This window comes from Lolium rigidum, chromosome 2 (assembly GCF_022539505.1).
Source record: "Lolium rigidum isolate FL_2022 chromosome 2, APGP_CSIRO_Lrig_0.1, whole genome shotgun sequence".
Lineage (NCBI taxonomy): Eukaryota > Viridiplantae > Streptophyta > Magnoliopsida > Poales > Poaceae > Lolium > Lolium rigidum.
In genome coordinates, this window is record NC_061509.1 from 6989862 (window position 1) to 7061950 (window position 72089).

Consider the following 72089-nt stretch of genomic DNA (forward strand, 5'->3'; position numbering starts at 1 on the left):
TATTGGGAGCGAGATTGACATTGAAGATACAACACTACATCCACCTTCATCCCAACAACCAAATGCAAGGTCATCTGATGCTCACTTTCTTCCACATGATCCGGGGGAAAGGATTTCTATATCAAGTTATGATGTTAATATTCAAGATGATGTTGGGAGAGGATATATCCTAAAAGGTCCATGCCAACCATATGAGCATGCTGTCGCAACAACAAAAAAGAAGGGCAAAAATCGACACTTTAGCTATGTTTGGTTTCATCACTACAATTGGCTAGAATATAGTATCGAAAAGGATGCGGCATTTTGCTTTGTGTGTTTCTTGTTCAAAGAGAGAGCTAATGGAGGTCCGGAGGAGATGCCTTTGTTAAAAATGGTTTTAGGCAAAGGTTTTTCACATTTTGGGGGTGCGCAAAAAAAATTTAGGGGTTTTTCACATCACTACAATTGTTCATTATTCATTATGCGTTTTTCACATTTTGGGGGTGCGCAAAAAAAAAATTGAGGTGTGCCCCCTCTCCAATTCTTTTCCTGCGTCCGCCACTGCCGTCGGTGTGTCCCGTCAACATCGTGGGAGATTGCCATCGACTGCTTGGTGTAGTCGCACTATCTTCTTTCACGGCGTGGCTTTCTGGGCAGGGCATCCTTGCCTGCTCTGATGCGATTGCGCTCAGCAGCCACCAAATCGACAGCCAAGTTTCTGTTATGAGACCAAGGACGATCACAACTTAGGCCAGCTACCTTTGTGCGCTAGCTCTCGGCACGATCGATGCGTTGCTCCTTCTTGTCCGCGAATATGCAAACTAGCCAGGCTTGCAGGTTGCAACGCAGAAAAGAAGCAGTCAAATATGTACTGCTCCTACTAAGCCTTGGATGCTAAGTTACTTGGGCTTGATCAATTGCTCCGGTCAACTCTGCCACCAATACTTAATATGCTCCACAGCCAAACATGACCGCCGTTTCCTTGCTCTAATCAATCTTTTTTCTTCAGGTACGACCAAGAAAACACCAAATCTGATTGTACGTTCTCGTCTTGTTCTCAGCCAACCCAATTAGTGGCCGTGGTGGTGGTACGCGGCAATGCATACGACAAGTCCACCCCGATCGCCCGAGGCGTCCATCTGGAATCTGGATACGCTCCCACCAGCAACAGCAACGGCAAGCGCAGTGCACCTTCCCGCCCGCCGCTGTCTCTTTATAAAATCATCACTCGGCTCCACGCACTACAGCTACAGGGCAAGAGACCAGCGAATAGTAGTAGCCCCCGGCCGGAGCGGAGAGGAGAGATGAGCTACTACGGCCAGCAGCAGGCGCCCGTCGGCGCGCCGCCGCAGCAAGGTACAGCTCGCTCTCCTGTCCATGGCCTCGATCCTTTCCGGCCGTGTACTGTTGCTTCTTCTTTTTGGCCGAGAGTTCAACAGAATTGACCTTTCACACATGTGGATCTTGATCCATTTCTTCAGGTTACCCGCCGCAGGGCTACCCTCCGCAGGGGTACCCGCCGCCGCAGCAGGGGTACCCGCCGCAAGGATATGGCCAGCAGGGGTACCCGCCCCAGCAGCAGCAGCAGCAGCAGCAGGGCGGGCCTTCCTTCATGCAGGGATGGTGCGTTAATTTCCGATCGAACTAATACTGCCCTCCCGTATATATGTACTAGTATACGTAGTACTCTGCTAGCTTGATAAGTTCAGGACGGGTTGTTTAGAGAACGGGAAACATACTTATTTAAGAGGATAAATCGATCGGTGATCAACCAAGGAATTCCGCCGGCGAGTGTTCCCCGCCGGTGGCGCACGGTTGCTTGGTTGGGGCCGCGACATGACGCGTGAGCTGCCTTTCAAAATTTGATCGGATTCTAGAGTCAAACGGGACACACAAATCCTACAGATCTGATTCTGATACTCCTATGCGATCAATTTCATTTACAATAATATTAAAAGAGCAGTTTCTACTCGGCATTCATACCCGAGAAAGATATCCGTAGGCTAGCCCATAAATTAGTACAGCAGAAAATCAGCAAAATAGATATCCCATCAAAACATTTTAAATGAACATTATTATCAATATCCTAATTCTGATGCTATGTGTAATTCTGTAATTGGGATTATGAGGCAGGAGTATGACCGTACATTTTGTTTTAAACATTATTCACCCATCCATTTTATAGAGCACCCATCCATTTTATAGAGCCATTTACTTGGTAATTGATCCATCGCCCTGCATGGATCGCTCCTTACTAGTCAGCATAGGTGATCATGCACAATTTTCTTTGTGATGTGATAAAACAAATCAAACTTTCGTAGGATTACAATAAGTATGACGTTGCAATCATGAGGTTTTCTATTTATGCATTTTTAGAATCCTGCTAATCAAATAGACTCATCGATTGGGTAGCATAAAATTCAGAGTGACAGTCTTATGTTCTGAGGTAGTACAAAATTCAGACTTCCCATGCCAGTTACGACCATGTTTGTACCTGTTATCTTGCCCGGTAATGCCAAAGTCAGACTTTTTTTTCTGAGACATCACATTCCATGGAAGATGCCTCCTTAGGACTTAATATTACCTTTGACGCCATAACCATTGTTTGGTGAATGAGCCTGACAGCAAGCAGTAATGCCATACCGATGCTGAAACTATAGCTGTAATTTGCAATGAAAAAATAGCAGTGGATGACCCTAATTCTGTTTTCAGAAAAACAAGATCAAGGTGGAAGAGATCCCCTACTTAGCTAGATGCTTAGATCAACCCTGATTCTGTACATATATTGTCAATATGTTGGTTATGTAGCGCCAGCTTTGTCGACTTTGAGGATACTATGTGCCATGATTCTGAATTTCTGATCTGATCATGTTTGTTGCAACAGCTTGGCCGCCCTTTGCTGCTGCTGTCTCCTGGACGCCTGCTTCTGAGAAGAAGAGAGAGACGACATGTTCAGCCTCTGTGTTGTAGAAATGCTCCACTGGGCACATTTTTCTACTCCCTGCTTGTGAACCTCTGCGATTGGATTATTCGGTTGGTGTGCATGGGATGACTATCTGGTTGAATGTAATATTCTGATATATTAGATTTTTGCAAATAATTCTGTATAATTTTATTTTCTTCTTCGTCCAGGATTTACCCAATTACTTGTGAAAAAAAACAAGAACCCTCAATCCCTCTATTTCTTAGTCCTTACCACATCGACCATTCAGCCCAACTAAAAAAACTTCATGTTTGGCATATTCATCCACATATCAAGATGCCAGCTAGCTGGCTGTCTGGCCGCAAAGAAAGCCCTGATGAAAAACTTTTGCTCACGTCTATAACTAAGGGTGTCAATGCGGGCAGGATGCGGGACTAGTGTGGAACGCCGCTTGACACCCCATCTATAACCGTTGGATATCCTCGGATCAGGAAAAACAACAACAACCCATACAAGGCCGCAGTGAAAGGACACATCGAAACCTTCTTCTCCTAGCTTACCGGGAGGGTTAGGGTTAGCCTTATGTTCTAAAGATTTTGGTCTCTCTGGGCCATGGGGATTGAGGGTGTTATGGTTAGGATTGTGTGAGCCATCAATAAGTTGGTCCCACCTATCATATAAGTGTCCATCAGATATCCAAGAAGCAAAATTTTATACCCATTTCTAGCCCATGACTTAACAGGTTCCCGCACGCAAATATTTCATGGATAGAAAGTACCCTCCAAACTCGTGTCCGAGTGGGTTGATGCCCAAAGATACTCAAATCCATGATATTATTGCCAACCTACTCAAAAAACATGGGCGGTCGAGTGCATGTTGTTTAAACGAGAAGCAAGCAGACCGTTATGGAGTCCATGGTTTGCATACAACAACACAACTATCTTAGGCCAATCGATCCATGCTTAAAACTTCTAACTTAACTTGTTGGTACTTACAGTGGAAGCGTCGACAATCCGTTAATGGAGAGAAGGTATAGCCGACGGGAAATCAGTAATGTCAATTGCTGCACTGATTTCTATTTACCGAGCATCAAACTCACCTAGGGAGAAATCGAGGCGAGGTGGAAGTCCTCGGGTTCCTCTTGATGCTTCTCTCCTTTGTTCTTGCCGGAGTGTCGAGTTTTTGAAGGCTCCGCATGTGAACTCCATCGGATGCATCATACCTGAAGATTGCTGGGTCAGATGAGATTCGGTTGTGTGCACCCATATTTTTTTCTAACCATTTAGTTTTACGAGGGAGCAGTGCGAGCTCTACTACCTGCTGTCATCTTGGGACATGTTTCGTTCCATTGTAAAGTCAGAGGTGAAGAATGTCATTGAAGCCGAGAGAGCCGAAGACTATAATGGTGGTCTTAATTGATTGTGCTTGGCAATGGCCTTGTTGAATGCATCGTTGTAAGAGCGCCAGAGCGGGGACTGTCTCTAGAGTGAAAACCTAAGATCTATGATCGGATGATGATGACGATTATGGGATCGTTTTCTTCTTGGATGCGTCGTTTTTGGAGAATTTGGACTTCAGGTGGGTGGTGGTTATATTGCTGCTACGAGGCTGTAGCAGGACTTTTCTTTTTTCAGCTTCTTCATTTTTGAGGTTGTGTTCATCCATAGTGCCATTAGGATAATTGGTATCTTTATGATCTTACAATATTCTATTTATTGAAAAAAAAACTCTGATAGCGGAGTACATTTTGCCGCTGCATCAAATTCAAAAATTGATGGAGATATTTTACCTGTCATATAACATTGTTGTTACAGATAGCCAAAACTGAGATTTCTCTTGGTAGATCGTTTAAAGGTTAGAGGAGTAGTCCATGATATGCCAGCTAGGTAAGACACGCGTAAAGCAATATCTCATTTATTTAATCGTTCTTGGCATGAATCTCAATTACCGCAAAAAATAGGATTCTACTACGTATCAAACAATTCACTTTGCCATCGAGTTCACCACGTGTATGGATTGATGATCCCTTGAGTCAATTATACGTCCGATGCTAAGTGATGTAACTTAGTTTTCCAATGAATAGAGAGGTATAATTCTGTGAAAAATCTCGCCCTAGTGATTCCTTTATTTTAATTTATCGAAAATCTTATCTACAAGTTAGAGAGGAAGAACCCTACTAGGAGAGGAAAAATACTAGCTAGTGGTTGTTAGACCAACTAGTGGGGCTTGAATACTTGATACGTGATTAGTGTCCGAATTAAGGGATCAGAAGCTCGTGAATGGACTCGAACCACAAATTTATGTACAGCTAAAGTACAGCAAATAGCCAGCTAAAAAGAATAACAGCAAGTAGTTCATCTTGGAGAGATGCCATTCAAACACGGGAACAATCGTATAATCCCACGTGTGATATATTCTTCTCCTAATGTTTGTGTAGTGGCAAGAACTAAACAGCTGTGCAAGAGCAATGGAGATGACATGGAGCCAGGGGCGTAGCTGTGCAGGCTGATGTGCATCAGGGTGAGAATTCCTTTTTTACTAGTGAGCATAAGCAATGTAAGGCAAATGCATCAAGTTTAGATGAAAACTGTGTATTGGGGTGGCCATAATTTTAACTCGCAAGGCTGCAAACCCTGATTTTTACTAGTATGACTTGTTCGAGAGATGCATCAAGTAAACTTTTTCTCTGGCCCCGCGAGCTTCCGGATCTTCAAGCGTAAATTACACGTAAGCCTCCTCGAGGTCAGACCTCAAGGCTGATTCTCGCTCAATCTTGCGCCCGCAGAATCCGCTCCAAAATAATCGCGTACAACTGGCATCGAGATCTAGAGCTCCTATGAGAAGAGAACCTGGACGATTTAAAACTAAAATTGGACTTGATCTGCAGAACTGCTCGGAATACCGATGACCAAATATTAATGCGCAACTTGGGTCAACTGCAGAGGATTTGAATACCAATCCAAGTACTACACGGATGCCAAGATATGGCGCCGAATGCCCATCGATCGATGTTTTCCGAGGAATGCAGCACAAACAAAAATTATGATCTGCTACCAGGTGTCAAACTCTTCAACTGACACGCTAAAAAATACAGCAAGTAACACGGCAATAAGACATCTCCAGCTGCCCTTTCTCACAGAGGATGCAGGGTCGCGATCCCCTTCAGAGCACCACGAACAGCTACCTCGCCGGATGCTCTCCTATAGCTAGCCCAGCCATGGAAGCTCACAGCGGCCTCAACAAGTACCTCCTGTATGGCCTCCTCGTCGCCGGCTCATGGCTCTTGCCATGCCTCCTCCACCTCCAGTTCTTCCACATTTCGCTCTTCCGTTACTCGTACATTTCCTCTCACCGTCGTGCCGGCCCAGCCACGCTCCCCGTCAATCTGTTCTCTGCCCCGCCAACGGTCGGCGGCGATGACACTGCTAAGTCGTCGTGCGAAGGTCGGCGCGTGTACATGCTGGATCTACCCTCACGGTTTAATCTTCTCCGGGACTGCGTCGATGGATCGCCGGCGTTTGAGGACGAGACCAGCGCGTGCGTCTTCATGTCCAATGCGGGCCTCGGCCCGGTGCTCGCTCCCGCCGCCGGCAACGACAACGACCGTGTCATCCCTGACAACGGATGGTAAGCAAAGATATCGACCGTCACGTACGATGGTGGTTTTGAGTTTCATTCTTCGCGTGCTCTGGTTAGTTAGTTACATACTTACATCTCGATTGAAATGCAGGTTCAACACGGACCATCACGCCCTGGAGGTGATCTTCCACCACCGCATGAGGCGGTACGAGTGCCTCACCGACGACCCGGCGGCGGCGACAGCGGTGTACGTGCCGTACTACGCGGGTCTGGAGCTGAACCACTACAGCTGCGACACCAACGCGTCGGTGCGCGACGCGCCGTCGGCGGAGTTCCTCCGGTGGCTATCGTCGCGGCCGCAGTGGGCGGCGCTCGGCGGGCGCGACCACTTCATGCTGGCGTCCAAGACTACGTGGATGTTCCGGCGCGTGCCCAGTAACGACGACCCCAAAGGGTGCGGCAACGGCTTCCTTGAACGGGCCGAGTGCCTCAACATGACGGTGCTCACCGTCGAGTCCAACATCTGGAACCGCCGGGATATGGCCGTGCCTTACCCGACCTACTTCCACCCTTCGTCCGCCGCCGAGGTGGCCGCGTGGCAGGCTCGCTCCCATGGGACGCGCCGGCCGTGGCTGTTCGCGTTCGCCGGGGCGCGGCGTCCGAACGGCACGCTGGTCCTCCGCGACCACCTCATTGACAAGTGCGTCTCCTCGCCGACCCGCTGCGGCATGCTCGACTGCAGCCACGGCCACGTCTGCCGGTCCGCGGAGAAGCTCATGTCCCTCTTCGCCTCCTCCCGTTTCTGCCTGCAGCCGCGTGGCGACTCCTTCATGCGCCGGTCGTCCATCGACGCCGTCGTGGCCGGCTGCATCCCCGTTTTCTTCCACGAGGGGTCCACCTTCGAGAAGCAGTACCGATGGCACGAGCCGGACCCGGACAACAACGGTGGCGACGTCGATGGCCGCCGCCGTTACTCGGTGTTCATCGACGCGGACGACCTCGTGGGAGGGAAGGTGGACATCGAGGAGGTGCTGAGCAGGTACAGTGGCGAGGAGGTGGCAGCCATGAGGGAGGAGGTGATCAAGATGATCCCAAGGTTTGTGTACAAGGACCCCAGGGTGAGGTTTGACGGGGACATGAAGGACGGGTTCGACGTCGCCATGGACGAGGTGATGGCGAGGACGAGGAGGATAAGAAATGGTGAGGATTTGGGATGGGATGTGTAAGTATAGAGCTAAGTAGAATGTCGATGATACTATATGGCTGCGGAAGATATTCAAGACCAAGAATCAAGCTCAACCGGGAGAGGAGACTCACGGCATTTGATCAAGAAGAATGTGAGAGAAAGTGGAACCTCCCACCTTCTTGATCAAATCTCCGTGATTCTATCTGTGAAATAAATAAAACGGAGCGACTAAATTCTGCTTGGAGGGATCAAACTCAAGTCGGTATGAAGACTCCAATGATTCCCCACCTTTGAGCAAGAGCTAGCCCATCCATTCACAAAAATCGTGAAACCAGGTCAAGATATTGTGTTTGTCCGGGGCAATGTACTTTGGGTATTCCGTGTTCTTTGCCGAGCGCATATATGATCTGTTGTTTTTTTGTAATTGTTTTGAGGTACGTCAATTTTGTTGGAGCAATTGCCAAAATGGTCTTTTTAGGCCAAATTCGTGTAGCACAAAAATAAAACTGTTTGAAAACGATTAGAACTCAAATATCCCCGTAATGGTGCGTGTTTTTGGCCCATGTTGTCAGGTTACTCGTTATTCTAGTTCCAATGTGATGGCCAACTAGACTGCTTAAAATGAGCGCTTTTTTTTTTTATAATCTCTCCATTGTTCAGCCCGACCCCCATTTTTCTTCTCACCGAATCCCTAGTCCGTGCTCCCAAATCGAAGCTGTCGTTCTCCTTGTTGTTGGGACTTGAAGACCTCCCCGGAGATCTGTCACGAGCAAATGCCCTCGTCGCCACCACTGCCGAAGTCCGCTCACCCTCGCCACCACCCAGTTTCGCATCTCCTCATTTTTTCCCTCGGTGTCGCGCGCTGCAAGCACACTCCGGCCCTCAGGGCCACCGCCGAGGCTCTTGCCGTCATCGCCGATCGTTTATTGACTCTGATTCCCATCCGGATTGTTGGAATGTCTGATATGAAGTAAGCTTAATTTTATTTGTGGTAGTCATTCTTTTTTATATGAAATTTTGGTGACAGTGAAATTTATACTTTCATATGTATTTTGGGCGTTTGAGTGGATTTAATGTTTGTCATTAAAATCATTTACTTTGATAACACCAACTTAGGTTGTACGAGCTTTGCAATATCTGAATTGTATCTGAATTACATCTGAATTTGATAGCGCTTACTCGCTTGTGAGGTGAAAATTTAATACTCCCTCCGTCCCACCAAAAGCGTTTCAACTTTATCAAAATTTAGATGTATCTATCTACTAGTCTCACTAAAAGTGTCTCAACTTTGTCAAATTTTAGATGTATCTAGACACTATGTAGTAGGTAGATATATCCAACTTTTGACAAAGTTAAGACACTTTTGGTGGGACGGAGGGAGTACTACAGATAGGATATTTTTTTCAAACATGGTAATGCCATAGCTGAATAAAACTTGACATGACAACATCTTAGATTCAATCACACTCTACAGAAATAAAGAAAACATAATTTGGTGTTGCACGTAACCATAACAGTGGAACACCACATACTCGATCACACCGTACAAAAATGAAGAAATATAATTTGGTCTTACGCATAACCATACATAGTGTTAGTGAACATATAACCATACATAGTGTTAGTGAACTTATAAGCTCCAGGTTGCCTCTTAATTTTTGACGAAAAACAGGTGGTAATGTTGAGATGAACCACATGGGTGCTTCGGCATGATGGTCATAAATCTACTCGTATTGCAGTGTTGGGCCTATTGCAGTACCACCATTGATGTTCATGGTGCTCCAATTTGGAATTGGCTGTGGGTATGAGTGTTGGACGCGACTCTGTGTAGCAAACACATATTTTGGTTTTGTGGTGACCCAACATATCATTGCATGTTGTAGAACTCAAGTTATTGACATAACATTACATCCTCAGAGTGGTACAACATAAACATTGCGGGTCAAGATATGTCTATATAATTACAACTCCGACCCTTTACAAAAGATCATCACAACCTCTTAAATTTACAATGAGGTAAACTGCAATTAAAGATCCAGAAGAACAACTCGTAGATTAAACTTATCACTAGCTCTATCTATATAGGTACTTGGCTTGCTAAAGAAAACTAACTATGACTGAACTCTAGCTACTTAGGTTTTAGGACTAGGGAAATGGGGTAACATTTATTCCTTCAGTGGTGCCAAAGAGATTATAAGGCATTTACCAACTTTGCCCCATATTGACCCCACGTGGCAGTGAATCCGAAATATTTTATATTGACCAACATTCTTATTTTAAATACTTCTATTTCTAGAGCAACAACTTCCTCTATGGCCTTTTGATTTGGCTACGGTCACTGCATGCATAGTCCTCCCACCGACAGAAAGCGGAGCGCCAGCGCTGCTGCTGCTTGGACCATCCACAATACATGGACGCCCTCACCATTGGTACAATATTGCCCAAATGCTTTCCTAAATTCATCCATGTTGGAAAAGTAGGTGCCTACAAGTATGACATGATGAATTGGATCATATGTTATCACTTATTCGCTAGTCACCTCATCATCCACTGGGATTGGGATCGCAACCTCCTCCATATATAGTGATTCACCTATTTTATTATCACCCATTTATGGCTGAACTAGCTCGTGTTCACTTACCTCATCTACATCTGAAAGAGGGGCCACTTCTTCTTCAACGTGATCTCCAATGCCTAGTAGATTACACATTATATCTTTTGCCATAGGTTGGTTTAGCCCTTCACCTTCCATGGATTCCACTTCAACGATGTTCTAATCTAACGATTGTGCTGGGAAATTTCCTCCAAGGACTTCTTTTACATGTGCTGATGCTGGTTGTACTGCCCGTATATCCATTTCCTCATTTCTGATTCAAAATTCAAAAAAAAAAATCATCATCACAGTCTAGGTGTATCATATGCACATCATCATTCTTTTTATGGGTGGTCTTGGTCTACTTCTTGGCCAAAATCACTACTCCCTCCGTTCCTTTCTATAGTGCCTATTGTATTTTGGCACGGAAATTAGCGCAAGCAATATTTTGACACAAAACCCCCTAGCGATCTTAGAAACAAAATAGGAAACTGAAATTAGATCTCAGAAAATAATCTTGTTTCCATAACCGATCGCGCCATGTACTCCCTCTCTCCTGCTATTCTTTCCATAATCAGATTGGTTTCCACATTTTCTGGACGGGAACAGATTGGTTTCCTGATTTACTGGACATGAACATATTTGTTTCCAGATTTTCTGGATGGAACATATCGGTGGAAGGGGTTCTTTGCAAAAAAAACATAGCTTTACTCTTATATTCCGAAACAAAAGTGGAAAAACAATAGGTATTATAGAAAGGACGGAGGGAGTAAATTGTTTCACAAATCTATACCCAAATATAATCCAGGACTAAAATTATCGGCAAACATTTCTCTCATAATAACGATTTTTTTTTTACTATATGTATTGTTGTGAATTGTGATTCACCTAACTGGGCTGGACTATATGCTCTAGTCCCATGACAATGCTCCCACCTAGGCCCAAGGCCCAACTAAGGCAGAGCATGGAAAGGTGGTGTGGCCCAGGCAGTCGCTGCCCGTGCGCGCAAACAGAGGCGACGGTGACGGCGAGGTAGAGCCGGAGAGGCAGGAGGAGCCAAAGCAACCAAAACCCTCGTCCCGAGCTCGAGCTGTGGTAGGGTTTACCGGTCCAGGTCGGGATGGGAGGAGCCTCCCCGGCGATAAAGCCGATCAGCAAGTCGGTGGTGCACCGGATTTGCTCCGGCCAGGTCATCTTCGACCTCTCCTCCGCCGTCAAGGAGCTCGTCGAGAACAGCCTCGACGCCGGCGCCACCACCGTCGAGGTCAGCCTCAAGGCCTACGGCGAGGAGTGGTTCAAGGTCGCCGACAACGGCGCCGGCATCTCGCCCAGCAATTTCCAGGCACGCGCAAACCAAATCCCCCATTTTTCTAATCTCGCTGCCAGATACTCCACTTGCTCTGCATTTTTGCTGTCACTGGGTTCTGACCGTGCCGTGCTCCCTGTGACCTGCTCTAGGCGCTCGCCCTGAAGCACCACACCTCCAAGATATCGGATTTCTCTGACCTCAACTCCGTAGCCACCTTCGGGTTCAGGGGGGAGGCGTTGAGTTCCCTCTGCGCATTGGGGAAATTATCGGTTGAAACGAGGACTAAAGATGAGCAGGTCGGGACACATTTGGAGTTTGAGCACTCGGGCGTGGTCACATGCGAGAGGAAGATTGCACGGCAAGTTGGAACCACTGTGACGATCGAAAAATTGTTCTCCACCTTGCCGGTTCGGGGCAAGGAGTTTAGCAGGAATATTCGGAAGGAGTATGGCAAAGTAATCTCCTTGCTGAATGTGAGTCTTGCATCTTAGTGTTTTTCTTGTCGGAGTTGATTGTTGTGTTATGATAGAGGCTGAAATTTTATTTCTTTTTGTTATCTTCCATTACTAATCGATGATTCTTACCTGCTTTAGGCGTACGCCTTAATTGCCAAAGGGGTCAGATTACTTTGCACAAATATCGTGGGCAAGAATTCCAAAATGGTGGTGGTTAAAACTCAAGGAAGCAGTTCACTGAAAGACAATATGATTACGGTATTTGGTTTGAACACTTTCAAATGCCTTGAGCCCTTCAACGTGGCCATCTCAGAAGACTGCCAGGTAGAAGGTTTTCTTTCCAAACCTGGACCCGGCAGCGGTCGCAATTCAGGAGATAGGCAGTTCTTTTATGTGAATGGCAGACCTGTGGACATGCCAAAGGTCACCAAGCTTGTTAATGAACTCTATAGAAGCTCAAATTCCAAGCAATATCCTGTTGCTGTCCTCAATTTCTGCATTCCAACCACATCTTATGACGTGAATGTCGCACCTGACAAGAGAAAGATTTTCTTCTCTTCCGAGCATGCCATTTTGCTATCTTTACGGGAGGCTATTGAAAATCTGTATAGCCCTCAACAGTGCAGCTTTTCCATCAATCACATTGAAGATCCTGAAAAGGAAGAGGACCCTGCCATTGTTGAACCAAATGAAAGCACAGATTTAATAGAAAAGGAGAATGTTTCATCTCCCGAAAATGATAACGACACGGATGAAACAGATAGCGATGACAAGGATCCACCAGAGAATCAGAAAGTGTCTTCTTCCGTGACAAGGTTAGCCACTGGAGCTGCATCCAGAGACATAAGCCCCTTGTCAAGGGGCCCAGCCACTCCGGTTGGTAGATCTCCTTTGCTTTCAGCCTCCTGGTATGAACAGCCAAAAAAATCCAATGGTAGCCATCCAGTAAGAGAAAATCATGCTAGAACAGGGCCTGCTGTTAGTGCTAAATCCTCCCCATCAAGTATAGTTCAGTCTTCTCTTATGAACTTTCTATCACTAAACAAGAGGAAGCACGAAGACAGTTGCAACCTTATTTCCGAAGCTCCAGTGCTAAGAAGGGGGACAAACTCAGAACAAGTGAGACGAACAAGCCTGGAAGAAAATGCACCTGGTATTGCAAATGCCAACTCACTCCAGGAAACTAGCCTTTTCCAGCGTCATTCTCCGCAATCATTTGTACCTAAGCGGGCAGAAGTTTCATCACAGCATTCAGAACCATCAAATATTGTGTCTCATAGTACTGAAATGCCTCTCCTTGATCCACGCGGTCTTCACAGTACAAAATCTGATGTGGTAAGGTAGATTTTTTTCGCAGTGAGACAGTTGTTTCCATCACATTTCTGTAGGAGACTAGCCATTGTTCTCTTTTTTTTTTGTTTCTCTTTTTTCCATTTTTTCTCTTCCATTTTTTGCCCATAACTGATTGTTTCTTAGCATATTCTTCACAAGTGTCTTTGCCTATTAATATTGTATTTCGTAGAAGTTCAAGCTGAATTTTTCAACTGTTGTGTTTTATATGGAATCATGACTCTACTTTCAGTTTGGCTCCTTTTCAGTTGTGTATGATATGTGGACATCTGTTTTTGGAATAAATTCTTCATTAGCTAAGTTGTATTTTTCCACGAGTTAGGTAGTTTCTTTGGAAAAGCTTTTGTCATGTTATCAGTTCATGGGATTGACTGTACAATGAATGCTGCAAACCCTGCAGGGTGAACAGAATGATCAACGCCTTTCAAATTCCGGTGCTCCATGTCAATATCCGGAAGATATTGAACCTCAAAATGGACCGTCTAATATTCCTTTACCTGTTGCGCATGGTCATGATGATGGCACTTCAGGGTGTTCTACATCAGTATCATATCCGGTTATGCAATTTAAAGTTGCTGAGCTTAGGAGAAGAAGAAAACACAGGTTTATGGTATCACATGAAAACGGAATTCATTGTTCCAACAAAACTGCAAGGTAACACTTCTGCTATTTTTATAAGCAAGTTTTATTGTCATTAGGAGTTAGGGGTTTGACTAGTTTATTTGCCCTAGGTGCTATAAAGCCGCGACACTGGATAATTATGTGCCAAATGACGACGAGGGAAAATTGAATTATTTAGCTGCAGCGACCAATGAGTTGGACAGGCTTTTCAGCAAAGATAATTTTGGAGAAATGGAGGTTCTTGAAATGGCTCGATGTTTTTAATATTCTTGTTTGTTTTCTAAGGTTGCAAGTGACATCATATTTAATATACCATTTGCCTTATGGATGGAAGTCCTCCAGCTACCTACGTGATAACTGAGCGAAATTATTACCTCTTTTCTGAAATGACATACTAAAATTATTCTGATGTATTCAGTGATTGGGAGGAACCATAATAAATTTTAGCTATTATGATCTGTGAAATCTGATGTAGTCATGCCCATTCTGTCCTTTTTGAGGGGTCTTACATAAAATTTGCCACGTGCTGTATCCAGAGGGCACTTGATCTATTTTAGTTTGTTACTGTTCAAGGCCGTGCCAAGTACCATAGGTCATGTTGCTGCTACAACTTAGAAGTACCTTGCAAGATATGGACTGTAATTTTTTTAAAAAGAAAAACATGTTGTTAAGACCTCGTTGTTTATGTACTTGAATGTGGCAATGATAAACATATTGTGTTGTATGCAGTTGTTCTGTAGAGTACTAACTATCTCATCTTTAGGTTGTTGGGCAGTTTAATCTTGGTTTTATCATTGGAAAGCTGGACCAAGACCTTTTTATTGTAGATCAGGTACCTCTACATGTTTTTCATACAAATTCCTGGATATATGAGTAGCACCTCTTAAGGTACCTCATATCAATGAAATTATTTTCTTATGTTGTCAGCATGCTGCTGATGAGAAGTACAACTTTGAGAGCTTATCACAGTCAACAACCTTAAACATACAGCCTCTTCTTCAGTGAGTAATAAAAACCCAGCATTTTTCATGTGTTATTTATTCGTGGAACTTCTTAAAACCTATGGGTGGTTTAAGGAATAACCTAAGAATGTTAACGCTAGGTTAATATTTACATGTTATCCCCCGCAAAAAAAATTCTTTACCTGTTATAGCAAATTTTTCCACTTGTATTACAGGAGTATTTCTGACTGTGTTCTGACGCAGGCCACTGAGACTTGAACTATCACCAGAGGAAGAAGTTATCGTATCTATGCACATGAGCACTATCAGGTACATTTGCTTGAGTCACTACCTAAGTTCTGGCCGCTCAAAAGTTGGATCAAACAACTTGATATTGAATATCTAGTTTTATGCAGTACTCATCAGTTGCCTGTTTGATCAATGTTTTGTTATAGTCAACGTTCATTGTGCAATTCTTGAAAGGACGTGCATTCTTTAGTTCAGATGCTATGGTTTCTCAGTAAAAGTTTCTATCAATGATTCCCACCCAACTCTGGAATGACTCTCCCCTCTCCCTTAACATATCAAAGGGCCTTGCTAGCCCAGTCTTCCGAGCCTTGCTGCATAATTCTGAAGGGCCAGCATGAGAGGATCAATTGAATAACCAACTCTCCACCCGGCTGCCACTATTTCTTGAAAGACAACAAATGCACTTGATCATCCAAGCTTCACTTCCACAAATAGTACCCAACGTGTGTCCTAGCCGCCAAGAGCACCCACTTGGGGTGGCAGATTTCAAATCCAATCTTTCTGTCTGCAGTCTGCCCATAAGAACGGGACGGTGAATTATCAGTAGGGGCTGGCCTGCTGGTAGTTTGTACTCCCTCCGGTTCCTTATAAGTTTTTTGTTTGGAACATCAACACAGTTTTCAAACTACAACTTTGACTACTAATTTCTATCAAGCATACTTTATGAAGTCCGTTAAAATTACATATTGGGAAAGTCCTTCTGGGACAGATATATGCTTATGATTTTCAAGCATCTAAGTATCTAATCAGTAATTTATTTATTTGTTTGACCTTACCTATGTCTGGAATTACAGCTAATACAGAACTGGAGGGACTTACAATTTCCATTCATTGGTTGCTATTTTCTATTAACTAAAAATGTTTTTTCGAGAATACACCCTGGAAGGTGTACTAATCGCATAGAAGAAAGGGCAAGAAAGCCCGAACCACAAGTTCCACCCCTACGGCGCTAAAGCCTAATCTCCATCACGCCATGAGAAAGGAAAAGGCTCAGGAAATCCGAAGGACTCCGAGCGAAAAAGCCTAGCTAACCGCCACCTCTGGAACTCCTCTATTAACGAAAAATGTTGCTGCTTTTATTTTGTTTTGAAATTATCAATTCATGCATGATGAATTTTCCAATTGCAGCAACTAGTTGTAGTTTGATTGCTCAATGCATTGCCTTATTTTCCATCAAGTATTAACAAAAACACACATTTGAGACTGATTAAACTCCTGTTCTTTTTTCTGTTATCTTATGTCAGGAAAAATGGGTTTGTTTTAGCAGAAGATTTGCATGCTTCACCTGGCAATCATTACATTTTGAAAGCTGTCCCCTTCAGTAAAAATATTACATTTGGTGTTCAAGGTAAATACTTATTTCCCATTTGTCCGAAACATACATTTCCGCTTCTAAAAAACTCAAAATTTGAACTTATTTTCATTTCCTTTGATTTAGACGTGAAGGAGCTGGTCTCCATGCTTTCTGACAGTCAAGGTGAATGTGCAATAATTAGTACCTACAAAATGGATAAAACTGCTTCTGTTTGCCCTTCGAGGGTTCGTGCTATGTTGGCTTCACGGGCTTGTCGAATGTCTACCATGATTGGTGATCCGCTGACAAAAGTTGAAATGAAGAAGGTAATTATAAAAATTAGGCTATGGTGTACCTAGAGACCCTGTAAACAAGCTCCTGAAAATTAAGTTTTTTTTGCCGTGGCTGTATGCGATTTCTGTTCGGTCTTCTTCAGTGTCACCACAGTCTAGAAATATGCATCACTTTAAACAGTAATTAATAATTAACCAATGGTGGGCCTGTTTGCTTTTGCACTTCAGATACTTAAAAATCTGACAGGACTAAGGTCCCCTTGGAATTGCCCGCACGGGAGGCCAACGATGCGCCATCTAGTAGACCTGACTTCTATGATATCTGAAGGTAAAGGATCGACGAGCTCACCCTCTAGCAATGTCTATTTACATGACGGTTTATGGCAATGCCAAGTGGTTCTAGTAGCCAGTATCAGGTGCAAATGTGCGATTGTAGTCTCGAACATTCTGGATTAACTTCTTGCACTTGCACATGGCTGCCACTCCCAGTATTTAGCGCCCTTCTGTTTAATAAAGGATATCTCATGTTTTTTGCAGAAGCAGATTGAAGCGGTGTTCAGAAGGTTGTTGCGCAAAAGGAACATTCATCCATTGATGCTCTTCAGGATTTTATTGGCAACCACGTCGGCTCATTTTGTACAAGCATCATCTCCAATCTTGGGGAACTTTGCAGGATTCGCTGACATCTTGGTCGCCGTTCAGTTGACTGGGGGTTGTGTCGATGGCTTGGCTTCTTTTGGCGCGCTACAAAATTGGAAGAAGGTTTCTCGCACTTTGGCCGACGGTTTGTGCTTTGAGCCTGTCAGCCAAAGCTACCAAGCAGCACTCTTCGGTTTCAGATCGATTGTTTCGAGCGCTGGACTATCCAGTGGTTGTTAGGCTAATCTTCCTGTTGTAGATTGCTCTTCATGTGGCAGATAGGTAAACATTTGAACAATGTAACGTTGGATTGTAACAAACATCAGCGTGTTGGTTGATCCTTCCATTGTTTCGTTGGATCTGTTCTCTCTCAAAAAAGGGTTCCGGCAAATCCTTTATATTGCAATCCTGCCACTGGGAGTAGTCGTTTATTTATTTATTTTTGAGAAAAAAATACAGATTTAAACGTTCCTACACAGTCGCAATTTGCAGGACCGGGCTCGCCTGTCAGTGACAGGGTTTTTATTTCCGCACCGACCGGTCGAGAACTCGAAATACGCACGCCTCTTTTCCTTCTGCCTCCACACACCCGCAGAACCCTAGCTATGCAGAAGCAGACGGGCAAGTCCGGCGGGGGCGGCGGTTCAGCGTCGGTGAAGCGCGGGCGCCCGTTCGGAAGCACCACCGGCAGCGGGGCCGCGGCGGCAGCCGCGGCGGCGTCCATCGGCGACCCGGCGGCGCCGGCCGCCCTCGTCGGGCCCTCCCTCCAGCTCCTCACGGCCCTCTCCGGTGAGCTTCCCCTTCGTCCCTTCTTAGCGTCAAATTGAGACCGCGAAGGATTTTAGGCCTTTAGGGCATAATGGTGGGAGCACACTGCAAACCGCGTCCTGGACCCCTGGAATCGACTTGCTGGGGGAGATTTAGGAACCCTCAGTTTTAGCTGCATTTGCAAGCCTGCAATGCTGTGATTAACCATGTGCCTGCTATTAAAGCGAAGACATATTATAGAAAATAGAGGGATACGGAGTTTGAGGTCTTCTTCGCTTTGGGTTAATTGTGTCTTGTGGGGGTCCTGTTGGGGATCTACTGAAGCTGTCTGTAAGAGCTGCTGCTTCCTTCATCTGTAACGCCACATGATGCGTGTTGTGATAATCCCATAATGTACGCCAGTAACAACGAAGACACCAATCGTGTTTGATGCAATGGTAATTGTGAAGAGTTGCAGATTTTTGAACAAGAAACCAATTAAACAATGAAACATGTTTGGATTCTCAAGTTGGTAGGATTCGATGTAACAATGTTGCGGTAATTGCCGATATGACATTGGAAATAAAAATTATTGTCAGCCAGATAAACAAGAGGCCTATCATTCTATTCCACATAAGCAAGACAGAGGAATGACAAACGTCAGTCTGGTCGTTGCCAAACATAATGTTAGAACTGCAACTGCCATCGCCATGATAAACAACAAGAGTTCATACCTCATATGCCTTCCCAAGCAGGCAGGTTGGCTCATAATGAACAATGTTTCAGCACGAAAGCATACGCTTTTTTCAAAGCTGTACGATGCTGGAAACCAAAGCACTACACTAATTACCAAGATTTACTTTGAGATCAGATGTTCAGTGTTCCAATTCTTGGACACATAATTCAGGCTTCAGCAGAACAAATAGATCTATAGGATACTGACTGAGCTCAGGCTGCTCTGACCAGTATAGGTGTTTAGTCTTTTGATGAAGATCGTACCATAATCATGAACTGAAACATGTATTTTTGGTTCAGGATGAGTAGGAGAAAGTTGCACAGTACAGTCAAATAGTTTGTTGGAATTTCAAATGTTCACTAATAATTTTTAACCATCTCTTCCGCATACTATACTTTAGTAGGATTTACTTCTAAAATTTTCTGGCTTCATTTCATTCTGGGGGCATAGTTAATTAGTTACTCAGAGCATTGCAGCTCAGAGCACTGCAATTGCAATGATAATCCTGTGGCTGTGGGTTGAGCTGCTTTAAATAACTGTGTAGTTGGATGCCTGTGTTTTTGTTAATCAAGTTGGAAACAAATTTCTTGTGCTTTTGATATCTAATGTAACAGGTCAACTGTTTGATAACAGGATCTATCTACTTTTGATTTATCCGGAGTAATATTTATATCTTATTTTCCACAACAGCTAAAAAATGAAGCAGAACACAGCTTATCATAGCAACCAAAAACTGGAGCCTGTATGATAATTAATTTTCACGTTTTGACATGTGCTTGCATGAAAGAATGTGAACTGAATGGACTCAAGCATGGGCTATGAATGCATGTACTTCGGTTATTTTGCAAAACTCCAAATCATTATTTTGGTTGAGTAGCTGACGGATTGCAGCGTGGTATAATATGTGACCTGTTATCTCTCTGTCCCTTCCCACAAATGCATAGGATATGACCTTTATTGTTCCAATTTACTCAGACAGGTTGTTTTTTGTCCTGCTAGGCAATTTTTCCCCCATTCAGTACAGATGATACCTTACTTCTGTGCCTTGAACTTGAAATGCATGATCTTTCTTTCTAGGACTGTGCTACACGGCGGCGCCGCATATATTTTGTTCCGTGCGGCGCCAGCCTGGCACCCTTCTTCCTTCTCCCATGCAGTCGAGCTGAGTTGCGCCTGCGTAGCACATTTCTTTATTACTGTCTATGTCTCAGAAATGGTCCACCCCACCTGTGGCTCTATACAAAAAGCCAAAACGGCATCTGGTCCACATTAATTGAGTGCTGAAAAGCAACGCATCATCACCTAATTACAGTACTTTGCTACTCTAGTATATAGTGCTCTTACTGGTAAAAAATCAAGTCCCCTTCACGAAAAAACCATATTGTTTTGACTGTCAAAAAAGCCAAGAGACATCACTTTGTAAATAAGTCGCAAAAACTAGGATAATACATTGTTGTAAGTTGATTGGTGCCTAATTGTCAAATTCCCCGCGAGTGCTTGACGAATTCATTGGGTCTAGCTATCAAAATCTTAGCGCTTAGCTGCAAAGTTCTTTGTGGTTAGCTACCAAATTATTTGCCCTTCGCTGCCCCATTCTTAGGACTTAGCTGCCAAATTAGTTGCTCTTAGCTGCACAATTTCTAGCACCTAGCTGCCCCATACCTACAGTGGCACCTAGCTGCCAAATTCGTCGCTCTAAGCTGCACAATTTTATGCACCTAGCTACCCCATTCCTAGCACTTAGCTACCAACTAGCTGCCAAAAATTCTACCACCTGGCTGCCCAATTTCAACCGCCTGGCTGCCAAATTCCTCTTGCCTAGATGTCACGCCACAGTTCATATGCAAAAAACGCCATGAGTAACACAATTGGAAATCAAGAGATAAGAATCGACAAAAACGAGCTGTGTAGGGAGAAGAAAAGCTCAGGCAAACATGGCGCCGACGGACTCGTCATCGCATTCATGCCTCCATCTACTCGGCGGCCGCAGACTCTACGAGTTTGCCGGTGACGGGCTCCTCCACACACTTGCCGGCGGCGACTTCACTTCATGCTCGGCAGCGACCTTCCTACCTACCCGACGAGTGCTTCCTCCTCCACACGCTGGCATGCGGCGGCCTCCTTGTCGTGTGCTTGTCGCCGGCGGCCAGCCCTGCTGCGCGCTCGTCGGCGGTGGCCACCCCTGCTGCGCGTGCTTGCGCGGCGGCCAACCTTGTCGCATGCTCGTCGCCGGCGGCCACCCTTGCCGCGCGCTCGTCGCCGGCGGCCACCCCTGCTTGCGAGGCGGGAGCCTCAGAGCCGTGCTCGCGCGGCGAAGCTCCTCAATCATCCACTCCTTGCACTTCATCCCGTGGTGGTCTGAGGAAAAGAGAGGAAATTGTGTGGTCCAAAGCAACTCACGAGAGGATAAAGCGCATCGGTTATTAAGGGCGCGTGTGCTTTTTTTTTTTCCGCCACACAGGAGAGCAGTCAGTGCGGCGCTTTTGGTTAGCTTTTCCCTTCTTTCTATTATGCTTAATGGTTACTAGCGTGACTATTTGGCAGAAAAAAAAAGAACCTAACTTTTTTTATTGTTGTGGTGTATTTTTCAGATCAGAATAATAAAAGAATTGTCCTTGCATTGCAAAGTGGGTTGAAGAGTGAGATACTGTGGGCATTGAATGCCCTCACAGTACTCTCTTTTAAGGAGAAGGATGATCTCCGTCGGGATGCAACACCTCTTGCTAAAGTTCCTGGGCTCTTGGATGCTCTCCTTCAAGTTGTAGGTCCTTAGTTCCCTTTCTCTCTCTCCAGTTCGATGTGGGTGTTACTGAATCATGTGTTCTATCTGAAACTTATAATTCTCCAGGTTCCCAATTCCTTTGTAATCACCGAGTAATTATCTGCATTATCATTAAAATAATTTAAAAAGCTAGCATAATCATAAAATATTAATCAAGCTATCACTTAAGCTACGGAGTAGTATATTTTGTCATTAGCATTGAAGAAATGTGTGATGAACTCATGCAAATTCTAGGACTTGGCATCATTGCCACTGTAGCTGTAAAGAAAAATTATAAAGATACAGTTTTTCAATTGGTTGCAGAAGCAATCTTTTATCTAATTTTACTCCTAAGGTTCTTGCACAAAACCTGAGCTTCTACAGTCTGCTAATTTATGTCTTTATTTGATTTTCAGTTCTTCACAAAAAATAAGCAATGCTTTTATCGGGTTATACAATTGTTAGCCTTTTTCTTGGCATTCTGTTTGACGCTTCATCGTCTTATACAGATTGATGACTGGCGAGATATCGCAATGCCCAAGGACCATACGAAACCACCAAGAGCAAGAACTTTGGGTGCCAATATAACACTGTCAGGCTTTGGTCTTGAAAATGTTGGACAAGTCTACTTAGACACTGCCACGTATGTCCTTCTTGACCTCATCAAGATCTTGAGTACCCATCTCACTTTTCATGATTCATGTGACATACTTATGTTCTTTAAAATAATAATTTCAGTCCTTCAAATGATCAACCAAAGATAGAGGACTCCACTATCACAAAGAAGAGATCTGCAGGATTTTTGTTTGATGAAGATGGTCTGTTTAATATTGATGATGAAGGGCGGACAGAGAGGCAACAGTGTGCTGTTGCAGCCTCGAACATAATCCGCAATTTCTCTTTCATGCCAGAAAACGAGACTACCATGGTTCAACATAGACATTGCTTGGAGACTGTATTTCAGTGCCTGGAAGACCAAAATGCAGGTAAAGTCTCAGAATCATTTATTGTCATCTGGTTTTGGTTTTGGTCCCCATGCATGTCTTATGTTCCTTTTGTTCAGTCCATCTAGTTAAATGTACAAATTGATTTAGAATTGACTGAACATGTTTTTTTTAATACAACTTGTGACAATATTTTTCTTGTGTTATTTTGGAACAGTAGCTATATATGCACACTTCATTTTAGCTGCAGGTGCTTTCATCCGAATATTGACTTTTTATTTAACCTATTTGATTTTGAGTTGGGATTTATACAGCGAAATTGCATTAAAGTTGCCATTTCTTTGTTAATGTATTAATTTGGTTTAATATACGAGTTATTTATCCTAGGACTATGTGTTGATAATACACTAGTCCCATTGTTTACAACAAATATTACTATAAGATCCAACAACCTTTTTTTTGTGCATTTCTATCATCTGACAGAAGATGATGAGCTCATAACAAATATGCTGGAGACTCTTGTCAATTTGGCACCTGTGCTGGACCTTCGAATCTTCAGCTCTTCAAAGCCATCATTTATTCCAATTACGTGAGATAGAAGTTCACCACAAGTTCTGTTCTTACTTGTTTCCCTTTTATATTGTTCCTCATTATGTTTTCCTTCATTTTTGCCAAGACAGTGAGAAAAGCGCAGTTCAAGCCATAATGAGCATGCTGGACTCTTCTGTGAAGGCGTGGCATTGTGCTGCGGCTGAATTGATTGGGCGGCTAATAATTAATCCAGACAATGAATCGTTTCTTCTTCCTGTGATTTCACAGGTAAATCCTTGGTTTAGCAGACTTATCTGTTTGCTAGAAATGGTTTTAAGCGAAGCTTTACATTGCTATACTTGATACAGATATACAAGAGGTTAGTTGATCTGTTGAGCGTGCAAGCATTCGATGCACAGGCTGCTGCTGTTAGCGCACTCTACAACGTATCAGAAGTGAATATGGATTGTAGGCTGAGGCTCGCTAGTGAGCGATGGTAAAATCTGCTCATTTCATCACATATAGAATTCTAACATTGAAGCCGCAGAATTATTTTGAATATGTTGTTTCGATGTCTCGATTGAATCAGGGCTGTCGACAGACTTCTCAAGATCGTGAAGGCACCACACCCGGTTGCCGAGGTTTGCAGGAAAGCAGCGGTGATATTGGAGAGCCTTGTCTCTGAGCCTCAAAACAGGATGCACCTCCTCGTCCATGAGAACACGTTTGCCGAGATCCTGACGTCGGAAGGGAAATACTCTGACACGTTCGCTCGGATCCTGTATGAGCTGACCGCGAGGCCGAGCAACAAGGTGACGTCCGGGCAAGCTATTTGGGGAAACATAAACTGATGCATGTGCTTGACCCTTCAACATGTTGTTAAGATCTAGACGCAGGATGTAATGTAGGCTCTTTTGTGTTGAAATTTCATTGAGTTTCTGATTGCATGTAACAAGACATAGCTGTATTTAGCTGCATGATATGTTTGTGTTAGAACTTAGAACTCTGTTGGGATGCTGAAGCCTGGACTGGATGGTAGAAACTTACCATGTGCATGTGATGTAGTATCCTGCTGGAATAACGGTACTCGTTTGCTTTGTACTGAAGCTACTACATTCATTCCCCCGTAAGCGTAAGAAACTGAGCTCTATGCGCTTTATGTTAAATGTTCGGAGCATCTCTGCATATGAACCTGTACTATTAATAGTTTAATTGTTATTACACCTTTATGTAGATACACATGTAGCTAGACACATAGGCAAAATTGACTCAATTAATTTGGAATACACAAATATTTTGGGAGGAAGAGAAGATTTATGCATGCATTATCCTATAAACTAAATGAACTCATAATTTACTTGAATATAAATTCTTAATCGTTCATTTAGAAGAGGAGTATCCATGACACAGTGCAACCCTGCAAATAGGCTCCACAAGAGTAAAACCCCAACGCTCCTCCTCATGCTTGACATCCGCAAAGCTTTTAACTCCGTGACACGAGAGTTCATTGTTGAGGAGTTCATTGTTGAGCTTCTCAAGAGGCACGGCTTTCTGCCAAGGTTTCGTGGTTGGATCACCGCCTTGCTTTGTACCTCCTCTTTGAGAGTCCTTAATGGTGTTGTTGACAACCGATCAAGTATGGAAGAGGCCTTATAGGCTACGAGAGTAGGAGACCCCTTATCGCCACTTCATTTCGTGATTGCCATCGAGCCACTTCAACAAATTCTTGAATTAGCCACTCAAAATGACCTCTTGCACAAGATTAGAGGGAGAGAAACAATGATTAGGACATCTCTTTATACGGATGACGTGGTCGTCTTTGTGGCCCCCCAAAAAGAGGACATTCAAAACCTATCAACTATCCAGTCCAGTCCAAAAAAGAAGGAAGCAAAAGATAATGCTCCTCTCATATGTTGTTTTGAATGGATCGACCCTAAGAAGCTTTGGGTTGGAATGATGTCCCCTTGCAATGAGGTTGACATGGACATATTCTATGCCGCACAACCATCACTATTAGCAATGTGAAAATTACCTCCTTGTGGGATTCCCCTTCGCTAAATGGAAGGAAGCCAAAAGACAATGCTCCTCTCATATGTGAGGCCTCCTCTAGGATTTTTTTTTGGAAAATCCACCAAGCCTTGCGCAACAATTCTTGGGTTTCAAAATAAAAATAGTCACCAACTTGACCGTTATTCAGATTCATCATATATCTGGCTTTGCGGAAGGGAATTTTCCTCCCAAAGTGGGTTTTGTGTGTCTGATAACAACATTACGATATTTTACCGTCGTGCTAAGTGTTTTTGGTAAAACTTATTTCCAGCACAAGACGATGATCAATCCCTCAAAAGTGAAAAGATCAAAACAATGCCCATAGCTTTTCGGTTGTGTAGCTAGATGGTTAGCCATCGGGGCTGGGTGATATGTAGGACTAGAGGCGCGCGGTTGGGCCAGTGGGGCGAGTTGGTGGTATCTGCTCGGGCCTCGGGACGAGGAAGTAGCCAAGGCACAGTGTCAGGCGTCCGATGACGCAAGGAAACATATGTCTCGTACAACAGTACTCCCATCACGTCAAAGACTAAGCGTCTAAGAACGATCATGGGAAAAAACAACGCGCTATTTCAATGTTTTAGTGGTGCTATAGCGTATTTATAAGGTGAACGATACATTATGCATAATTTTCTTACTATGATGCTAATTTCGCTATTAGCGATGCTAAGCTCGCTATTTATTGTAACGTTATAGCATTATAGCGAGCTAAAAAATCATGGAACTATCGTCAGCCGACAAGCCCCCGATTCCAACCCCAGGTCGGCAGCCAACCAGTCGCCACTTTCGACTCCCCACGCGCCGCGGTGGTGGCTACAACGCCACTCCCCTCCAGCTCTGCCCAGCCGCCTCCGCGTGTCAAGCCTCAGCCAGAATCACCAGGAGGAGGTGTGCCTCGACCAGGAGCTCGATCTGACACCGGTCTTCGCCACCAGGCCCGCCACCTCTTGCACAACACGCGACAGTCATATCTAGTTTCATCCTTGCATGTTCTCTTCTAACTTGGCTAGTACCAGAAGGTAGTTCAGTAGTGGTAGTCTTAGGTTGTAGACACCATGATTTAGCTCTATAGTTCTTTGCTAAGTTTAGCTCTTTATTTCTTAGTCCAGTTACGTAGTTCTTGTCTTCGTCATGCATGTTTTGTCTTCACGGGAGGAAGGGAAAACATGTTGATATAATCTTGTCAAAACTGGTTAATTAGTTATGCATGTATTACTCTGGACAATTTTTTAGCTGATGAAATCCATACCTATCAATTTTCTATTTTCTACGAAACGTTATTTTTAATAGTGTGCTATTAGCACGTTATAACTTGCATAGCTTTTAGAAAAAAACCACGCGATTTTATTTATCAGACTATTTTTTTTCCCTTGCTCACGATTGATCCACCAACCGACCAAAACTCGCACATACTGCGGCGGTTTTCCTCTCTACCACGTGCGGGCCAGCTAGCCAGCATGACCAGTTGGGTAGAAAATTGTTTGTATCATTGTACGGAGTATATCCACCAGGCCAACACAAAGGATGCATACATATGCTATTTTTGCCATAAATTAAGGTAGGGCAGCTGTCATACCTTGCTCAAAGGGGAGCTTCGCCCCTGCATCTGCTACTGCCTCGAGGGCGACACAACCACCAGAGCCAGGGTTGGGTGGCGGAGGGAGGCACCACATCGACGATGGCGATGACACCGAAGTTAGGGCTCAACGGCAGAGGGAGGTGCAGTGACGGTGTTTGGCGAGTTGACATCTAGCTTTTCTACATGGGCGCGTCGTGGGTGTCCGCACTGCCGTGGTCGTCCAATACTATACACCGACCAGGCCTCGTTAGGTATCGGGCCTGACCCATTTACGTTTTTTCTGTTTCTATTTTTTCTTTCCTTTTTGTTCGTTTTTCTGTTTTTTGTTTCCTTTTCTTTTTTGTTTTATATTTCTTTTTTGTTAAAATTCAAAAAAGTTTAGATTCGAAAGTAGTTCAAATTAAAATATGTCAATCTGAAAATAGTTTAAATTTCAAATGTCCAAGTCTGAAAAATGTATAAATTTTTAAATGTTCAAATTGGAAAAGTGTTCAAATTTGAAAAATGTTCAAATTAAAAAATTGTTCATATTCAAAAAACGTTCAAGTTTCAAAAAAATAAAAATGTTCAATCTAAAAAAAATGTTCAACTTTTGAAAATATTTAGATTTATGAAAAAATTAAATTTTAAAATTCCAGATTTTAAAAATCAGATCTAAAAAGAATCAGGTTTTGAAAACGTAAAAAATATAGAACAGAAAAACAAGAAAACGGAAGATAAAGTAAAATAAAAGGTGGGGCCCAGCAACCCGCCTAGGGGTGTGCGGCGCCTGGTCCATGCCGACCAGGTCGCCATACAACACCCCCTAGCGCTGGCGCCCTGGGCATGGGCCTTGATGTTGGTGGAAAATTCAGGGTAGGACACATGGCGTGGGTGGAAGTTCAAGGTGGAGCGAATAGACAAATTTTAACAGTACGATGTATATGGATGGACAGTGCGGATTCGGTTTTTCCAACGACACTTCATGCCAAGTACTAGAGATATAGATCGGAGGCAACAAACAATTTTGACGTTGCCGGATGTTGTAACAACAAATTTCTTTGGTGCCAAAGAGTGTTAAAAAAGTTGGTAGGTTGGTTTAAATTCAGGGTGGGACACATGGCGTGGGTGGAAGTTCAAGGTGGGGAGAACAGACGAATTTTAACCAACAAATTTCTTTGGCGTCATAGAGTGTTAAAAGAGTTGGTAGGTTGGTTTAGTGGGCGAACCCATGCTCCATGCAATCCGGCTTCCGTGTCCCACACGAAGCCACGCAGGCAATGCATGGATAACCCACAGGCCTTGCCCTCCACTCTAGGCTTCCAGCCGAGGAATCCCCGAACGCGGCCACACACTGGAACCTTGGGCCTATCCTGAGGCCGAGTCACAGGTAATTTTTTCTTGTGCACGGAAGGAACACTGTGCTCTGTTACATGGGCTTCAAGCCTCACCAACCAATTAAGGCCCGTACCAACTCTTTTGCCCTCCTATGTTTGGCTGGAGTTAGGGCATCTCCAACCGGGCGACCCAAACGGACGCGCTGGGCCGTCCGTTTTGGGCCGTTTGCGTGGCCGAACGGACACCCGGACAGCGCCCCGCGTCCGCGTGTCCGTTTGGGTCGCACGCTGCGCCCAAAGCGCGGACGCGACGCATTGGTAATAAAATAAAACAAAAATGAAAATAAAAGAGGAAAAGAACAAAACATAAATTTAAACTAGTTGGTCATTAAACTTAGCCCTATTTTGGGCAAATTTTACACAAAAGAAAGCCATATATGGCTTTAAACTAAAAAAAGCAAACCCTAGCCGGGGTTTGCGAGCACGCGGTGGCCGCCGGCGGTACTACCCCCGGTAGTACTCGTCATCGTCGGCGTCGATGACGATGACGCCCACCGGCGGCGACGCGCCTGTTCCGGCTCGACACGCCGGAGGGCACCGGGGACTCCGGCCAGGGGTCCCACTGCGCCCTTTCCCGGGCGGAGTGCGCGTTCGGCGGGCTCGCCGGCCCGCGCAGCCGTGCCCTCCGCGCGGACTCCTGTCGGAGCTGCTCCTCCGCCTGCGTGGCCGGGCGCTCCGTGGTGACCCGGCATACCACCGCATGGTGTAGTATGCAAGTCCGATATAACACCAATGAAACACCGTTCCACTAGTATTATATCTCTCGGAGTGGTACACCGAAACATATGCGGGTCCAAGGCATGTCTATAGAATTACAACATCGACTCGTTACATAAGATCATCACAGACCTCCTACTTTACAATGAGGTAAAGCCGCAAATAAACTCCAGAAGAACGACTCGTAGTCTAATCTTATCACGGACTCTATTTGTAGAGTATTTAACTAACTATAGAGGCTATGAATAGATTCTAGCTAAGTAGGAGCTAAGTTTAGGAAGCTAGTTCCTTTCTATTGCTAATCTAGGTTTCTACTTGTTGGATGTGGTATTCGCCTCTTCGACGGTGTTCTGTCCCTTGAAGTAGTTGTTGACTCCTCGGTCTTCGTGTTGCACTCGTAGATCCTCCTTCGGTGCCTCCATATCTAAGCAGGGGATTTAAGAGTGGGATGAGTACGAGCGTACTCAACAAGTTCATTATAGGAAAGAGGTGTTTAATGCACTAGCTACGGCATTAGACCAGAAAGTCTAATACCAATGCAGGTTTTCATAACCATTTCTTCAAAAGGTTGCTTTTATTCAAAAGAACTATGTCCGTCGACCTTCACCGGTTTACTAGAACTTCATGGAGCTCCTTTCCGGCAGCGTTCGCAGTTCCATATCCCGGAACGAGGAGTGACAGTCACGGTTCTTTACACTCTGCAGAGGTGTGTTGCTTTACCCATAAGAGATCTTAACCTTGGTGCCAACCGGGCAGCTTTCCCGTCCACACTTCCTTCGGTGTGAGGCCCGGTATAAGGTCTAGCCAATCATGTTCCTCCGCTACCTCGAACACCCACCCTTTGTTGCATGCGCCGACCCTGGGTCCACGTCGGTCCCATTATTCCCGTAATTTCAGGGTGGACCCCGACCACGACAACGATGCTTTGGGCTCTTACCATACACTCCTACGCCGGTGGCTGCAACCCATCATAGACCGCATTACCGTGGGGAATTAGAATGGGATCCCCACCCTCCGGTTGTTCCGCAAGACACAAGCTGCTACGGCAAGCAATGCTTTACCGTGGGGAATTAGAATGGGATCCCCACCCTCCGGTTGTTCCGCCGGACACAACCGCTACGGTAAGCGCATCCGTTGATGAACGAGAGGTGGAAACACTTTTGACTACTCCGTCCCACTCCGGATCTTATGGTTAACACGGGTATTACGGCACAAGAATCATTGGCGACATTTGTTGTTTAATCCTAGATGGATATAAACCCGTGCAATGGAACCTCCACCATATCAACACATTCCATGGTTCCATTGCCCACCACTTAGTCATATTCATAGTTATGAAAGTAGTGGTTTTGATTTTTGTGCAATAGTGATAACCATAATACTTTGCAAGTAATTTGATAGAAATACTCAAATGACATGAGCAAGTGATGAACTTGCCTTTCTTGACTGCAAGATTATGCAGACAAGGTCTTCGATACGCAATAACTCCAAATTCTGAAATAGCATCATCGTCCGGTAAGGACGATGTTTAAAAGATTGGCAAGGATGCAATAATGCATAAGTATGATATGCAATCGTTCTAAGCGTGGCCTAACCCCGATGATTTAGGATTAGTGAGTGGTAATGATTAGTTCTGGGTGTGGTGCACTTTTAGAATGATTTACAAACAAGGTTCTTATTCGGGGTTGTGTTGTTTTAGAATCATAAGCATGTGGTAAAATGAATAGTAACAATCATACACATCAAGGAATAGAGGTTGTGTAATAAGTAAATAGCAGTTGTCAATTTTAAGTCCTATAGTGTATGGTGGATGATTATTTATTATATACTTCAAAAGAATAGCTTTTGGAGAACATGTTCTTTAATAAAGAACAAGTATGATAATTAGGTCTGGTGGGGTTCTATGGTTGATTATGGCTTCATGTAGTTGCTGGGATAAGTATTAGATGGATCCCAACAAAGTTGGATTCATCAATACCTAGGGCTTGTAAGGTTAAGGTAAGCCTAGGCATCCAAAGCAATTCATTATACTGTGTTGTTGTCAAGGTTGGTTTATTTTGCTAATGATAGCTGGCTAGGGTTTATAGGTCCTTATAAGCAGGGTTGATGATGATTCCTTATTTTCTTCAAAGAATAACTTTTGAAGAACATACTTCTTAATTAATAAGAAGTATATCAATTAGGGTGGAAGTGGTCTAGGTTTTACTGTTGGTTCAATTAAGTCATGAGTAATTGGCTCCTGAATAGGATGGTTGATAAATATCCAATACTAGTAGGGTTTAGTGGAATATGGTTAGGTAATGCTCAGGTTTTGGCATAGTTGCTCCTGAGGTTCATCACATTGGTGTGATGCTAAGTAGGAATGAATATGGATGATGGCTTTGGTAATAGGATCTAGGGTTTACACTTGGTTCACCCTACTTTGATTATCTAGGTTTGATGAAGATGAACACATGGGATATCCATATATTAGTGATAGGTCTTCTACATTTTATGTGGCCAAGACAGGTATTTATTTGTTACTAGGGTTCTATGCTTTGAAAGAATGTACCATGATCACATGCTCTAACCTAGGGTTTAGGTTAGAAGCAATTTAGGGTTCACATGTGCTAATGGAACTAGGGTTCCTAATTAATTTAGGGTTTTAGGAGTCACATGAAATGATAGGGTTATAAAATCATTCCATGAGGAATTTAGGGTTTGTTATTAACCATTTAATTCTATGATTAATAACTTCATTTTAAAGTTGAAGTTATTAGTAACTTGGAGATAAAAATAATATTGAATTTGGCATTTTATTATTTTTAAACAATTAATAATTAAGGTAATTATTAATTAGGGTTTAAATTTCCACTAATAAAGATTTAACAAAATAACACATAAAGAAAAATAACTTTAATGTTTTCTTTATTTTTCTTACTGGTTTTTATTTATTTTAGAAGGTTTTCCAATTTATTGAATTTTAATTCAATTTAGAATTAAAGAAAAGGCTCATTTAATAAGTATTAAATAATTGAATTTTTATTAAAAATAAAAATTTTATATTATATTTTTATTGGATAGAGTTTTCATTTCTAAGAATTTTGATATCTCATTTATATTTTTCTGACTTAAATTGAATTTGCTAAATTCATTTGAAGTTGCGACAATTATGAATTTGAATTTAAAACAGAAAATGACTAAAGCTACACGGGTAGTTTACCCACACAGTCACTGACTGGTGGGGCTACGTCCACGTCAGCTGCCACGAGTATTTGACCAAGTCAAAATTGATGGCGTGGCAGCGGGCACGGTGGCCGGCGGACAATGGCGATGGTGCCGGCGATACAGGGTTCCCGCGGGGTCAAGCGTGGGTGCGTTGGAACGAGGACAACGAGGCGAACCTAGCAGTGGTGGCGCCGCCTCCAAATGGTCGCCGGAGCTTGGCCGGCGGCGAGACGGAGCGGCGAGCTCACGGGTCTACGGTGCTAGGCATGCTACGAGATGTAATCGACCGAGCTATGCATGCTTCGCGAGATTCGGGGGCTCACCAGAAACACAGCGGGCTTGACGGCGAGGCGGATGGAGGTCGGGTTCGACGGAATTAATGGCGCCGGCCGTCGGAGGGAATGAGGTCGACGGCGTCGATTTAGGACACGGCGACTTAATTCCTTGTGTGGGCTGACCTTGTCGAGGACGGTGATGCAGCTTGGTGGACTTGGTTTGGCTCGGGGAGGCTTCCATCGCCGGCGACGATGGTTCTCGGCGGAGCCGGGGTTTCGGTTCCGGGGAGAATTGAGACGAGGAGGGGAAAATCCCGAGCTAGGGTTCTTCGGGGAGCTTTATACGGCGCCAGGAGCGAGCCTTGTCACGGCTCGGACGAGGAGGGATCGACGAGCGCGAGGGGAAGACGAGCACGTCTTCGTGGTCGGCCTCCAGCACACGAAGAGGATGAGGATGACCCTCACCTCTGTTTTTTTAGACGAAGGGGTATGGTGGGCTGGTGTTGGGCTACGGTTGAGGCCAGTGTTGGGCTGTGGTGCTGGGCTGCACCGTGGGTTGCTCGGCCAGGTAAGTCCAGGTAGGTTTTTCTCTCCTCTTTTCTTTTTCTATTTTTATTTTCTGTTTTCAAATTTTCACATTTAAATTCATATTTGAATTCTGTTATCTTTGCAGGTGTCTCAGTTATGTTTATTTAATGAAAATGTAGTGCGATGACTAATACACCATTCTCCCAATTGAGGAAATTATTTTATAGTTGATTAAATTTCATATATGTGGCTTATTCAATATAGCAATTAAACATGAGTTTGTATTTTCATTTTTAATTTCTTTTTCTATATGAATCCAATCTATTTGGAATTAATAAAGTTGATAATCTCAACTCAAAATATTTTAGAGTTAGGTATTAGGAGTTGGTTTCTATTTAAGAAGTTGGTTGTTCACATGTGACTTTATGTGAGCAATAATTCTATTAGGTTTTCTGATTTCCATAACAACCCCCTTGTAAAGTTAACACCATTATTATCTTTGTAGGTACCTAAGGTGGGTATTGTCTCCCTCAAGGTTGATCTTGGTTACAAAAATAAGTGGTTGATAACCACACATGGTTTTAGTTATGGGACTTAGCATTAGGTGGCTCTTTTGTTTTATAATTGAAGCATAGGCTTGATTAATTAACCATTAGGGTTCAAATGCTAATTACCTAATGACACATGGGTTGAATCTCAATTATGGCCTGGTTTTATATTATAGTTACCATAGTGATGTATAAACTAAGGTTGAGATATAATTCTAGATTATAGAGATGGGATGACACCATATGCATGTGCTAGGGTTTAATATCCCCTAACCATGATAAGGTGGTTGCTTGCTTAATATTGCATGTGCTTCCCTAATTACTAAGGCTTTGAGACTAGGTTTTATCTTCTTCCTATTAACTTCTATTAGTACCCCCAACTTATCATTAAAGTAGCTATATTGATTGTAGTTTTTTTTTATAGTTAACTTTGGTCATATGAATAGATGGTTTCTCTCCATATTAAGTATGGAGTTTTACTCTAAGGTTTTCTTATGTTTCTTAGGTGAAGCATAAGGGAAATGTAGATGTGGTAGAATTCTACTTGTGATCACCAAGTGATTCACAAGTAAAGGTTGGGTTATAAGTCTAGGGTTGCTTACTAATGATCTCCCCATAATTTTATGTGGTGAATGATATCTACTTATCCTATTAGGGTTTATCTTTTCCTCACATATCTCAAGAACATGATCATGGTTAGACATGATCAACTTGTTCTTGATATTAATTCCTCAAGTTCTTAGATTTTATGATCATCACTCAATTTATAATGATCAAGGTTTGGCTTCCTAAGGTATCTCTCCTGAGTTAGGTTTCTCACTTCTAAGGTCAAGTATTGTCTTGATCAACTAAACATAATATCTCTCTTATAGTTTCTTAGATGGTCATGGCTAAGGTTGTCTCTATAGATTATATCCCAGGAGAATGCCTGAGATATTCACTTAAAGTTCTCTCAAGAAATGTTGGTTTAACCATTTGGGTATTTGAATAGATTGAACTGAAATTAGCATGGATGGTCTCTCTCATTTGAGAATGTCTGGAATAATATCTTAGGGTTTTTCTTTAAGATGATGATTTGAATACTTGGATGCATATCCAAGGTTTGCCTTTAGGTTTGTCATTGATTCCATAAATGAACTAGGACTCTCACCTCTCTAGGTTTGATGTATAACAACATGGAATAGAGATAGGTATATCTTTCTAGAGTTGATCTCCTTGTTATGTTTCCAAGAATAAAGTAGAATGAATACCATGAGGTTCATGGTAGGATCAAGGATTAGTTTAGGACATGGAAAAGATAAGTCAAGAATGTTTTCTCCATTTTATTGTTACTTCACTTCCAAATGAATTGATGTTCATATGCCATGACAAGGATTACCATATTCTAATCTTTTATAAGATCAAGAAATTGATCATTAAGTAAAGTGTTGTTGTGTTGATTTTAATTCCATTTGATCTAACCCCTTAGATCAAATTATCTCTACCCAAAACAATGTTTTAACAAAGTCACATTGAGGTTTATAGCGCTTGACTTGATGAGCTACTTCAATTCCACCAAGGTCAAGTGAAACTTCGATTCATTGTGACTGCTTTTACTTTAAAGCGCGAAAATTCCCCAGTTTTCTATGCATGAATGCAATGCACACATCTGTTTCCTCTATTTTTGTAACCCCAATACCTGGGATATTACAGTCTCTACCCCTTAAACTAAACTTCGTCCTCGAAGTTTGATATCTCTCACGTTTCGAAGTGTGGATCCGACTTGTGCGGACTACGACTTTTCTCGAACTCCGTATTGATCTTATTGGATATAATTGAATATATCCCTTGTCCAGATTCTTCCTGGAATCCATTACTCGTTTGACATCGAACAACTATTACTTCCTTTACTTTCATGATTTCCTCCAATATTATAAGCTTGTTTCCTTTCTCATTGATTATTCAATGATTGGGACTTCTTCTTGTCCTATTAGTCTTAATTGAGGACTGATTGGAAAACATTCTCCTATTTGATAAAATAGGTCTTTGTTTTCCCTAACTACCAAAATTGCAGTAATGGTGCTTAATAAGGTACTAACCATGGAAATGGTTGTGATGGTTTATTTTCCTAAGAATGGATTAGATTCATTTAGTCCATCCAATCATGGTTTATAGTTGATACCTATAACTATTTTTGGTTTATTTAGGTTCCATGAAAGGAATCATTCCATTAGTCTTAGCTTTTTGTATGGTCAAATCTCTTCAGTCTTTGGCCTCCTTGAGCTATATTTGGTCTCTGATATTTCCTTCGTCCTACTTCTTTATCTTGGACTTATTTGAGCTTAAGTACTTCTGAGTAGATATTACTCACTTGATCAAGTTATAATCCACTTCTTACGTCCTCGAGGTATGAACCTCGGCTTCTGGTCTGACCTCCTTCTGAAGGTATTGTTCAACAATCTTATGAAAATAAGATCGAACTTCCTCTCAGTTCAGACCTTCTTCTTCTATTATGCTCAAAGTACTGAGTTATTGTATATCCAACTCCATCTTTACTCTACCCCTTAGAGTTTTCTTATGGTCTTCAACTCCTTTTCTTCCAACCATTGGATTGATGGTTGGAATATTGGTCTAAGTATAGCTTATGGTTTGTACTCTTCTAGGTCTGGTGAAGAATATCTGTGGTGCATCCACTCAATCGTGGACATCCAATGTGAATCCTTCGACTAATTGTTTATAGGTCATTGTTATTTGGCTAATAAGGTTTTATTTGTTCACAAAATTTTGTTACCAATAATTAAATCGTGGACTATTTGTATTACCAGCTGATACCAGCTGTGGTTATTATACTAACTGTGGCTATTTGATATCTAAAAATGGATTCTATTATAGGTTCTGGTCCACTCGAACGAGACATCTTCTACTTTATCTCGCGAGTATTGATCCTATACCAATTGTGGTCTTCTGATATCCACTATGGTCTTTTTATATCTGCTCTGGTTTCATAGGTCATCTTCCTTTATTCGAGGGTTTATTGTTGCAAGAAAACCACTAGCTGACACTATGAATATAGTATCCTAAGTGATTTCCCATGCATTCCCTCTTCTATGATGACTAGGGATCTGCTTGAGCTTCACCATAATCATCATATTCTCACCTTCATGCTTCTTCTGTACTAAAGTACTCCTCTGTTGAGGTAAGCATGAGTTTCGATTGTACTTCTTTCAGAGTATTGTGGTTACTTCCCACAACTTTACTTCATTTCTCCGATGATACTTCATCTTGTCTTCGGAATCCTCCAGAATTCGTCACTTCCTCACACGTTTACCATTACCCTCTAGATCTATAGCACCAAGTAAGGACTTGATATTGCAACATGCATTTGCATATCAAAGTCAAACTTCATGTATGGATCTAGTCAAACAATGAAATTCCAATAAAATCCAAGAAGATTCAGCTTTGTGCATATAATACACACCATCATAAGCCTGAATAAAATAGTTGAGTAATACATCTCTAAACATCAGGCTCTGATGTGTATTATAGAACACCACATAATATAGGTTTATATCGTGATACTTAGCACGAAGATAGGGAATTCTACTATTTGTCTCAACCTTTACCTTAATTGCACATTTGCAATGAGATAAACTTGAAACAAAGTGATCTAGGATAGTTGTGGTTCACCTAATTTTCTTTGGAAGTACTACTTAACTTAGTATTATACCATATGTAAGTGCTATTGAGGACTATTTTGTATGATACCTCACATGATGTATTTTGGTTCTAACCTGGCTACTCTACACACATAGCTATTGGAATATAGCTCCTATGCTACCAAGTGTTTCTATCATAAAACTATGGTCATGATGTGCTTGGCACACTTCCCATGGTTTTGGAATACAATTCTTGCACAATTTGTTTAGCACGTGACTTATTATTGTACTCCTCCTAAATACTTTAGATGTTCTACTTCATCACATAAGGATTCTCAGATGAATCATATATGATTACTACCTCTACTCTGTAAGTAGACATTTTTTTTCACTATCTCCCTTCCTTACCTCCCATGATTGACTCATCATGGTCTATACTACCTTATATAATTCATATTTATCACTTACTATCAGTTGTTTCACAAGTCCAGATAGATTTTACTTACCATTTACTTAACTTAGTCTACATCTTCTATTAGGATATCTTAATTATCTTCATCAATTGATATAACTCCTACTACCGATCCGGATAACTCTTACTTAATCATAACATGTGTTGGTACACATCTTCCACTAGGATATCTTCCTTATGGTTGTATCCTCTCTTTGGACTACCATGTATTGTATACCAACTGTGGTCTACTCATAATTATTTTAAGGTCTTAAAAGTATCCTACATAATTTGAGATTAGCTAGCTAACATTACTTAGGAAATATAGGTAAGAATTGTTGACTCAAGTGTGTCAGGATTATTCTCAAGTGAATATCCATCTCAAGTCATCAAAAGTATTTGGTTTACCTAGGACACTTCCTATAGACACTACCAATCCTATAGGTCTCCTTTTCAAGGGTTTTAATCCTAGGGTCAAAGCATTTGCTCTGATACCAACTGTGGTGACCCGGCATACCACTGCATGGTGTAGTATGCAAGTCTGATATAACACCAATGAAACACCGTTCCACTAGTATTATATCTCTCGAGTGGTACAACAGAAACATATGCGGGTCCAAGGCATGTCTATAGAATTACAACATCGACTCGTTACATAAGATCATCACAGCCTCCTACTTTACAATGAGGTAAAACCGCAAATAAACTCCAGAAGAACGACTCGTAGTCTAATCTTATCACGGACTCTATTTGTAGAGTATTTAACTAACTATAGAGGCTATGAATAGATTCTAGCTAAGTAGGAGCTAAGTTTAGGAAGCTAGTTCCTTTCTATTGCTAATCTAGGTTTCTACTTGTTGGATGTGGTATTCGCCTCTTCGACGAGGTTCCTGTCCCTTGAAGTAGTTGTTGACTCCTCGGTCTTCGTGTTGCACTCGTAGATCCTCCTTCGGTGCCTCCATATCTAAGCAGGGGATTTAAGAGTGGGATGAGTACGAGCGTACTCAACAAGTTCATTATAGGAAAGAGGTGTTTAATGCACTAGCTACGACATTAGACCGAGAAAGTCTAATACCAATGCAGGTTTTCATAACCATTTCTTCAAAAGGTTGCTTTTATTCAAAAGAACTATGTCCGTCGGCCTTCACCGGTTTACTAGAACTTCATGGAGCTCCTTTCCGGCAGCGTTCGCGAGTTCCATATCCCGAACGAGGGAGTGACAGGGCACGGTTCTTTACACTCTGCAGAGGTGTGTTGCTTTACCATAAGAGATCTTAACCTTGGTGCCAACCGGGCAGCTTTCCCGTCCACACTTCCTTCGGTGTGAGGCCCGGTATAAGGTCTAGCCAATCATGTTCCTCCGCTACCTCGAACACCCACCCTTTGTTGCATGCGCCGACCACGGGTCCACGTCGGTCCCATTATTCCCGTAATTTCGGGGGTGGACCCCGACCACGACAACGATGCTTGGGCTCTTACCATACACTCCTACGCCGGTGGCTGCAACCCATCATAGACCGCATTACCGTGGGGAATTAGAATGGGATCCCCACCCTCCGGTTGTTCCGCAAGACACAAGCTGCTACGGCAAGCAATGCTTTACCGTGGGGAATTAGAATGGGATCCCCACCCTCCGGTTGTTCCGCCGGACACAACCGCTACGGTAAGCGCATCCGTTGATGAACGAGAGGTGGAAACACTTTTGACTACTCCGTCCCACTCCGGATCTTATGGTTAACACGGGTATTACGGCACAAGAATCACTGGCGACATTTGTTGTTTAATCCTAGATGGATATAAACCCGTGCAATGGAACCTCCACCATATCAACACATTCCATGGTTCCATTGCCCACCACTTAGTCATATTCATAGTTATGAAAGTAGTGGTTTTGATTTTTGTGCAATAGTGATAACCATAATACTTTGCAAGTAATTTGATAGAAATACTCAAATGACATGAGCAAGTGATGAACTTGCCTTTCTTGACTCGCAAGATTATGCGGACAAGGTCTTCGATACGCAATAACTCCAAATTCTGAAATAGCATCATCGTCCGGTAAGGACGATGTTTAAAAGATTGGCAAGGATGCAATAATGCATAAGTATGATATGCAATCGTTCTAAGCGTGGCCTAACCCCGATGATTTAGGATTAGTGAGTGGTAATGATTAGTTCTGGGTGTGGTGCACTTTTAGAATGATTTACAAACAAGGTTCTTATTCAGGGTTGTGTTGTTTTAGAATCATAAGCATGTGGTAAAATGAATAGTAACAATCATACACATCAAGGAATAGAGGTTGTGTAATAAGTAAATAGCAGTTGTCAATTTTAAGTCCTATAGTGTATGGTGGATGATTATTTATTATATACTTCAAAAGAATAGCTTTTGGAGAACATGTTCTTTAATAAAGAACAAGTATGATAATTAGGCTGGTGGGGTTCTATGGTTGATTATGGCTTCATGTAGTTGCTGGGATAAGTATTAGATGGATCCCAACAAAGTTGGATTCATCAATACCTAGGGCTTGTAAGGTTAAGGTAAGCCTAGGCATCCAAAGCAATTCATTATACTGTGTTGTTGTCAAGGTTGGTTTATTTTGCTAATGATAGCTGGCTAGGGTTTATAGGTCCTTATAAGCAGGGTTGATGATGATTCCTTATTTTCTTCAAAGAATAACTTTTGAAGAACATACTTCTTAATTAATAAGAAGTATATCAATTAGGGTGGAAGTGGTCTAGGTTTTACTGTTGGTTCAATTAAGTCAGGAGTAATTGGCTCCTGAATAGGATGGTTGATAAATATCCAATACTAGTAGGGTTTAGTGGAATATGGTTAGGTAATGCTCGGGTTTTGGCATAGTTGCTCTCGAGGTTCATCACATTGGTGTGATGCTAAGTAGGAATGAATATGGATGATGGCTTTGGTAATAGGATCTAGGGTTTACACTTGGTTCACCCTACTTTGATTATCTAGGTTTGATGAAGATGAACACATGGGATATCCATATATTAGTGATAGGTCTTCTACATTTTATGTGGCCAAGACAGGTATTTATTTGTTACTAGGGTTCTATGCTTTGAAAGAATGTACCATGATCACATGCTCTAACCTAGGGTTTAGGTTAGAAGCAATTTAGGGTTCACATGTGCTAATGGAACTAGGGTTCCTAATTAATTTAGGGTTTTAGGAGTCACATGAAATGATAGGGTTATAAAATCATTCCATGAGGAATTTAGGGTTTGTTATTAACCATTTAATTCTATGATTAATAACTTCATTTTAAAGTTGAAGTTATTAGTAACTTGGAGATAAAAATAATATTGAATTTGGCATTTTATTATTTTTAAACAATTAATAATTAAGGTAATTATTAATTAGGGTTTAAATTTCCACTAATAAAGATTTAACAAAATAACACATAAAGAAAAATAACTTTAATGTTTTCTTTATTTTTCTTACTGGTTTTTATTTATTTTAGAAGGTTTTCCAATTTATTGAATTTTAATTCAATTTAGAATTAAAGAAAAGGCTCATTTAATAAGTATTAAATAATTGAATTTTTATTAAAAATAAAAATTTTATATTATATTTTTATTGGATAGAGTTTTCATTTCTAAGAATTTTGATATCTCATTTATATTTTTCTGACTTAAATTGAATTTGCTAAATTCATTTGAAGTTGCAGCAATTATGAATTTGAATTTAAAACAGAAAATGACTAAAGCTACACGGGTAGTTTACCCACACAGTCACTGACTGGTGGGGCTACGTCCACGTCAGCTGCCACGAGTATTTGACCAAGTCAAAATTGATGGCGTGGCAGCGGGCACGGTGGCCGGCGGACAGTGGCGATGGTCGCCGGTGATACAAAGTTCCCGCGGGGTCATGCGTGGGTGCGTTGGAACGAGGACAACGAGGCGAACCTAGCGGTGGTGGCGCCGCCTCCAAATGGTCGCCGGAGCTTGGCCGGCGGCGAGACGGAGCGGCAGAGCTCACGGGTCTACGGTGCTAGGCATGCTACGAGATGTAATCGACCGAGCTATGCATGCTGCGAGATTCGGGGGCTCACCAGAAACACAGCGGGCTTGACGGCGAGGCGGATGGAGGTCGGGTTCGACGGAATTAATGGCGCCGGCCGTCGGAGGGAATGAGGTCGACGGCGTCGATTTAGGACACGGCGACTTAATTCCTTGTGTGGGCTGACCTTGTCGAGGACGGTGATGCAGCTGGTGGACTTGGTTTGGCTCGGGGAGGCTTCCATCGCCGGCGACGATGGTTACTGGCGGAGCCAGGGTTTCGGTTCTGGGGAGAATTGAGACGAGGAGGGGGAAAATCCCGAGCTAGGGTTCTTCGGGGAGCTTTATACGGCGCCAGGAGCGAGCCTTGTCACAGCTTCGGACGAGGAGGGATCGACAGCGCGAGGGGGAAGACGAGCACGTCTTCGTGCTGGCCTCCAGCACACGAAGAGGATGAGGATGACCCTCACCTCTGTTTTTTAGACGAAGGGGTATGGTGGGCTGGTGTTGGGCTGCGGTTGAGGCCAGTGTTGGGCTGTGGTGCTGGGCTGCACCGTGGGTTGCTCGGCCAGGTAAGTCCAGGTAGGTTTTTCTCTCCTCTTTTCTTTTTCTATTTTTATTTTCTGTTTTCAAATTTTCACATTTAAATTCATATTTGAATTCTGTTATCTTTGCAGGTGTCTCAGTTATGTTTATTTAATGAAAATGTAGTGCAGTGACTAATACACCATTCTCCCAATTGAGGAAATTATTTTATAGTTGATTAAATTTCATATATGTGGCTTATTCAATATAGCAATTAAACATGAGTTTGTATTTTCATTTTTAATTTCTTTTTCTATATGAATCCAATCTATTTGGAATTAATAAAGTTGATAATCTCAACTCAAAATATTTTAGAGTTAGGTATTAGGAGTTGGTTTCTATTTAAGAAGTTGGTTGTTCACATGTGACTTTATGTGAGCAATAATTCTATTAGGTTTTATGATTTCCATAACAACCCCCTTGTAAAGTTAACACCATTATTATCTTTGTAGGTACCTAAGGTGGGTATTGTCTCCCTCAAGGTTGATCTTGGTTACAAAAATAAGTGGTTGATAACCACACATGGTTTTAGTTATGGGACTTAGCATTAGGTGGCTCTTTTGTTTTATAATTGAAGCATAGGCTTGATTAATTAACCATTAGGGTTCAAATGCTAATTACCTAATGACACATGGGTTGAATCTCAATTATGGCCTGGTTTTATATTATAGTTACCATAGTGATGTATAAACTAAGGTTGAGATATAATTCTAGATTATAGAGATGGGATGACACCATATGCATGTGCTAGGGTTTAATATCCCCTAACCATGATAAGGTGGTTGCTTGCTTAATATTGCATGTGCTTCCCTAATTACTAAGGCTTTGAGACTAGGTTTTATCTTCTTCCTATTAACTTCTATTAGTACCCCCAACTTATCATTAAAGTAGCTATATTGATTGTAGTTTTTTTTATAGTTAACTTTGGTCATATGAATAGATGGTTTCTCTCCATATTAAGTATGGAGTTTTACTCTAAGGTTTTCTTATGTTTCTTAGGTGAAGCATAAGGGAAATGTAGATGTGGTAGAATTCTACTTGTGATCACCAAGTGATTCACAAGTAAAGGTTGGGTTATAAGTCTAGGGTTGCTTACTAATGATCTCCCCATAATTTTATGTGGTGAATGATATCTACTTATCCTATTAGGGTTTATCTTTTCCTCACATATCTCAAGAACATGATCATGGTTAGACATGATCAACTTGTTCTTGATATTAATTCCTCAAGTTCTTAGATTTTATGATCATCACTCAATTTATAATGATCAAGGTTTGGCTTCCTAAGGTATCTCTCCTGAGTTAGGTTTCTCACTTCTAAGGTCAAGTATTGTCTTGATCAACTAAACATAATATCTCTCTTATAGTTTCTTAGATGGTCATGGCTAAGGTTGTCTCTATAGATTATATCCCAGGAGAATGCCTGAGATATTCACTTAAAGTTCTCTCAAGAAATGTTGGTTTAACCATTTGGGTATTTGAATAGATTGAACTGAAATTAGCATGGATGGTCTCTCTCATTTGAGAATGTCTGATATCTTAGGGTTTTTCTTTAAGATGATGATTTGAATACTTGGATGCATATCCAAGGTTTGCCTTTAGGTTTGTCATTGATTCCATAAATGAACTAGGACTCTCACCTCTCTAGGTTTGATGTATAACAACATGGAATAGAGATAGGTATATCTTTCTAGAGTTGATCTCCTTGTTATGTTTCCAAGAATAAAGTAGAATGAATACCATGAGGTTCATGGTAGGATCAAGGATTAGTTTAGGACATGGAAAAGATAAGTCAAGAATGTTTTCTCCATTTTATTGTTACTTCACTTCCAAATGAATTGATGTTCATATGCCATGACAAGGATTACCATATTCTAATCTTTTATAAGATCAAGAAATTGATCATTAAGTAAAGTGTTGTTGTGTTGATTTTAATTCCATTTGATCTAACCCCTTAGATCAAATTATCTCTACCCAAAACAATGTTTTAACAAAGTCACATTGAGGTTTATAGCGCTTGACTTGATGAGCTACTTCAATTCCACCAAGGTCAAGTGAAACTTCGATTCTTGTGACTGTTTTACTTTAAAGCGCGAAAATTCCCCAGATTTTCTATGCATGAATGCGATGCACACATCTGTTTCCTCTATTTTTGTAACCCCAATACCTGGGATATTACACGCTCCTCCTCCGCCAGGCGCGCGGCCCGGCGCTCCTCCTCCCGGAGCGCCGCCTGACGCGTAGCCTCCTCCCGACGGCGCGCCAGCTCGAGGAAGGCCCACGCGTCCGCCTGGGCGTCCTCCTGGGCCTTCCTGGCCGCCTCCTCCAGCGCGGAGGTGCGCAGCGTCTCGGCGAGGAGCGGCCATTTGGCCAGCTCGTCGAGGTCCTGCTGCTCGCGGGACGCCGCGAGCGCCGCCTGCAGCTCCGGGTCGTTCTCCTCCTCCTGGGGCTGCGGCTGCGGCTGGGGCTGGGGCGCGGGCTCGTTGATGTAGAGGCCGCCGGGGCGGCGGCCAGCCCGCCTAGCAGCTGTGCCTGGCTGCGCGCGAGGCCGCGCCGTCGCGGATGTGAAGCACGTGCGCCGCCGCGCATCGTGCTCCACCTCGAACCACAAGTCCCAGTTGGGACTTGCGTCGCCGTACGCGGGGTCCTGCCGGAGGTCCGCCGGCAGCTGAGCGCGGTGCCTCCGGATCTCGGCGTAGCGGGCGCGGCCTGACGCCGGGATGGGCGGCACCGGAACCCGATCTGGGCTCAGGTGCCAGCCGTGGGGGAGGTGCACGTCCCCCCACGGCATTGGGACGCCGGCGTCCCAGAACATCTGCGCCACCGCTACGGTGACGTAGATCCGCTCGCGTCTGGGAGGCGCCGGCGGCCCCATTGCGAACGCCGGCGGCGCGACTTGCCGGCTGCTGCCGGCCTCGTGGTCGTTGGCGGAAGGCTCGAACTCGCGCTTCGGGGCCATGGCGGCGCGGAAGCTTCGAGCTCGCGCGTGCGGCCGGAGTGGAAAGTGGAGACTGGATAGGGACCGTCCCCTTCCCCAGTCCACAGTCCACATTTAATAGGACTGGGGCACCGACAGGTGGGCCAGCCACGCGGACAGGACGGACACGCGAGGACGCCGCGTGCCATCCGCGGCCACGCAAACCCGGCCCAGATTTGGGCCGGGTTTGCGTCGTTCCGGACGCCGCGGCCGTCTGCTTTTAGCAGATTTTTGTTTTTCTGGATAAGCTCGTGATGTAGGGACTTCTTCCAGCTTTTTAGGAGGCGCATGACCTGCTCCAGATTGTGGGATGGCACGATCACCTCGCTTCACCCTCGTTGTAATCTAGAATAAATAGAAGAAAAAAACAAGTACACTTTTACACTGCACCAAAAGTCTTGTCTCTGTCTCTTGTCTCTGTTCTCCGTGTCCATCGTCCTTCAAGATCACAACCGTGTACGGGCCCAGTTTGGATGGAGAAAAAAGGAATTTCTTGGACAAAGTTATCACCGAGAAGCCAGTTGAAGACAATAAAAAATGGTTTATCAGGGGGAACTTCAACCTTATTTATCAGGCTGCATACAAGAATAATAGGAATCTCAACCTCCGTCTCATGGGGCAATTCTAGCACGCCCTTATTTCCTGCCAAATCAAAGAGATCAAGCTAGAATAAAAAGTAGACTTGAAGCAATGAGAGACACAACCATATTTTGGTGAAACTGAATATGGCTTCCCAACTCTAGTTGGGATCTCGCCTTCGACAATCTTGGGTTGCGTGCTCTATCGCTGCTCGATCCTGTTATCCAATCAGAGTGGTCTTTGAAGGCCTGGCACTTTAAGATTCGAGAACTTCTGGACAAAAATTCCAGGGTTTATGGATATGGTCGGTCATGTTTGGTCGGAGCCCACGACTGACACACATGGTGTGGCTTGGTTCGGGTCCTGATTGCGTTGTTCAGGAGCTAAACCTTGACCTCGATGTAACCCCTACTGCTCAATATATCCTCTTTTGCCCGCAAAAAAAATGTTTGGTCGGAGCCTACGACTCACACACAGCCAGTGCACGTGCTTAACCACAAGATCAAATAGACCGACAAGAAGCGCAGGGCTTGGAACAAGGGATTATTCTCTAATCATAAGCAGAAACTCATCATGGGCTTGGATGTTATTCTTCAGCTTGATGTGGCACAGGGATCGCACACCCTAATGTCTGACGAAAAGAATATTCGTCGTGTCATGGGCCATGGGTGTACCGGAACGTGCCCGCAAACGTCAAGCTTCAAGCTTCAATGATCAACTATCTTCATGAGGGAGACGCGAATACCAAATTATTCCACCTATGCGTAAACTCTCGTTGCCGCGAGAATCTTATACAGAGGCTAAAGCGGAATGAGGGCTGGGTTACTTCACATGCTGAGAAGGAGCAACACATCCACGACCACTTCTCGTCGGTCATTGGGGCCACTACACCGCCCCCCCCCCGGACTTTACTTGGGAGGTCATTGATCTAACCATTGAATACCTTGACAATCACCGTCTTCCTTTCTCCGAAGATGAGATCTCACATGACATTTCGGATAAGCCTTCGGACAAGGCCCCCGGGCTAGATGGTTTTCACCATTAACTTCTTCCGTGCTTGCTGGCCGATCATCAGGCTCGACTTTATGAACGCCATAAATGCCTTCTCCAAGCTTTCTATCAATAATCTGCACGTCATCAACAAATCCAATATTACTTTCCTTCCTAAGAAGGATGGAGCGGATTCCATTTACGACTTCATGTTGATAAGTCTCATTCATATTGTCCCGAAGATCATGGCAAAGGCTATGGCTTTAAGGCTCCATCCAAAGATGACCGACAACATCTGCCCTAGCCAAAGCGCCTTCATTAAGTTCCGGAGCATCCATGATAACTTCATGTATGTCAGGAACGTGGCTCGTCGCCTCCATAAAAATGCTCACTGACCTTGATCATCAAGCTCGACATTGCCAAGGCTTTCGACTCCGTCCACTGGGATTACATTTTGGACTTAATGAAGAAGATGGCGTGCATGGGTTGCACTTCTTTTTTCTTCATCTACCTCTCGAGTTCTGCTCAACGAGATCTCCGACAATGAAATTTCTCATGCTCGTGGCCTGCAGCAAGACGACCCTCTATCTCCCATACTTTAGGATCTGGCTATATATGCAGCCACTGCCATAGATTCTTGTGTTGGCTGCTCAAGCCGGTCTACTACTGATATGTGCATTTTACATCATCAATATTGTTGCATATATGTTTATTTTGTATTGATATTTGCTATCATACATCATTATTTATGCATTTTTAGTTGATTTTCGGGACTTTCCTACAAAGTCTCCTTCATTGGTATTTAATTCCTGGGAGGCAGAAAACCTCATTTTTGGTATTTTATTGTTTTAGGGACCTTTTGGACACCTAAAAATCGAACAACAAAAAAATACTTGATCAGTTTTTCACCTGAAGAAGCATCGTGGGCCAAAAAAGCATGCGGGGGGGGCACGAGGTCCAAAAGAGACCAGGTGGCGCGCCCACCCTGCTAGGGCGCGCCACCATGGCTCGTTTGGCCCTCGGGCATCGTCTTGGGTCCCCATTTCAACCAACGCCTCCGTTTCTCCCAAACACCTAAGCCATATTTGTCCCAAGATTTATTGAGGCGGCGGTGGAGGTGAAAGTCTTCTCCTACTCCGGGAGAGGGCAGATCCTGCCGCACCGGTGCCTATGGTGAAGGGAAATCGACACCATCGTCACCACCACTCCTCCTTGACGTAGGGGGAGGCATCTTCATCAACATCTCCATCATCACCATCATCACCACCATCACCATCCACGAGATCGACTTCATTCCCCTCATAGTTTGTGTTTGATTGAACACCGGATATTTGTTTTAAGAGCTAGTTACATGTTTGTGATTGGTACTTTGTTATTGTTTGATGGAGATATTATATATTTAGATTATGTTGTAATCATTATGCCTCTGGTCCATATCATGTTTGACATTTGTGAGTAGTTCCCCATGTTTGTGAGGGTATATGATGATTTGTCTATGATTCTATATGATATGCAATGAGTATTTGGTAAAGTTTCTATCTTTTATGTTGTTCTATGATGGTTTTATGCGTACGTTGACTGCATATTACTTCACCTATATTGGCTCATAGGGCTACACTTTAATGTAATGAATGAGGGTTGGAAAGTACTTAATGACAGAAACTGTTTTCCAATATTTTGATTGCATTAGAGAGGTTTAAGTCGGGGACTAATAATCTTATTGCTATGGTGGGACATTTATGTCTTAATAATTTTTATACTTGCACATGAAAATGGCTTTAGGACCCATCATAAGGGGTGCATTTGCTCATATCTATGGCTGCAGCTAATTTAGGCTCCACGCCAAACATTTACCATGTTGTGTAGAACTCTAATGCTAGTAAATTCATGCCACCCCTGGGAACACTTATTTCATATAAGCACACACATACTTGAGCTTGTCCTCTTGCTACATAAAGGATTGGGCTTTCTCTCATCGACGAAACATTTAAATATTGCTATTTACTTTCTGTATTTTATTTTATTGCAAACTATACACTCAAAACACCAAAACTACTGCATTATTATTAGTGTTTGCTTGTCAAATCTGTTAACCGATACCTTCAGCTCCTCGTGGGTTCAACAACCTTTCTTATTGAAAAGTACTACAATTGATCTCCTACACTTGGGAGCCATCAACTACAACCTTTACCGGGAAGATTTATCATGTCGCGCATGTCTCTCTACGGTGATGATGCGGTGATACTTTTAAAGCCAAAGGCTCGAGATGTTGCTAACCTGAAGGCCGTACTTCAAAATTTCTGGGAGGTCATGGGATTGATGACTAATGTGGCAAAAAGTTCGGTGGCTCCCATTCGCTGCGACGATCTCGACCTTGCAAACGTAATGGTGGGCTTCGCCGCCATGCTCACCCATTTACCCATCAAGTACTTGGGAATGCCATTGGCGCTTCTACGCCTGTGTCATATGGACCTACAGGCGTACATAGACAAAGCTGCATCACGCCTCAACCCTTGGAAAGCCAAGTTCCTTAATCGTGCGGGATGTGCCGCTCTGGTAAAATCTGTTTTGACAGCTTTGCCCATCTTCCTGCTAACTGCACTCAAGGTTGACAAGGCCACCTTGAAGGCTTTCGACAAAATAATGAGAGGTATGCTTTGGGCTTGTAGCATCTCTGTTAGTGGAGGAAAATGCAAATTTTGATGGACGAAGGTCTGTCGACTCAAGAACCTTGGTGGTTTAGATATCTTGGACCTCGATAAATTTGTGTGTGCACTGCGGCTATCATGGCTTTGGCTCGAATGGGTGGCTCCTGAGAAGCTGTGGGTGGGCCTTGAAACTCCAAATGATGATACAAAGAGGACCCTATTCAATGTTGCAACAAAGGTCTCTATCGGTGATGGCCTCAAAGCTTCCTTTTGGTCCAATTCTTAGCTCAATGTCAAGACCTTCCAATCCATCAAGCCAACAAAAATTGAGGTCTCCAAAAGAAAGAAAACATGTGTTCAAGATGCGCTATAAAATGGCAAATGGATTGCACACATTTCCATCAAACACTTTACGGTGGAGCACATGTCCCAGTTCGTCACCGTCTAGGGTTTGCTTTAGGACATTGTCCTCACCCTAGGAATCGACAAAACCATCTCATGTACCCTCACCCCGACTCCGTTGAATCGGCCTACAGAGCCCATTTCATGGGATCAATTCCCTGGTCCTTCATGAACACCGTTTGGAAGGCATGTGCCCCCCCCCCCCCCAAGTGCCTTTTTTCGCTTGGCTTGCTGTCCAGGCTATGGACCTCAGACCGCCTTGCAATCCATGGATGGCCTCATCAATCTACCCATCAGCTCTGCAAATGCCAGACAGAAGTCGCAAGACACATTCTTTTTGAGTGTAGATACTCCAAGAGGGTTTGGCAGCCGTCCGCCACCTAGATCTAGTGCCCATCGTTACTATTGGATTTGCGATCGGGTCGTGAAACTGTACTTCAGTACTGGCATGCCATCACGAGGTCGTCAACCTGCCCTGAGGGCATGAAATCTGTTGTCACCCTGATAACATGGGAGTTGTGGCAGGAGAGAAATGTCAGGGTTTCAACAACAAGGCTTCCATGTTCCATGCCTATGGCCGTCGGGCAAAAGATAAAGGATGTGTTGCAGCCGCTCTCCTCACCAGTAGTGGAATACACAAAAGGCAGCCGCTCCCTCTATGAGCTGCCTGCGGCGTTTCCCATGAGCCTATCATGGCCCTCTTCGTATCCCGTGCAAAGCCATAGTGCTGGGCGCTTGCCGCTCCAGCGCGCGGTACTACTCGGGGCCGGAGTTCCCCGTGGTGTACGTCACAAACCAATGGTCCTTGTTGAGGCCATCAGGCGGGACATGGGCCAGTTACAAGCTCCAAGGGAACATCGACGGAGGTGGAGATTGGGTATGGAGCTGGTCAATGGGGGAGCTCGTTTGCTCGTGGCCAATCTTGATCCCACGAATTGTGGGGAAACCGAGAGATGAATCGTGAGAGAGTAACTATACGACCCTAGGAGGGACGACTCGAGCCCATGAATGACGAATCCATCCCACAACTCCCGAATTGGTTGGTGGTGGGTCCTACAACACTTTGACCACGTGAAGAAACACAAAACAGAAGACGGGCATGATCAATGAACGATCACAGTAAAACTGGGAGACCCAGAACTATAGATATACAAAAATAAGATTGTTAGGGATAACTAAAATAAATTAAATGAGTGGAACGGAAAGAATATGGTAACTACGACTTTCCCACACAAGGAAAAAGGAGAAATAAATTCCATCTACAGTGCCGAAAAGGTCATCTACAGTAAACTGAGAGGGTGTGAACATTATCCAAAACTCTATGGAGTTGCAACTTTTATATAGGTACTAGGAAGGTTAATATTTTAGTATAAGTAGTTAGCGATCACTTTTGCGGATCTCTCTTGAGTGTTTTTGAGTGATCCCGTAAGTGTTGAAGCCTAAAAAAAGAGAATCGTGACGTTTTCGCAATGTGTCTTTTGAGCCATAGTGTATGCAGGGGTGGAGCTCCCCTTTGGACAAGGTATGGCAGCTTTCCTACCTTGATTTTTTTGCATAAAATCGCATATACATATGCATCTATAGACATACAATCAGTTTTGTACAAGTGCTGTCCGTTTCTGAAGAATAATGAGAAGGGAAAAGCAGAATTGGGCCGAATGGACCGAACTGGTGTAATATCCCAAGTTTAGAGGCTACAAAATGAGAGAACACCTAAGTTTGCATTGCATTCAAGCATAGAAAATCCAGGGAATTTTCGCGCTTTCAAATAAAACTTGTCACAATAACTGAAGTTTCACTTGACTTGCTGAAATTGAAGTAGATCATCAAGCCAAGCGCTATAAACTTCAGTGTGATCTTTGCTAAAACGTTGTTTTGGGTAGAGATGATTTGATCTATGGACTATATCAAATGGGGTTAGCTTTACTATCACAACACCTTAAGCGAGGATTAAATACCATATCCTATAAAGGATCATAACATGATATTCCTTACAACAACACATTCTTTAAGAATCAAACCCCAACTTATTAACACTTAAAAGTTAGCAACTACCTTTGTGTGTAATTTAATTCAATTCTAAACTTATTACCAAATAAGTTAAACCACAGGGTCTAAAGTGCATAAAAGCCACATATTCTTATTTAAATCATAACTTATTAAATATATGGAATATCATAAAACTAAATCCGTTTACATTACAAATTATAGTTCAAACTATTTGAATAAAACTAACTATGAGTATTTTGAAACTCATACGATCATGCCTTGGTGAAATCAAACACCAACTATCCAAAATTGAGGAATAACCTTCAACTTTGACCTTTTGACCAATATTATAATATAAACCCAATCAAATATGATATAGTGCCTCATCCACAATAATAAAACCATCCACAAGATATTTAGTAAAAAATGCCACTTGCCTATCCAAAGATAAATCATATGAGAGGATAATGATCATGCCACATAGGATGAAAATATCTACATGACTTGCATCCCAAGCTTTGCCACCTCGATCATGCTTAAAGAATTGCTATGGATGAGGGCATGACAACTAAGCACCTTACTCATCAAACCAAAACAAGAGTCACCCACCTATGTGTCATGATACTAGAGCTTGCCCAAGCCTATAAAAGGAGCCACACCCTTCATCCATTTGATCATCTTGTAGCATGATACAAGGAAACAAACACATAGAGCCACTCCACCTATGTGTCATGATACTAGAGCTTGCCCAAGCCTATAAATATGTCTGGAGCACCGCCAGGAAACCCTAGCACCTCGCCACCCCTCCATTTCCCCTCAGAACCCATCTAGCTCTCGATTTCTTCCTCGACTGGTCGCCGGCGTTGAGCATGGCACCATCGATTGAGGCCACCCCTGTGATGACCCAGCGTACCACTGCATGGTGTAGTACACAAGTCGTTGACATAACACAAGTGAAACACCGTTCCACTCATATTACATCTCTCAGAGTGGTACAACAGAAACATATGCGAGTCCAAGGTATGTCTATAGAAGTACACATGAGCTGTTTACATAAGATCAACACAGCCTCCTACTTTACAGTGAGGTAAAACTTCAAATAAAGCTCCAGAAGAACGACTCGTAGTCTATCTTATTGCTAACTCAAGTTTAAGAGCTACTTGGCTTGCTATAGAAAACTAACTACTTAGGTGCTATGATTAGGGAAAGGTTCCCTTCTATTACTAATCTAAGTTTCTACTCTAGCTGATGAAGAAGTTGACTCCATTAACTTCTTTGATTAGATTCTTCATCTTGTTGCAGTTGACTCCATTGTCTTCGAGTTCCACGGTAGTTTCTCCTTAGGTGCCTTGATCTAAGAAGGGGGTTCAAATGGGATAGAATGAGTACGAGCGTACTCAGCAAGTTCATATTAGGAAATAGGTGTATCATGCACTAGCTACAGCCATAGGCCAGAAAGTCATAGGCCAATGCAAGTTTTTTGTAAACATTTCTTCAAAAGGTTTATTTTATTATGAAAACTATGCCCGTCAGTCTTCACAGGTTGACCAGAACTTCATGGAGTTCCTTCCCTGCCGCGTTCGCAGTTCCCTTCCCGGAACAGGGAGTGACAGTCACAATTCAGTATCCTCTGCAGAGGTGCGTTACTTTTTCCATAAGAGACCTTATCCTTGATACCAATCCGAGATGCATACTCGTCCACACTTCCTTGGTGTGGGGCCAGGTGTAAGATCCAAGCCAATCGCTGCCTTCTCCGCGACTGCAAACTCACCCTTTTGTCCGACCCTACACCCCCAGTAGACTTCTCCCGATAATACGGCTTTACTCACGGTGTACTCCGGACAATCCATCATAGACCGTAGAGCTAACATCACTAATGGATGGGGATTTAAAATGCTATCCCAACCTATGTCAGTGCCTCCAACACCCCGCAGCTCTACCAGTCCGTTGGCGTGCAGAAGGGAAAAGATACAGCTGACTTCCCCAGAGCCATTATAGATCTTATGGTCAACGCGATATGTACGGCGCTAGAATCACTAGACGGCATTGGTACTTAGTCCTAGATGAGTAGTACCCATGCAATGGAACCTCCACCATATCAACACATACCATGGTTCCATTGCCCACCACATAGTCATATTCATAATTGTAAAATAATACTTTGCTTTTTAATGCAAGAGTGATAAGTATAGTACTTTGCATATAGTTTGATACAAATAATCAAATGACATGAGCAAGCGATGAACTTGCCTTTCTTGACTGCAAGATTATGCAGGCAAAAGCTTCGATACGTGAGAAGTCCAAATGCTGAAATACCATCATCGTCCATTAAGGACAATGTTTAAAGAACTGGCAATAATGCTATAATGCATAGTATGAGATGCAATCGTCCCGCGCGTAACCTAATCCCGATGATTTAAGATTGATGAGTTGTAAAGATTTCTTTAGGGTTGGTTGCACTTTTAGAATGGTTCTCAAACAAGGTTCTTATTAGGGTTTGGTTCTATTAGCATCATAACCAAGTGATATAAGACATCATAACAATCATACACATAAAGAATAATGGTGGAACGATAGGTAAAGAACAATTGTCAATTTTAAGTTCTATAGAACATGGTTGATGATTACTTATACTTTACTTCAAAAGAATAACTTTTGAAGAACAGGTTAAATAAGAACAAGAACTATTATAAATAGAAGCTATGGCTTCTAGGGTTTACTATTGGATGCATCATTAGGGACTAGTTGGATCTTAAGTAAAATGGGTCTACAAGTAACAAGTATGGGTAGATTTATAACTATGGTTTCTCCTAGACATTATATCAAAGGATGGTTCATGGTAATGCTACGAGTTAGGTGTACTATAACTTCCTATTGGTTTTACTAAGGAATCACTAATGGTTTCTAAGCTCAGTGGTTTATTACTTTCTAATTAGGGTTTAGTTGAATAGGAGCATATAATATGCATTACTACAAGATTGGTATTAGGGTTCATCACTATGGTTCTACTAGGGTTTGATGGTTGAGGTTGATCCTAATGGTATGGTATATAGGGTTGATGATCAATGGTGCTAACATGTGGTAACAAGCTAGGGTTTATACCTAGGTGACACTAGTGGATCATATAGGTTTAATCAGGAATAAAGACATGAAATGCTAATCTCATGTGACTTGGTTTTATGCTAGTGGATCATTAGCATGCATTCAATTGTTTCTTATTAGGGTTCTATATATCAAGTAAATCTCACATGATCCCATGTGACACATAACTAGGGTTTTAGAGTTGTTTCTAAGGTGGAATGATCACATGAAATAATGGGATCAAGGTCTTCCTTAAATTGAAACTAGGGTTTCTAAATTATGGTACAACTCCTAAAATGATGATTGGCAATATAGGTGTGGTAACTAATTACCTTGAAGCCCAATTAATAATGGTTTGCATTTATTAATTTTCACAAGAATTAATAATTAAGGTAACTCCTAATTAGGTTTAATTAAAACTAGGGTTTAACAATTGTTATTAGGTTTAAAGTATTTAACTTGTTGACTTAAGATGTTTAAGTAAACAATTGTTAGGCTACCAAAATAATATTAGCTTTTAATATTTTCTTGAGTTATTACTATTTAAAGAAAATAGAAAATAGTAATTTGCAACTTAGGGTTTATGAATTACCACTAATAATTAAGTTAATGCAATTATGGTAAATGCAATTAATCTTAACATTTTATTTAGTTACTGAATAGTTAAAATTTAATTTTGGAACTTAAATATTTATTGAATTCAATTCGCATTTTAAACAATTAGAAAGACATAATTAATAAAGATTAAAATAAGTGAATTTTTATTTTGACACACATTTTTGTTTTATATTTTATTTGAATAGAGTTTATTTTTGTGAGCATTTTGATATATTACTTATATTTTTCTGAGCTAAAATGAATTTTATATGATTTTACAAAGTTTCAGATATTTACTGGTTTTAAGAAATTAAGCCTAAATACTAAACGTACCGATTCACTACTAGCTACTTCTCACAGACAGGTGGGACCTTGTCCAGTCAGCTTCCACGTCAGGTGCCACATGCACTGACCAAGTCAAAATGTTTGACTGGTGATGCGTGTAATTGACACGTCCGTTGGGAACCCCAAGAGGAAGGTGTGATGCGCACAGCGGCAAGTTTCCCTCAGTAAGAAACCAAGGTTTAATCGAACCAGTAGGAGTCAAGAAGCACGTTGAAGGTTGATGGCGGCGGGATGTAGTGCGGCGCAACACCGGAGATTCCGGCGCCAACGTGGAACCTGCACAACACAACCAAAGTACTTTGCCCCAACGAAACGAGTGAGGTTGTCAATCTCACCGACTTCGCTGTAACAAAGGGTTAACCGTATTGTGTGGAAGATGATTGTTTGCGAGAGAAAATAGTAAAAACAAGTATTGCAGCAGATTTGTATTTCGAGTATTAAAGAATGGACCGGGGTCCACAGTTCACTAGAGGTGTCTCTCCCATAAGATAAAAGCATGTTGGGTGAACAAATTACGGTCGGGCAATTGACAAATAGAGAGGGCATAACAATGCACATACATGTCATGATAAGTACGAGTGAGATTTAATTGGGCATTACGACAAAGTACATAGACCGCCATCCAACTGCATATATGCCTAAAAAGTCCACTTTCGGGTTATCGTACGAACCCCTTCCAGTATTAAGTTGCAAAGCAACGAGACAATTGCATTAAGTATGGTGCGTAATGTAATCAACAACTACATCCTCGGACATAGCATCAATGTTTTATCCCTAGTGGCAACAGCACAACACAACCTTAGGGGTTTGTCACTCCCCGGTGTCAATGCGAGGCATGAACCCACTATCGAGCATAAATACTCCCTCTTGGAGTTACTAGCATCAACTTGGCCAGAGCCTCTACTAATAACGGAGAGCATGCACGATCATAAACAACACATAGGTAATAACTTGATAATTAACATAACATGGTATTCTCTATCCATCGGATCCTGACAAACACAACATATAGTATTACAGATAGATGATCTTGATCATGTTAGGCAGCTCACAAGATCCAACAATGAAGCACAATGAGGAGAAGACAACCATCTAGCTACTGCTATGGACCCATAGTCCGAGGGGTGAACTACTCACTCATCACTCCGGAGGCGACCATGGCGGTGAAGAGTCCTCCGGGAGATGAATCCCCTCTCCGGCGAGGGTGCGGAGGAGATCTCCAGAATCCCCCGAGATGGGATTGGCGGCGACGGCGTCTCAGTAAGGTTTTCCGTATCGTGGTTTTTCGCATCAGGGGTTTCGCGACGGAGGCTTTAAGTAGGCGGATGGGCAACGTGGGGGGCCACACGAGGGCCCCACACCACAGGTCGGCGCGGCCAAGACCTGGGCCGCGCCACCCTATGGTGGCGGCCCCTCGTGGCCCCACTTCGACTCCTCTTCGGTCTTCCGGAAGCTTCGTGGCAAAATAGGACCACTGGGTCTTGATTTCGTCCAATTCCGAGAATATTTCGTTACTAGGATTTCTGAAACCAAAAACAGCGAGAAAACAACAAGCGGCTCTTCGGCATCTTGTTAATAGGTTAGTTCCGGAAAATGCACGAATATGACATAAAGTGTGCATAAAACATGTAGGTATCATCAATAATATGGCATGGAACATAAGAAATTATCGATACGTTGGAGACGTATCAGCATCCCCAAGCTTAGTTCGCTCGTCCCGAGCAGGTAAAACGATAACAAAGATAATTTCTGAAGTGACATGCCATCATAACCTTGATCATACTATTTGTAAACATATGTAATGAATGCAGCGATCAAAACAATGGTAGTGACATGAGTAAACAAGTGAATCATGAAGCAAAGACTTTTCATGAATAGTACTTCAAGACAAGCATCAATAAGTCTTGCATAAGAGTTAACTCATAAAGCAATAAATCACAGTAAAGGTATTGAAGCAACACAAAGGAAGATTAAGTTTCAGCGGTTGCTTTCAACTTGTAACATGTATATCTCATGGATAATTGTCAACATAGAGTAATATAACAAGTGCAATATGCAAGTATGTAGGAATCAATGCACAGTTCACACAAGTGTTTGCTTCTTGAGGTGGAGAGAGATAGGTGAAGCTGACTCAACATAAAGGTAAAAAGAATGGTCCTTCAAAGAGAAAAGCATCGATTGCTATATTTGTGCTAGAGCTTTTATTTTGAAAACATGAAACAATTTTGTCAACGGTAGTAATAAAGCATATGAGTTATGAAAATTATATCTTACAAGTTGCAAGTCTCATGCATAGTATACTAATAGTGCCCGCACCTTGTCCTAATTAGCTTGGACTACCGGATCTTTGCAATACACATGTTTTAACCAAGTGTCACAATGGGGTACCTCCATGCCGCTCTGTACAAAGGTCTAAGGAGAAAGCTCGCATTTTGGATTTCTCGCTTTTGATTATTCTCAACTTAGACATCCATACTGGGACAACATGGACAACAGATAATGGACTCCTCTTTAATGCATAAGCATGTGGCAACAATTATTATTCTCATATGAGATTGAGGATATATGTCCAAAACTGAAACTTCACCATGGATCATGGCTTTAGTTAGCGGCCCAATGCTCTTCTCTAACAATATGCATGCTCCAACCATTAACGTGGTAGATCTCTCTTACTTCAGACAAGACGGACATGCATACCAACTCACATGATATTCAACAAAGAATAGTTGATGGCGTCCCCAGAAACATGGTTATCGCACAACAAGCAACTTAATAAGAGATAAAGTGCATAAGTACATATTCAATACCACAATAGTTTTTAAGCTATTTGTCCCATGAGCTATATATTGCAAAGGTGAATGATGGAATTTTAAAGGTAGCACTCAAGCAATTTACTTTGGAATGGCGGATAAATACCATGTAGTAGGTAGGTATGGTGGACACAAATGGCATAGTGGTTGGCTCAAGTATTTTGGATGCATGAGAAGTATTCCCTCTCGATACAAGGTTTAGGCTAGCAAGGTTATTTGAAACAAACACAAGGATGAACCGGTGCAGCAAAACTCACATAAAAGACATATTGTAAACATTATAAGACTCTACACCGTCTTCCTTGTTGTTCAAAAATCAATACTAGATGTTATCTAGACTCTAGAGAAACCAAATATGCAAACCAAACTAGCAAGCTCTAAGTGTTTCTTCATTAATGGGTGCAAAGTATATGATGCAAGAGCTTAAACATGAGCACAACAATTGCCAAGTATCAAATTATCCAAGACATTATAGAATTACTACATGTAGTATTTTCCAATTCCAACCATATAACAATTTAACGAAGAAGAAACTTCGCCATGAATACTATGAGTAGAGCCTAAGGACATACTTGTCCATATGCTACAGCGGAGCGTGTCTCTCTCCCACAAAGTGAATGCTAGGATCCATTTTATTCAAACAAAACAAAAACAAAAACAAACCGACGCTCCAAGCAAAGTGCATAAGATGTGACGGAATAAAAATATAGTTTCGGGGGAGGAACCTGATAATGTTGTCGATGAAGAAGGGGATGCCTTGGGCATCCCCAAGCTTAGACGCTTGAGTCTTCTTAGAATATGAAGGGGTGAACCACCGGGGCATCCCCAAGCTTAGAGCTTTCACTCTCCTTGATCATATTGTATCATACTCCTCTCTTGATCCTTGAAAACTTCCTCCACACCAAACTCGAAACAACTCATTAGAGGGTTAGTGCACAATAAAAATTCACATGTTCCGAGGTGACACAATCATTCTTAACACTTCTGGACATTGCATAAAGCTACTTGGACATTAATGGATCAAAGAAATTCATCCAACATTGCAAAAGAGGCAATGCGAAACAAAAGGCAGAATCTGTCAAAACAGAACAGTCCGTAAAGATGGATTTTATTAGGGCACCAGACTTGCTCAAATGAAAATGCCCAAATTTAATGAAAGTTGCGTACATATCTGTGGATCACTCACGTAAATTGGCTTAATTTTCTGAGTTACCTACAGAGAATTCGACCCAGATTCGTGACAGCAAAGAAATCTGTTTCTGCGCAGTAATCCAAATCTAGTATTTACTTTACTATCAAAGACTTTACTTGGCACAACAAAACATAAAACTAAAATAAGAAGAGGTTGCTACAGTAGTAAACAACTTCCAAGACTCAAATATAAAACAAAAATACTGTAATAAAAACATGGGTTGTCTCCCATAAGCGCTTTTTTTTAACGCCTTTCAGCTAGGCGCAGAAAGTGTATATCAAGTAACATCAAGAGATGAAGCATCAACATCATAATTTGTTCTAATAATAGAATCATAAGGTAACTTCATTCTCTTTCTAGGGAAGTGTTCCATACCTTTCTTGAGAGGAAATTGATATTTAATATTACCTTCCTTCATATCAATAGTAGCACCAACGGTTCGAAGAAAAGGTCTTCCCAATATAATGGGGCAAGATGCATTGCATTCAATATCCAAGACAACAAAATCAACGGGGACAAGGTTATTGTTAACCATAATATGAACATTATCAACTTTCCCCAAAGGTTTCTTCTTAGCATTATCGGCAAGATTAACATCCAAATAACAATTTTTCATTGGTGGCAAGTCAAGCATATCATAGACTTTTTTAGGCATAACAAAAATACTTGCACCAAGATCACATAAAGTATTACAATCAAAATCTTTGACTCTCATTTTAATGATGGGCTCCCAACCATCCTCTAGCTTTCTAGGAATAGAAGTTTCAAGTTTTAGTTTCTCTTCTCTAGCTTTTATGAGAGCATTTGTAATATGTTTTGTGAAAGCCAAGTTTACTGGCGCTAGCATTGGGACTCTTAGCAAGTTTTTGTAAGAACTTTATAACTTCAGAGATGTGGCAATCATCAAAATCTAAATCATTACAATCTAAAGCAATGGGATTATCATCCCCAAGGTTGGAAAAAAAATTCAGCAGTTTTATCACGAGCGGTTTCAGCGGTTTTAGCAGTTTCGGGTAATTTTGCGCGCTTTGCACTAGGAGTAGAAACATTGCCAACACCAATTATTTTATCATTAATAGTAGGAGGTGCAGCAACATGTGAATCATTAGCATTGCTAGTGGTGGTAATAGTCCAAACTTTAGCTACATTTTTCTCTTTAGCTAGTTTTTCATTTTCTTCTCTATCCCACCTAGCACGCAGTTCAGCCATTAATCTTATATTCTCATTAATTCTAACTTGGATGGCATTTGCTGTAGTAACAATTTTATTTTCAATATCCCTATTAGGTATAACTTTCGATTTCAAAAGATCAACATCAGAGGCAAGACTATCAACCTTAGAAGCAAGAATATCAATTTTATTGAGCTTTTCCTCAACAGATTTGTTAAAGGCAGTTTGTGTACTAATAAATTCTTTAAGCATAGCTTCAAGTCCAGGGGTGTGTTCCTATTATTGTTGTAAGAATTCCCATAAGAATTAGCATAACCGTTACCATTATTATAAGGATATGGCCTATAGTTATTACTAGAGTTGTTCCGATAAGCATTGTTGTTGAAATTATTATTTTTAATGAGGTTCACATCAACATGTTCTTCTTGGGCAACCAATGAAGCTAACGGAAAATTATTAGGATCAACATTAGTCCTATCATTCACAAGCATAGACATAATAGCATCAACCTTATCATTCAAGGAAGAGGATTCTTCAACGAATTTACCTTCTTACCTTGTGGAGCTCTTTCACGTGTGCCATTCAGAGTAATTAACCATCATATTATCAAGGAGCTTTGTTGCTTCACCAAGAGTGATGGACATAAAAGTACCTCCAGCAGCTGAATCCAATAAATTCCGCAGAAGAAAAATTTAGTCTGCATAGAAGGTTTGGATGATCATCAAGTAGAGACCCGTCCATGCGGCTGGGCATATTTTCACTGAGAGTGGTAGGATTGCTTTAGCGTTCTTGGTCCATCACTACAGAGTTTGGTGATTTACGCAGTCTTTGAAATCTCCTTGATGTATATGACTGGTGAGAAGCAACAAATCACGAATGGCACACGATGATTATTACTACAGACTGCAAGATACAAGACAGAGGTAAGATTATTCGTTGAAAATCCTCTTCCTTGAATTAGATAAGGTTGATGCTTATTATATTCTAATAGCTACGTGAATGATCAGTTGTCTCAATGTTGATCTACTAATTGTTCCGTTAGCTTCATTGGTTGCCAAAAAACGTGCTGATATGAACCTCAGTAAAATCATTAATTTCCAACAACACAATATATCAGTTTGTGCTACAGTAACAACTTCTGGAGGCTTATATCACCATAATAATTTTGGTGATCGTGTTGTCTTATGTAAAATTCTTACAACAATAATAGGATACACCCCTGTATCTTAAAGAGCCGATAGTGCAGACTGCGCTTGATCAGTGTCTGTTGAGAGGGACTCAACAAAATCGAGGTGCTTGCTTCTAGAAATTGATGTCTTGCCTCTGACGTGATCTTTGAAATCGCCAGTCACTACTGTATGCGATATTGAAATATAGAATTACTGCGGCAAATGTGCCATCAAGACAGGATTAATGAATATGTAACGAACTGCGTGCTAGAGGAAAATGAAAAGGCTAACAAAAGGTAAGTTTGGACTATTACTCGCCACTAGCAATGCTGATGATCATGCACTGCACCTGGTGCTTAGTAATGCGATAAAGTGAATGTCTTGCAGCACAAGCGCGCCTATGAAACTGCTTAGGAACTTCAGGAAACAAAACTTTAGGTAGAAACATTTTCCGGCCTACAGGGGATGATGATCCTCGTTGTAGATGTGAAATGATTTAGATTTTGATGTTAACCTCTGAAGTTAAAGTGCTTACAAAAACTCGCTAAGAATCCATGTGCTAGCGCTGTAAGCTTGGCTCTCTGAACACATGTACAAACAATACTCGTAAAAGCTAGAAAGGAAGAGAACTAAAACTTGAAACTATTCCTAGAAAGCATATGAGGGTCAGGTTTGTTGGAATTACCATTATCTTGAGAGTCAAGATGTGCTGATTGTAATACTTTATAGTGATCTTGGTGCAAATTATTTTGTTATGCCCGACTTGCCACCAATAAATTGTTGACTTGATATCGATATCTCGTGATATGTAAGAAAACCTTTGAGAGCGATTAGTTCATGATCTATGGTTAACGAGCAACACTTGGTCCCCGTTGTTACTGTTGTGCTGTGTGAATGCATTGCATCACGCCCCATTACATTGGGAGACCCTTTCCTTCCGAGCGATAGGGTTGATAGTGCCACTGATCTGAGAGGAAGTAGTAATGGAGTATCAATTTCCTCTCAAGAAAAGCACTTCTAAAGATGAAGGTGGTACATATGAGTTCTATTGATTGGAAGCTAAATTATGATGTTGATGCTTCATCTCGCCGATGTTACTTGATACTTTCTCTTTCAGGCGCCTAGCGAAAAGCGCTTATGGAGACAGCCACACATGTTTCTTACAGTTCATTTTTATTTGTTTAGTCGTGTCGGAAGTTCTGTACTGCAGCAACTCTTCTACCTCAGCCTCACGCATGTTATTTGATGTGAATCTCAAGAAGAATCTTTGTTCGTAAGTAAATACTAGATTTGGACCTAGACTGCGAAACAACTGCTGAGCGCAGATGCGGGTTAACTCAGCAGAATTAAGCCAAATATCTCCGTTGTAGATGATCAGCGCAGATATGTACGCGGCTTTCATCAGAATTTATGCACAAGTCCGGTTGCGCATGTAAAATCCGATCTTTACGGACCGTTCTGGTTTGGCAAGATACCTTGTTTCCATTACTGATTTCGACATTACTGTTTTTGGCCATGATTCGCGATGAACTACGTTAATGTCAGTAGCTATGCAATGTCAGAAGTGTAAGAAAGCTTGTGTGCCACCTCTGAGGGCAATGTGTACCAGCCCTACAATGAGTTGATGTGGAGGAAACTCAGGATGGAGGAGGTATATTGTCAAGGATCGGGAGAGTGAAAAGTCCCATGCTTGTGGGATGCGGGAGGTTACGTTATTCAGAGACTCAGCGTCTAGCAGGGGATGCCCAAAGATCTATTTCATGCAACATTATCGAGTTCACTCCCTACGAAACTATTTTATTCCGTCATCTTATGCACTTTGTAGACAGTCGGTTTGTTTTTGTTTTTGTTTTGTTTGAATAAAATGGATCACTAGCATTCACTTTGTTGGGAGAGAAGCGCGCTCCGCTGTAACATAGCGAGTCAGGCAGAATCATAGGCTCTACTCATAGTATTCATGGCGGAGTTTCTTCTTCGTTAGAATTGTTATATGGTTGGAGATTGGAAAATACTACATGTAGTAATTCTGATAATTGTCTTGGATAATTTGTGCTTGGCAATCTCATGTTTAAGTCTTGCATCATATACTTTGCACCCATTAATGAAAGACTGCAGAACTTGGCTACATATTTGGTTTCTCTAGAGTCAGATGACATCTAATATTGATTTTGAACAGCAGAGAAGACGGTGTGGAAGTCTTATATTGTTTGCCATATGTCTTTTGTGGTTGTTTCTGCTAGCCCAAACCTGTGCATCCCAAAATACTTGGTCCAACCGCATACCCATTTGTCTGTCCACCATACCTGCTAAAATATTTTTGTCTTGAGTGCTACAACTTTTAAGATAAAAATATTCATAATAAAACTAATTGTGTATATGCACTTGTAAGTTGCTTGTTGTGCGATAATACATGCCAAGGGACGCCGTATTCTGTTAGATGTCATGTGAGTTGTATCCGTCTTGTCTGAAGCAAGAGATCTACCACGTTTATGGTTGGAGCATACCATATTGGTAGAGAAGAAGCGATTGGAGCCGCTAACTAAAGCCATGATCCATGGTGGAAGTTTCAGTTTTGGACACATATCCTCGATCTCATATGAAACTAGTAATTTGTTGCCTCATGCTTATGCGTTAAAGAGGAGTCCGTTATCTGTTGTCTCATGTTGTCCCGGTATGGATGTCACAAGTTGAGGGCTAATCAAAAGCGAGAAATGCGGCCGATGGAGAAGTGCCCCCGACCAGCCGCTTGGTTAAAATGTGCGTATTGCAAAGATCCGGTAGATCCAAGCTGAAGTAGGACAGGTGCGGAGCACTAATTAGTATGCTATGCATGAGACTTGCAGCTTGTAAGATTCGCCAATTCTCATATGCTCATATGTACTACCGTTGACAAAATTGTTTCATGTTTTTCAAAATAAAAGCTCTAGCACAAATATAGCAATCGATGCTTTCTCTTCTGAAGGACCATTCTTTTACTTTGCATGTTGAGTCAGTTCACCTATCTCTCTCCGCCTCAGAAGCAAACACTTGTGTGAACTGTGCATTGATTCCTACATACTTGCATATTGCACTTGTTATATTGCTCTATGTTGACAATTATCCATGAATATACATGTTACAAGTTGAAGCAACCGCTGAAACTAATCTTCCTTTGTGTTGCTTCAATACCTTTACTTTGATTTATTGCTTTATGAGTTAACTCTTATGCAAGACTTATTGATGCTTGTCTTGAAGTACTATTCATGAAAGTCTTTATATATGATTCACTGTTTATCATGTCATTACCATTGTTTTGATCGCTGCATTCATTACATATGTTTACAAATGAGTATGATCAAAGATTATGATGGCATGTCACTTCAGAAATTATCTTTGTTATCGTTTTACCTGCTCGGGACAGAGCAGAGAACTAAGCTTGGGGATGCTGATACGTCTCCGACGTATCGATGAATTTCTTATGTTCCATATGCCTATTGATGATACCTACATGTTTTATGCGCACTTTATGTCATATTCGTGCAGTTTATTGGAACAAGATGCCGAAAAACCGGATACTTGATTTTCTGCTGTTTTTTGGTTTCGAAATCAGCAACGATATTCTCGATTGGACGTCAGATTCTGTTTTTGCAGAAGCTTTCGGAAATCGAGTGGGGCCGCGAAGGCCGCCGCCAGGGTGGCGCGGCCGGCCGCGCCGGCCCCCGCCGCGTCGCTGAAACAAATCTCCCGAAAAAAGATGCGATCTGAAAAAAACAAAACTTGACGAAAGGCGGCCGTCGCCGCCAATCCGAGGATCTACGGAGATCTCTCCGTCGGCACCTATCTGCGAGTGAAAGAGACTCTCGGAGGAGCTCGCCATGAATTCAGGAAGTGATGAGTGGATTCACCCGCGGATATGGGTCCATAGCGTGTAGTTGTATGCTCCTCATTGTGCTTCATTGTTGGATCTTGTAATTTATCAAGATCATTGTGTTTGTCGAGATCCGATATTTAGAAATACCATGTTATATTGAATTATCAAGTTATTACCTATATGTTGTTTATGTCGATGCATACTCTCATTGATAAAGTAGCGATACTAACTAACTCAAGAGAAGTATTTATGCTTCGATAGTGGGTTCATACTGCATTACAGGAAGAAGCGAGAAACCTAAAATTTGTGTTGTCAATACATTGCCACTAGAGATAAAACATTATAGAGGATGCTAGTTGATTACATTGCACCACTAATGCGAATTGTATTTGCGCAATGCTTTAGAGGAAACGATAACAGTAGACTTTAGACATATATCACGATTGGATGAAAGCGACTCTATATACTTGTCGTAATAAACAATTAAATCTCAACGTACTATCATATTTATGTATATTACTGTTATGCCCTCTCTCTATTTGTCAATTGCGGCTATAATTTGACCGTTTTGGCATCTTTAGATCTCTTTATGGGAGAACATACTTCCTAGTGGACCCGATCCTCTTTAATCGCGAAATACAAATCTAACTTGCATTACTTGTTTTACTATTTTCTCGCAGAACAATCTTCCACGTCGATTGGCCGCTTTGTTGCGACAAGCGACAATCTCCGATGCGCCAACATTTTTAGGTGGGAGCAAAGCATACTTTGGTGTGTTGTCGCGGGATTCTACGTTGGGTGATCTCTGAGTGATGCCCGCCGCACTCCATACGCGCCCTATCTTCCAGCGTCTCTCTACTATTGATGCATTGCTGGTTTGAGAGTACATGCCTCACACCTCTGCTGGTTCCACAACGGTGATTACGCGCATCGCGGTCAAGCATTTTGATGTGGCACACGGCGTAGAAGCTGAACAGACTTAGTAATGGGCTCGATGCGTTGTATTTAGGCGAATACAAAACGTCAAATATACGAAACTTTGTAAAATCATGTAGAATTGTTTTGGCTCAGAAAAATATAAGTAATATCAAAATGCTCACAAAAAATAAACTCTATTCAAATAAAATATAAAACAAAAATGTGTGTCAAAGTAAAAATTCACTTATTTTAATCTTTGTGGATTATGTCTTTTCTAATTGTTTAAAATCTCGAGTGGAAACTAATAAATATTTAAGTTCCAAAATTAAATTTTAACTATTGATAATTAGAAATAAAATGTTAAAGATTAATTGCATTTACCATATTTATTAACTAATTATTAATTATTAATTCGACCTAAATTGCAAATTATATTTTCTATTTTTCTTTAAATAGTAATAACTCAGAAAAATAAAAAGCTAATATTATTTTAGTAGCTAACAATTATTTACTTAAACATCTTAAGTCAACAAGTTAAGCTGCACAAACCTAATAACAATTGTTAAACCTAATTTTAATTAAACCTAATTAGGAGTTACCTTAATTATTAGTCTTGTGAAAATTAATAAATGCAAACCATTATTATTAGACTTCAAAAATATTAGTTACCACACCTATATTGCCAATCATCATTTTAGGAGTTGTACGCAATTTAGAATTTAGTTTCCAATTTAGGAGACAGCGTGATCTATTTCATAATGATCATTCCACCTTAAAAACAACTCTAAAACCCTAGTTAGAACCTAATAAACTATGCATGCTAATGATCCACTAGCATAAAACCAAGTCACATGGTGTGTCTTTATTCACGATTATATATATGTTAGGTATAAACCCTAACTATTACCACATGTTAGCACCATTAGCCCCTATATACCATACCATTAGGATCAACCTCAACCATCAAACCCTAGTAGAACCATGCGTGATGAACCCTAATGCCCAATCTTGTGGTGATGCACTTATTACAATGCTCCTATTCAACTAAACCCTAATTAAGAAAGTAATAAACCACGAGCTTAGAAACCGTTAGTGATTCCTTAGTAATACCTAATAGGAAGTATATAGTTCGCCTAACTTTTCCGTAGCATTACCATGAACCATCCTTTGATATAATGTCTAGGAGAAGGCCCGTAGTTATAAATCTACCCTTACTTGTTACTTAGTAGACCCATTTTGCTTAAGATCAACTAGTCCTAATGACTGCATCAATAGTGGACCTACGAAGCCATAGCTTCTATTTATAATAGTTCGTTGTTACTTAACTTTGTTCTTCAAAAGTTATTCTTTTGAAGTAAAGTATAAGTAATCATCAACCATGTTCTATAGAACTTAAAATTGACAATTGACTTGCTCACCTATCGTTCCACCGTTATTCTTTATGTGTATGATTGTTATGATGTCTTATGCTCCCGGTTGGTTATGATGCTAATAGAGCCAAACCCCTAATAAGAACGCTTGTTTGAGAACCATTCTAAAAGTGCAACCAACCCTAAAGAAAATCTTTACAACTACGTCAATCTTTAAATCGCTCGGGAGTTAGGTTACGTGGCGGAGACGTTGCCTCTCATACTATGCAGTATAGCATTATTGCCGATTCTTTAAGCATTGTCCTTAACGGACGATGATGGTATTTCGTGCACTTGGACTTTCTCACGCGCTATCGAAGCCTTTGCACATGATCTTGCTTACGGTCAAGAAAGGCAGGATTCTGCTCGCTTGCTCATGTCATTTGATTATTTGTATCAAACTATATGCAAAGTACTATACTTATCACTCTTGCATTAAAAAGCAAAGTATTATTTTACAATTATGAATGCTGACTTTATGTGGTGGGCAATGGAACCATGGTATAGTGTTGATATGAAGTTGGAGGTTCCGATTGCATGGGCACTTACTCATCTAGGACTTAAGTACCAATCTTATCTAGTGATCTAGCGTAAAGTACATATCGGGCGTTGACCATAAGATCTATAGCAACTGCAGGGAAGGGAGTCAGGCGTATCTTTTCCCTTACTGCATGTAACTGGCTCAAACTGCCCAGTGATGGAGCAGCGACATAGATTTGGGATAGCATTAAGGCTCTCCCATCCATTGAATGTTAACTCTGCGTCTATGATAGTTATCGAATTTGCCGTGAAAATAAAAACGCATTATAGGAGAAATGCTGAGGTAGCAGAACCGGAGACAAAAGGAGCTGAGTTTGCAACTGGATGCTGGCCCAGTGTGGGCGGTAACATCTCGGATTGTCAGGATAGATGTGCTTATGGAAAAGTAGCGCACTACAGAGGATCTTGAATTGTATTTGTCCTTTCAGAAAGAAAACTGCGGCCTTGGTAATGAAGTTACAGTCAACTGTGAGCTTGGCGGGCGTAGTTTTCATAATAAAATAAACGGAAAAAACTTGCATTGGCCTATGACGGCCTATAATTTGTAGCTGAAGGTGCATGATACACCTGACTCCTAATATGAGCTTGCGAGTACGCGTGCCTCTGCAGACCCCAGACCCAGCTAATAGATCAAGGCTCAAGAGAAACTGCCGTGGAACTGAGACCCAAATGGAGTCAAGCAACAAGATGAAGAATCCCAATCAAAGAAATTAATAGATCAACTCTTCATCGACTAGGTAGAACTTAGATTAGTAATAGAAGGGAACCTTTCCTAATCATAGCACTAAGAAATAGTTAGTTTTCTATAACTTAATAATAGCTTCTTAAACTTTGAGTTAGCAATAAGATCTGAGAGTCGTTCTGGGCTTATTTGAAGTTTTACCTCCCTTTACATGGGGCTGTGTTGGTCTTATGTAAGCGATTCATGTGCTCTATAGACATACCTTAGACTATATATTTATTGTACCATACGAAGATATGAGGAGAATGGAGCAGTGTTTCACTTGTGTTATGTCGAAGGCTTGTGGCTCCCCACCATGCGATGGTCATCACGGGTGGCCCCGATAGGTGGTGCCGTATCGCGCCGTCGGCGTCGTCAGAAAATCAAATTCCAAATAGACCACGAGAAATGGAGAATTGAATATGCTCTCGATCATCGATACTCAACTTGGGCAAGCTCTAGTATCATATTTTATAGGTGGAGTAACTCTATGTGTTTACTTGTATCATGCTACAAGATGATCAAATAATTATTATTTCCTTTATAGACTTGGGCAAAATATGATCATGACACATAGGTGGGTGACTCTTGTTTGGTTTGATGAGTAAGGTGCTTAATTGTCATGCCCTCATCCACATAACAATTCTTTAAGCATGACCGAGGATGCAAATAAATATGTAGATATTTCATCCCTATGTGGCATGATCATTATCCTCTCATATGATTTATCTTTGGATAGGCAAGTGGCATTTTTTACTAAATATCTTGTGGATGGTTTTATTGTGTGGATTAATTTTGATTGGGTTTATATTATATAATATTGTCAAAAGGTCAAAGTTGAAAGATTATTCCTCAATTACAGATAGTTAGTGTTTGATATGAGTTTCAAATACTCATAGTTAGTTTTTTATTCCGTGATTTGAACTATAATTTATAATGTAAGCGGATTTAATTTTATGATATTCCTTCCATATATTTAATAAGTTATGATTTAAATAGAGAAATATGTGGCTTTATGCACTTTAGGCTACGTGGTTAACTTATTTGGTAATAAGTTTAGAATTGAATTAAATTACACACAAAGTAGTTGCTAACTTTGGGATGTTTGATTCTTAAAGAAGTGTGTTGTTTACAGAGAATATCATGTTATGATCCTTTATAGGATGGTATTTATTTCGGCAAATTTGTGATAGTAAGCTAACCCGATTTGATATAGTCCATAGATCAAATCATCTCTACCCAAAACAGCGTTTTAGCAAAGATCCCTGCTTGGAAGTTTATAGCGGCAACTGATATTCACCGAATTCGGTAAGTCAAAATAGTTATTATTGACAAGTTTATTTGAAAGCGAAAATTCCTTTGAGTTTTCTCTAGTGAATGCGATGCAAACTTAGGTGTTCTCTCATTTTGTAGCCTCTAAACTTTGGGATATTACGGTTCGATGAATCGGCCCGACCCAATTGCCCACTCTCATTCTTCCGAGCGGACAGCACTATCTATAGATGCATAATATAATATGATTTTATGCAAAAAATCAGGTAAGAAAACTGCCATGCACTATCCCAAAGGGAGCTCCACCTATGCCTGGCTCAAAAGACACATTCAAAACGTCACATTTTAGGCTTCAACTGCGAGATCACTCAAAAAAACACTCAAAGAGAGATCATAAAATGTGCATTAATACTTTATACTAAAATATTAACCTTCTAATACTACCTATATAAAGTTGCAGCTCCACATAGAATTTTTGGATAATGTTCACACCCTCTCGGTTCTTGTAGATGATGACCCCGGCACAATACCGATGGAATTTTGACTCTCCTTTTTGTGTGGGAAATTAAAATAGTTACATATTCTTTCCGTTCACTCATTTAATTTATTTTAGTTATCTAACAATCTTATTTTTGTATCTATAGTTGCAGGTCTCAGTTTTCTTGTGATAAGATTCATGCCGTGCTTGTTTTGTGTTTCTTCACGTGAACCAAGTGTTGTAGGACCCACCACCAACCCAGTCAGGAGTTGTGGATGGGTCGTCATTCTGGGCTGAGTCTGGCTACTCTCTCTCTCGCGATCTCCTGCCTGCTCCCCCCCCCCACTTCAGGTTGGCTGACAAGCGAGCTCCTCGATGACGGCTCCATACCCAATCTCTCCACCTCGCGTCGATATTCCCCTTAGGCTGTAGCCCCAGCCCATGTCCGCTGATGGCTCAACAGAACCATTGGACATGGCGGCCCTAGCCGAGACTCCGGCCCGGCATGCCACATGTGGCTAGGCGGCTGCGCCGACACTACGCGAGCTGCGCGGAATCTGAAGAGAACCATGATAAACTCATGAAAGCGCCCGAGTAGGAGCGGCGCGACCTGTGGCTGTTCCACTGCTTTGTGAGAAGAAGGCGGCCTTATCGGCGGCCATAGGCATGGAACATGGAGCCTTGTTGTTGGGCCTACGACATTTATCTGCCACAACTCCCATGTTGCTCGGGTGACAAGCGTTTCATGCCCTCGAGGAGCAGGTGGCGACCTAAATGGCATGCCCGATCTTGAAATG

The 72089-nt window shown here is 42.0% G+C and overlaps 4 protein-coding genes across 8 annotated transcripts in view; all 4 read left to right on the forward strand.

Annotated features, from left to right (window-relative positions):
• Positions 1–3098, forward strand: part of LOC124691231 (protein tfg-1-like) — a 3428-nt gene extending 330 nt beyond the window's left edge. Inside the window, exons 2-5 of the mRNA XM_047224503.1 lie at positions 1–69; positions 989–1335; positions 1461–1602; positions 2864–3098. The exon at positions 1–69 is cut by the window's left edge and continues 117 nt beyond it. Of these exons, the coding sequence (XP_047080459.1) occupies positions 1–69; positions 989–1335; positions 1461–1602; positions 2864–2909 (604 nt within the window). The 3' untranslated portion in view covers positions 2910–3098. The remainder of the gene's footprint in view (positions 70–988; positions 1336–1460; positions 1603–2863) is intronic.
• A 3021-nt stretch (positions 3099–6119) lies between these two features.
• On the forward strand, positions 6120–7707 carry LOC124689158 (xyloglucan galactosyltransferase KATAMARI1 homolog). Its single transcript, XM_047222731.1, has 2 exons — positions 6120–6529; positions 6633–7707. The coding sequence occupies exons 1-2, from the start codon at positions 6120–6122 to the stop codon at positions 7705–7707; spliced, it is 1485 nt and encodes a 494-aa protein (XP_047078687.1).
• A 3563-nt stretch (positions 7708–11270) lies between these two features.
• Positions 11271–15267, forward strand: LOC124685913 (DNA mismatch repair protein PMS1-like). 3 transcript variants are annotated; one of them, XM_047219934.1, is made up of 8 exons: positions 11271–11602; positions 11719–12042; positions 12163–13359; positions 13775–14028; positions 14106–14232; positions 14759–14827; positions 14923–14996; positions 15173–15267. In XM_047219934.1, the coding sequence occupies exons 1-8, from the start codon at positions 11381–11383 to the stop codon at positions 15213–15215; spliced, it is 2310 nt and encodes a 769-aa protein (XP_047075890.1). In that variant the 5' UTR covers positions 11271–11380; the 3' UTR covers positions 15216–15267. The 3 variants fall into 3 exon arrangements, 2 of the variants coding, with proteins under 2 accessions (XP_047075890.1, XP_047075892.1); XM_047219936.1 differs by lacking the exon at positions 15173–15267 and having other exon boundaries at positions 14923–15000; XR_006997643.1 differs by lacking the exons at positions 14923–14996; positions 15173–15267 and having other exon boundaries at positions 12163–13364.
• A 2806-nt stretch (positions 15268–18073) lies between these two features.
• LOC124685914 (armadillo repeat-containing protein LFR) lies at positions 18074–24211 on the forward strand. Of its 3 annotated transcripts, XR_006997644.1 has the most exons (9): positions 18077–18260; positions 21546–21715; positions 22225–22358; positions 22454–22701; positions 23143–23248; positions 23340–23478; positions 23559–23686; positions 23780–24127; positions 24168–24211. XR_006997644.1 is itself a non-coding variant. In XM_047219938.1 (8 exons), exons 1-8 carry the CDS (start codon positions 18077–18079, stop codon positions 24039–24041), a joined length of 1371 nt encoding a protein of 456 aa, XP_047075894.1. In that variant the 5' UTR covers positions 18074–18076; the 3' UTR covers positions 24042–24190. The 3 variants fall into 3 exon arrangements, 2 of the variants coding, with proteins under 2 accessions (XP_047075894.1, XP_047075893.1); XM_047219938.1 differs by having other exon boundaries at positions 18074–18260; positions 23780–24190; XM_047219937.1 differs by having other exon boundaries at positions 23146–23248; positions 23780–24190.
• The last annotated feature ends 47878 nt before the right edge of the window (positions 24212–72089 follow it).

Excerpts from the sequence above, each read along its gene's own strand:
- LOC124689158 (XM_047222731.1), top strand. The coding sequence starts at position 6,120 with ATGGAAGCTCACAGCGGCCTCAACAAGTACCTCCTGTATGGCCTCCTC. Across the intron at positions 6,530-6,632 it reads GTCATCCCTGACAACGGATG|GTTCAACACGGACCATCACG; the intron begins GTAAGCAAAGAT and ends ATTGAAATGCAG.
- LOC124685913 (XM_047219934.1), top strand. The coding sequence starts at position 11,381 with ATGGGAGGAGCCTCCCCGGCGATAAAGCCGATCAGCAAGTCGGTGGTG. Across the intron at positions 11,603-11,718 it reads TCTCGCCCAGCAATTTCCAG|GCGCTCGCCCTGAAGCACCA; the intron begins GCACGCGCAAAC and ends GACCTGCTCTAG. Across the intron at positions 13,360-13,774 it reads ACAGTACAAAATCTGATGTG|GGTGAACAGAATGATCAACG; the intron begins GTAAGGTAGATT and ends CAAACCCTGCAG.
- LOC124685914 (XM_047219938.1), top strand. The coding sequence starts at position 18,077 with ATGCAGAAGCAGACGGGCAAGTCCGGCGGGGGCGGCGGTTCAGCGTCG. Across the intron at positions 21,716-22,224 it reads TGGATGCTCTCCTTCAAGTT|ATTGATGACTGGCGAGATAT; the intron begins GTAGGTCCTTAG and ends CGTCTTATACAG. Across the intron at positions 22,359-22,453 it reads GTCTACTTAGACACTGCCAC|TCCTTCAAATGATCAACCAA; the intron begins GTATGTCCTTCT and ends TAATAATTTCAG.